The 72,089-nt window shown below is 45.8% G+C and overlaps 1 protein-coding gene and 1 long non-coding RNA gene across 13 annotated transcripts; one reads left to right on the forward strand and one right to left on the reverse strand.

Moving 5' to 3' along the window:
• Positions 1–9,302: 9,302 nt before the first annotated feature.
• LOC123093807 (uncharacterized) lies at positions 9,303–13,827 on the reverse strand. Of its 12 annotated transcripts, none has more exons than XR_006445571.1 (10): positions 12,909–13,827; positions 12,669–12,833; positions 12,266–12,374; positions 11,793–11,840; positions 11,586–11,712; positions 11,344–11,393; positions 10,831–10,982; positions 10,187–10,247; positions 9,876–9,939; positions 9,303–9,667 (listed from the first exon to the last, which is right to left on the reverse strand). It is a non-coding gene; the product is annotated as an uncharacterized lncRNA (long non-coding RNA). The 12 variants fall into 12 exon arrangements; XR_006445573.1 differs by having other exon boundaries at positions 10,187–10,252; XR_006445569.1 differs by lacking the exon at positions 10,187–10,247 and having other exon boundaries at positions 9,303–9,939; positions 12,909–13,360; positions 13,444–13,827.
• A 26,039-nt stretch (positions 13,828–39,866) lies between these two features.
• Positions 39,867–40,313, forward strand: LOC123089558 (B3 domain-containing protein Os03g0212300-like). The gene is made up of 2 exons (XM_044511207.1): positions 39,867–39,934; positions 40,037–40,313. Exons 1-2 carry the CDS (start codon positions 39,872–39,874, stop codon positions 40,301–40,303), a joined length of 330 nt encoding a protein of 109 aa, XP_044367142.1. The 5' UTR covers positions 39,867–39,871; the 3' UTR covers positions 40,304–40,313.
• The last annotated feature ends 31,776 nt before the right edge of the window (positions 40,314–72,089 follow it).

Consider the following 72,089-nt stretch of genomic DNA (forward strand, 5'->3'; position numbering starts at 1 on the left):
CTTGAATATTTTCCTAGAGTCAAATAAATTCCACAAAAATTCAAATAAAGTCAACAGTGCGACTGTTGCAATAAAACCTCATAAAAATCATTTTACAAATATTAAAATGATTTCAAATTTATTTCACTCCATTTTTATAATGTAGGGAATCATTTTATCCTAATTTCCATATATTTTATTTGTGGAGAAAAATAATTTGAATAAAAACCAAATAACTTCAAATTAAAAATGATTTCAAAGAGACTTTCAATTTGATTCTTTTAAACTTTCAACTCATATTTCATATTTTCGAAGAAGTCATTTTATATTCTCTCATGAAAATCATTGAGTTGCTTAAAGCTTCTGAATTTAAAATAGGTCCAAATGGAATTCAAATCTTTTCAAAACCCTTTTCACTTATTTAAATGGAAGAAGTCATGTCATCTTCTCTCCAGGGTTTTCTGATGAAATGAATTTGAATTCATGGAAATCATAAATGCAAAAAAATGAAAGTTTGGGAAAGTCCTTTTATTCCCTCTCATTTAACTTTCATAAAGTTTCGAATTTCACTCAATTTCACACAAGAAACCACACCACAATCAAATAATCAAATCAAAACTATTTATTTAATATAACATTCCAGAATTTAGAATTTTGGGATGTTACAAGGACTAAGTTCATGATAATTTAAAGTTTAATTAATCATATTACTTAAGAACTCCCATTTAAATAGACATCCCTCTAGTCATCTAAATGATCACGTGATCCAAATCAACTAAACCATGTCCGATCATCACGTGAGATGGAGTAGTTTTCAATGGTGAACATCACTATGTTCATCATATCTACTATATGATTCACGCTCGACCTTTCGGTCTCCAGTGTTCCGAGGCCATATCTGCGTATGCTAGGCTCGTCAAGTTTAACCCGAATATTCTACGTGTGCAAAACTGACTTGCACCCGTTGTATGTGAACGTAGAGCTTATCACACCCGATCATCACGTGGTGTCTCGGCACGAAGAACTGTCGCAACGGTGCATGCTCAGGGAGAACACTTGTACCTTGAAATTTTTAGTAAGGGATCATCTTATAATGCTACTGCCGAACTAAGCAAAATAAGAAGCATAAAAGATAAACATCACATGTAATCAAACTATATGACATGATATGGCCATCATCATCTTGTGCCTTTGATCTCCATCTCCAAAGTACCGCCATGATCTCCATCGTCACCAGCATGACACCATGATCTCCATCAACGTGTCGTCACATGGTCGTCTCGCCAACTATTGCTTTTGCAACTATTAGTATCGCATAGCGATAAAGTAAAGCAATTATATGGCGCTTGCATCTTATGCAATAAAGAGACAACCATAAGTATCCTGCCAGTTGCCGATAACTTTTAAGAAAACATGATCATATCATACAACAAATTATATCTCATCACGTCTTGACCATATCACATCACAACATGCCCTGCAATAACAAGTTAGACGTCCTCTACTTTGTTGTTGCAAGTTTTACGTGGCTGCTACGGGCTTAGCAAGAACCGTTCTTACCTACGCATCAAAACCACAATGATTTTTTGTCAAGTGTGCCGTTTTAACCTTCAAGAAAGACCGGGCGTAGCCACACTCGATTCAACTAAAGTTGGAGAAACAGACACTCACTAGCCACCTGTGTACGAAGCACGTCGATAGAACCAGTCTCGCGTAAGCGTACGTGTAATGTCAGTCTGAGCCGCTTCATGCAACAATACCGCCGAATCAAAATATGACATGCTGGTAAGCAGTACGACTATTATCGCCCACAACTCTTTATGTTCTACTCGTGCATATAACATCTACGCATAGACCTGGCTCTGATACCACTTTGGAGAACGCGGTAATTTCAAAAAAAATCCTACGATCACGCAAGATCTATCTAGGTGATGCATAGCAACGAGAGGAGAGAGTGTGTCCACGTACCCTCGTAGACCGAAAGCGAAAGCGTTTCAATACCGCGGTTGATGTAGTCGAACTTCTTCATAATCCAACCAATCAAGTACCGAATGTATGACACATCCGCGTTCAGCACACGTTCAGCTCGATGACGTCTCTCATACTCTTGATCCAGTTGAGGCCGAGCAAGAGTTTCGTCAGCACGAGGGCGTGGCGACAGTGATGATGAAGTTACCGGCGCAGGGCTTTGCCTAAGCAATACGACGATATGACCGAGGTGTGTAACTGTTGAGTGGGGCACCGCACACGGCTAAGACATATCTTGAAGTGCCTTTGGGGTGCCCCTGCCCATGTATATATAGGAGGAGGAAGATGAGGCCGGCCTAGAGGGGGAGCGGCAAATGGGGGAGTCCTTCTTGGACTCCCGATCCAAGTAGGATTCGGCCCCCCTTTCCTATTCCAACTAGGAGAAGGAACGGGAAGGAGGAAGAGGGGAGAAGGAAGGAGGGGGGCGCCGCCCCCTCCTAGTCCAATTCGGACCAGCCCATCGGGGGGGGGGGGGGGCGCAGCCACCCCTTGAGGCCCTTCTCTCCTTTCTTGTATGGCCCATTAAGGCCAACTACTTCCCCCGGCGAATTCCCGTAATTCCCCGGTACTCCGAAAAATACCCGAATCACTCCGAACCTTTCCGATGTCTGAATATATCCTTCCAACATATCGATCTTTACATCTCAACCATTTCGAGACTTCTCGTCATCTCCGTGATCTCATCCGGGACTCCGAACAAACTTCGGTCATCAAAACACATAACTCATAATACAAATTATCATCGAACGTTAAGCGTGCGGACCCTACGGGTTCGAGAACTATGTAGACATGACCGAGACATATCTCCGGTTAATAAAAAATTGTGGAACCTGGATGCTCATATTGGCTCCCACATATTCTACGAAGATCTTTATCGGTCAAACCGCATAACAACATATGTTGTTCCCTTTGTTATCGGTATGTTACTTGCCCGAGATTCGATCGTCGGTATCATCATACCTAGTTCAATATTGTTACCAGTAAGTCTCTTTACTCGTACCGTAATGCATCATCCCGCAACTAACTCATTTGTCACATTGCTTGCAAGGCTTATAGTGATGTGCATTACCGAGAGGGCCTAGAGATACTTCTCTGATACACAGAGTGACAAATCCTAATCTTGATCTATGCCAACCCAACAAACACCTTCGGAGACACCTGTAGAGCATCTTTATAATCACCCATTTACGTTGTGACATTTGATTGCACACAAGGTGTTCCTCCGGTATTCGGGTGTTGCGTAATCTCATATTCTAAGGAACATGTATAAGTCATGAAGAGAGCAGTAGCAATGAAACTATAACAATCATAATATTAAGCTAATGGATGGGTCATGTCCATCACATCATTCTCCTAATGATGTGATCCCGTTCATCAAATGACAACATCTGTCTATGGTTAGGAAACATAACCATCTTTGATTAACGAGCTAGTCTAGTAGAGGCATACTAGGGACAATATGTTTTGTCTATGTATTCACACATGTACTAAGTTTCCGGTTAATACAATTCTAGCATGAATAACAAACATTTATCATGAAATAAGGAAAAAAATAATAACTTTATTATTGCCTCTAAGGCATATTTCCTTCACAAAAACCATAGCCTCTTCCCCTTCATCGCCATTTCCGCAGCATAAATGTTGTCTTCTCCAAATAATGAACATTGATGAGCTTATGCATCTAAGAAAATTGGAAACAATATAATCAATCTATATATGTCATCCAACCAACTCAAATGGACAAATAAATTAAATTATGCACAAACTGGAAAAATACCTACTATTTATAGTCAAGTTAACCTAACCATTAACCCTAACCCTAACCCTAACCCCCAACTCTAACCCCTAACACTAACCCCTAACATAACCACTATAACCCTAACCCTCACCCTAACACTAACCCCTAACATAACCCTAACCCTTGCCATAAATGCATCATAAATGTGTCATAAATGCACACAACAAAATCAACACCTAGGGTTTGCAATAAATTGACCAAATTCACGCAAAACAAAGATCTCAACCAATCAAAAGGAGGGGAAATGGGGGAGGTACATTGGGTGATGAAAATGCTCTGGATCCACCGGTGAAATCTCAAGCTAATGGGGGGGTCTATGGGGGTATGTGAGGGGGAGGGGAGAGGAGGGAGAGGGGCTTACCACGGGGAAGAAGATGAGTGGGGAAGAAGATTGGTGGTGGGGCCACAAACCAGCCCCATCCACCCTTATCCACCTCCCAGGACCCTACCGCCAGGGGTGCTGGCGGTAGGCTTCAGTACCCTACCGCCATGGGCCCTGGCGGTAAGCCCCTTTCCACGTCAGCACGGGCAAACGACCGTCAGTCACCGTCGAGGGACCTATTGCCAGGGCCCATGGCGGTAGGTCGTGCTATCCTACCGCCACAACCCCTGGCGGTAGGCAAAAGGGTCAGATCCCAAAATTTTCCCACAGGGGGGTCAGATCTTGAATTTGTTAGCCAAAAGGGTCAAAACACGAAATTTTGCCGCCATACGCTCGCCTCTGTCTCGTCACGCCGGATCGTCACCAAGCATCATGCATCATACAAAATGTTATCGAACCATTATTATTATTTGCTACTCTTGTTTATTTTCTTAAAAACACGGGTCCATTCACTATGAAGTGTAGGAGTGTTAGCCATCGTAGAAATAAATGTATCTAGATGTATTTTAATTTTAGATACATTTATTATTATTTATTCCCGCAATAAGTAATTTCGGACAGAGGGAATATGTAAGAGTTGAAAAGTACCAAACCACTAGTGTACTAACCTGATGCACGTCCCGAACGGACTACAATTTTTGGGTTATGAGCGTGAAGGGGAGATGGAATGGGGGTTTATCTACTACCACTATAAAAGAAAGAGAGGGGCAGATCCAAACAATCTAACCCATTCATTTACGAGATCTAATGGCTCCTAATCCTTCCGTGTTTAACACCAAGCCACCACGGTTTAGTGCCCGCAAATCCCTCTGCCCACCATCGTTACGAGAAAAGAGAAGCCCCCACGACCTATTCGCCCCAACCGCTGCACGCCCCTTGCCTCACTGCCGACCACGCCGCCCGCACGCACCCCACACCGCCTCGTCTCTCCGGCGCCTGCCCCGCCTCCCCGATGCGAGGCAGCTCTACGCGCCGCCCCTCATCATCGGCGGCGAGAGGCACGCGGGAGCTGCAGCCGCCGCCAGGGACGTGGTGGACGCGTGTAGGCCAACCGCCGGCGTACGAGGTCGCTCCTGAGCCCGCGGTGCGGCGGCGCGGAGCCCTCCGCCGCCAGTTCCCTGCCGGTTCGAGATCCCCACCGCTCTCCTCCATGCCATCACTTTCCTTCCTGCTGCCAGTTCCACCCTTCTCTGCCCTATCTCCAGGTAAAGTTCTGCTCCATCCATCGTAAGTAGCGTCCATGTCATCTCTCTCCCTTTAAATCTCTTTAGTACTATTTATTAGCCCATGGTGTTTCCTTTTCGATAGTGAAACTCAAGCGCCCATGACCATTGTGTTTCCTTTCCTTTTATTCCTTGGTCCTAATTTTTCTGAACCACCATGATTTTCATTAGCTGTAACTAATAAAGTAAGGCGTGGCTGTTTGCTTCGGCCAAATTCAGCTCCATTATCAAATGAATGTTAGGAAAAAATAAGTTGGTAGTACTTATCTTTTTCCAGAAGAGCTGGCATGGTGGACAGGAGCGCTCTTTTGGTTTTGCTTAGCTGTAGGATAAAATGATCACCCAGTCAGTCATGGACTCATGGCCAGGTTAAATGTATTCAGCTGTATAATACTCATATGGTCAGACTGCTTTCTTCTGACTTATATTCTAAGTTTTCTGAAGACATCCAACGACCTTTGTACTGATTTCTGTAGTTGTTGTTGCTAATGCTGTTGTACGTACTACGTAATGTTATAACGGTGTTAAATTCTGAAATTCAAGCCTCCCATTGTATGTGGCTGAAGTGATAAATTATCTCTTTTTCTTCTTACTATTCCAGGCGCAAACAACCTGTAGAGTCAAGGAGTACAATACCAAAATACGAGCTGCAAAAGTGACTCAAATTCCTCTTCGCTCATAATTAACTACATTGGTAATTGTCCATGTGTGGATCTGGTTGACATGACCATATTTTTTGCTGTTTGCCATTCAATTTTAACTACAATATTGTTTCTAGATAAGATATTGTTTTATGTATTATCATGGGTGCACTTCTTAAGTTTCATGCACAAGTTGTTGATATTTACACAATACTGAGTGTCCTATGAATACATGGTTGTGGCCATCATTAAGGGTATTCTGCCTCTGAAGTATTTTATTTCTTGTATGTTAGTGTTTTGATTCTTGGGGCGCTTGACAAGCGCTTCACAAATTAAGTTCCTGTTAACAATTTCAGAGGTGGAGGTGGCCTGCAGCTCGTGTGCGTGAAAGAGAAGCACACTTCATTGAGAAGTTTTTGCCGCTATCCTTGGTGGCACCGCCAGTGACCAAACTTGGTGGTGAGCCTCTTCTCACCCCCTCTCAGTTCTTCCCTTTTGCTCTGGATGATATCTGTTCATGTTGTCTAGTGTTTACAAATATCTTCGGTTGTTCTAGCTGATAATTTTGTTGGTCCCTACTAGTGTAGTGCATATACACCTAGGCTTTAAGTTGTTGTGATTTTCCTATAAGATGTTGCCGAGAGCATGGAACTGAAATTGACATCAGAAATAGACTTGTTAAGTGTTCGTGTTGCCACCAAACAAAAGTTGGTATGTAATCTACAAACCAGCATAGTCGACCAGTGTGATTTGATAAATATGTATACTTCTGCAAAATGGAGTAGGAACATGCAGCTAAACTTACGATAATCAATTTTTTAGTTTTTAATAACTTGTGTTCTGAAGCATTTTGTTTTCTTCAATTACATGATTTAGTAAAATAACATATGGCCAGTTCATTACAAGTGTTGTTGGTTGTAGCGTATTTCGGCTTTATCTTCTAACATACTTCATGGTTGAATTAGTGGACAACATGCTGGAGAGAGAATGTTCATCCCTATGATCCCTTTGGCGCCCTCGGAGGACATTTCGCTTCCTTTCAAATTGAAGAGGAAACAATTCCCTGGATGGATCCTGGAAAGCCTCTTCCGGAACCAAGTCCCCTCCCCACTCGAAGTCCTCCGCCGCTGACGCATGGGTAAGCGCAAGAGCTGTATCCCGTCCACACGGTTCAGCAAGCTGCCGCCGTCGTAGATAACCAAGACATACACGGAAATAAGCAAGATTAAGTGTGCCGCCCTGCCCCGCGCGTTCTGAGGGTGCGACGTCCTCGACGTGTCCAAGACAGGGTCCAGGAAGACCCTCTCCTTCGTGATCCCGGTAAGCTTTTGATGTTGGTTTACTCCTCCAATTCCACTTACAGGGGAACAAAGAGTAAGAGTAAGCATGGGGATAATGGTATTTTCATTTGTGATTCTAATTGATAGTATTACTGTCAGCTCCATCCTTAGAGCAACTAGTAGAATGCCCGTGCGTTGCTACGGGCTTTTCGTTGTATAAAACTCGGTAAATTTTTTGTCCCTTCTAACAACATCGCCTCGACACCTTTGTGGATGGATTTTTTTAAAGTCGACATAATCCATTTCCATCTCTCCCATAATCTACAAAAATAAAGATATATAGAAACACACCTTTTGTATTATGATGTGCAACAAATATATAAAGAATAATCATTTGTATGCATCTTTCCGGATTGTGTAAAACTCGATGATTTTTCAGTCAGAACCATCATAAAACTTTGTCAATCGACATTTACCAAAGCATCCTCGGAAGCCACCGGTTTTTATCTCTGATATACAAAAGTGAACATATAAACAGTATTTAAAAAAATATAAGCTTATATACAACATATATTCATTGGTCAGATGCTAAATGAGAGTAGGTTACGTTTTTAGTCGGAGTGAGCGGCATCATACTTTTTAGTAAAGTGGGTCAGATTCTAATTTTAATAAAGTATAAGTTCACATGTAAATCACTTGTTGGTAAAAAAAATCTAGAAATGTCTTTGTTAAGGTATCTGATATTTTTCACTACATAAGAGTATGTGGCATTTCTCTCATAGCAAACAACCGCTTTCCCTAAAAAAAGCAAACAGCCGCACCTTCTTGTTTTTCTTATGAAAAAAAAGCAAATCACTCTCTCATTCTCTCACTACATGGCACAACGCTCATACCCACATCTCATTCCCCCGCACTGCTTTCCTCGCTGATGCCATTGCCATCTCTCCCAACCACGACGTTCAACCAACATCTTTCTCTCAGCGTAGTCTCCCCTTCCTTCCATGGCGTCGCCCTCCCCATCCTTTCCCCTCTATGGTGTCCCGGGCCAATTTCCAGTGCCAAAGAATGCACACCATCATAGTCGGCCATGATATATGAAATGGTATATATACTACGACAACGGGCATGTACTCTAGTGGTTCAACATCAATCTTGTCCGACATATACTTTACAATAAATATTCACGCATTGCCACGCAATAACAATAAATGATCAAAAATTGTTCTAATTTAGAAAATAATATGTCAAACGTGATGGCTTATACCGCCCATTGATACCACAAAAACTAATTCTCCAACTCCTTTTCTCTATCAATAATTGTCGTGTCTCCTTAACCTCGCTCTATTTATTTTTAGAAGACCAAAAAAATCCTACCCCTCATTTCCATTTTCTGTGTCTCCTTAACCTCGCTCTATTTATTTTTAGAAGACAAAAAAAAAAGAAATCATACCCTTACTTTCCATTCTCCTTCATTCTCGACACCATGTCTGGGCTCTCTTTTCAATATATATACTTCCCTTCCTGATTGTTTGCCCTAACTGCCGAAACCTGAAGCATTTTGCTTTTTAGAACAGAAACCGTGCGAAGACATATTTCAGGACCAAAGAAGCACACTTGAAAAATTGTTCCTACTTTGTGAAATTCTGACTTCCTAGCTATATTACCTTTGCTAGAGAATTATTTCAAGCTCTAATCCTCAAATAATGGGATGGAGAAACTACCATGCCAAGCAACTTATTTATGTTGTCATTGGATCAACTTCTTTAGGTTGTTATGGGAGAAACCAAGGGCTGGAAGAAAATAGTTTGAAGATAAACCAAAAGTACACAAAATGGCAAAAGATAATAAGAAAGACTCAATCATTATTTTAACTGACCAAGCTTTAGACTATCTACTTGATTTAGCTTTAGTATAGGAGTACATGACTAATTACATGCTAACATAAAAAAAGAAGGCCAAATACCAAATGTATTTTGTGCTAACATAATACGGGCTTCTTTGCTGCCATTTCATTGTGTTGGAGCTTTTCTTAAGTACACGACTACAGGGAGAAACCAAGATATGTTACTTGAAATAACTTCATCCACTATAGAAAGAAATTATCCCAACAGTTTCTATTATCCTAATAATTTTTTCCTTTAACACAGCCAACTATCACTAATGGAGTCCTGAAGTTGACTCGATTGCGGCGTTGGTGGATGCATCGGCTCACGACCACAGACTTGACCGCCTCATGAAGCGTTGTTGCCTCATTGCCGCCTACCACCGGCGCCACCACCTCCGTGGGCAGGTTTCGTCTGTCGAAGCATGCAATGTTTGGCTCTTCTGTTTGTTTGCTTTTTTGGCAAAATGAAATACAGATAAATAATTGATAGACCAATAACTTCAACAATATAAGGTGAATTCAGATTACTCAGGCAAACAATAGAAACACAATATATACTTTGGTAGAGAAAACCTTGTATATGTTTCAATACATAATCTAATGTGACTTTCATGCATTTCAATATCTACAAGAGGGTTAACACAAGAACCATACAGTACCATCTTGGATCTTCCTGCCATCAGATCAATGTTTTAATACATCATTAGTGCAAGCCCATACCAGCTGAAAACACAAACATGGAATTAGTTATACATCCAATATTTTGACAAAATGATGGATTCTTTCTGACGACGGCATGCTTCAAAGCCCATACCAGATGAAAACACAAACAATAGAAGCAAGCCGAAGTGATTAAAAGACATGCATGTCCATTGCTAAATTTGTGTTTTGTTGGGTATTTCTCCCATTCTAGCATCTATCCAGGATAATTATTCCAAAATCCAAACTACAAAGGACAAGGAGTTATAACCTTTGAACATAGGAACTTTAGCTGTGCAACTATAGTTGTGCCTCACCCCAAAAGAGGCCATCTTCACTACAAAGAAAGCAATTAGTATCTCACGCTCCAGTTATGAGTTAGTCTTACTTAAAACTCTGATTCATTAAATGGTCAAAAGATGCACCCTTATATGTTGTTACTCTGCAACGAAGAAAGTCTCTCTATGTGTACTATTTTTCTTTTTGGTATCCAAACAAAGCATCGTCCCCTAGAAACTAATTCCATGTTTGTGTTTTCAGCTAGTATGGGCTTGCACTAATGATGTATTAAAACATTGATCTGATGGCAGGAAGATCCAAGATGGTACTGTATGGTTCTTGTGTTAACCCTCTTGTAGATATTGAAATGCATGAAAGTCACATTAGATTATGTATTGAAACATATACAAGGTTTTCTCTACCAAAGTATATATTGTGTGTCTTGAATTGTCTTGACATCATTTGCCTACATGCTCGTATACTTATCAACATGTGAATGTATCGACACTGACGCATGCAAGATGCACGCGCACGCGCACACACACACACATATTTTTTCCTAGATGTTAACCTTGCTGCCAAGTTATGTTTGTTTGATATGCAAGTCTGAACTTGAGAAGTAAATAGCAACTTTACCTCGCTGCAGCATCGAATCAATCTGAGACCATCAACATCCACCCTGAAATGGTCGCTCTACAGTAACATACAAGCACAACCGAATTCCCGGCACGGATCTTGTGTCCTGTGCAGGTAGAGCTTTCTCCTCACGTCTTCCCTTCCCTTCATTCCTGAAATTGTAGGGATTAACAGAAAATGAGCCTAGTAGAATGTGTACAAAGCAATTTCCAATCACCTTAGCAGTGGCAATTGTTCAAAAACTCAAAGGCTATCACCGAGACTGACACACCTTTTTCTTTGAGGAACACACATGCCTCAAAAAACTTGCTGGATAACACTAAATATATTGCTATGCTACCTCTCACATGGAGGAAATGATTATATTATTTTATGATAAACCATGAAGCGGAAGACTGAAGACCAGCAGCATACTCTGATACTATAATTTAGCTCATATAATTCCAGATTTAGTCCATACACTATTTAAACACTTGGCTACAGAGGCAAAAAAATGAGTAGTGGCATGCATACCTTTAAAATGACCAAAACTCAAAGAATGAAAACATTCCAATTCCAAGCACCTGTTATTTTTCACATGGGTGGAAACAATATGAGCAGCTCAAACTGTTACTGGTAATCAAATAATAAGAGGTACTTTGGCAATATTATTATAAATATATCTTCGTGAAAAATAGTTATTTATACATGGATATAGCTATATATCTGAAGAAAACATAACCGGTACATATAAATTAGGCATCAAAGAAAAATACCTTGTTGATTTCTCTTTCTTATAAGAAATATCAGTTCGTGTGCACCATCTCCATCACATCCTTTCCGAGCAGGCACGACACCTAAGCCGATGAACCTGAAAGTTGAGCTCGTACTTCCCGGAATACTCTGTAAAGCAATGAAAAGTAAACATAGTAACCGAATTAAGATATTACAGGTATATAAATGGATCAACCGGAGAAGCTTACCTTCACGAGGAAAGAGCCATAAACCCACAAGTTTTAATCCATCGCTTCCTGCAAGTAACAATGGAATTAATAGGGTAGTTTAATAGTAACAATGGAATTAATAGGGTACTTGAATACGACACTTTATGGACAATAAACAATAAGAGGATCTAGCTCTGTGTTCAACTACATATCGTTAGTCCCTGCGTATAATATATAAGGATTTGGCAAGGACCAGTAGGACAGCTAATTTTGAGGGAGAAATTCATGCCAAAATAAAAAATCTAATTAGCCGGATCAATAATCCTATGATAGTATGATTTGACTGAATATAGACGGATGAAATCATCAATCTCACCTTTCGATTGAGCTCCACAATGATTAATTTCTAAAATCCATGTGATTTTCGTTGCTCTACTTAACTGGTCTTCGCTACAACTTTATCCACTTTTCCTTAAAAGCTACATGAAACCAGACATGCCTCAAATGCTTACCTTTCTGGATGATGGCCTACTATGTAGACTACACAAACCGAAGGAAGCAGATAGTAGAAGATGAAGATCTTGCAAGCTATCAGCCAACCAAAACATAACTCTGACGAAACTGCAAAGTAAAGCATCAGCAGGTAAGGTTCAGAACAAGTTCAGGCAGAAACACAATACAGAGGACACTAATATTTTTGCATTTTTCAATCATAACCGAATTAACACATTGTTCAAACAATGAGAACCAGATTCAGTAAGTAAAAGGAAGTAAACTACAGGCACAATTAAAGTAAACAAAAATGATCGACACTACTAAGAACTAAAACAAAAGAAGAGAAGCAAAGGTTCAGATAGAATAGCAGGATTACAGAGCAAGGCTGAGAACGCCGCAGAAGACAAATTTCTCTGGTACCTTGATAAGCTGTCATGTTCATGGCAAGATCATACCCAGGTGCACCTCGTTCATGGCAGACACACCCCACTACATCCTTGTGATTTTCAGCAATGAAATAAGACCGTGACGCAGATCCTTTGCTCCAGCATGTTCCCCTCACATGAATACCATCCATGTCCTTGCCTGCAACACAGATGCATTGTTCAGCCTCATTCAGTTGATCTTCCAAAGCAGTAGTAGTAGCATCATTGGGTGTACCCCATTTATCGATGATGACTTGCACCTTTTACACAGCCATGTTCATCGACATCAATAGCATCTCCATCGATGATGATGATGCAGTGGTCACCAATGATAGCGAAATTCTGAATTCAAGGATAGACAAGCGAAGAGGGGCGGGAAGATAGGCGGAGAGACATGCACGATGGTAGAGCGTGGTCGCAGTCGCCGGTCTTCGTCACCTGACTTGACATGAGAGAGACGGGAGATGCGATTGTGAGATTTCCGTCACATCCGCTTCTCCTCTTGTGTCTTTGTGCTTGGAGGCCCCGCGAACAGCGTTCTCCCCACTCTCGTACACCTCTTCCTCTCTTCGTTGAGAGGGATGCGACGCGTCGACGCGATGCTAAGGGGCGGGGGCGCGGAGACGCGGGGCGACCACGGCCGGTAGAGTCGAGGTAGAGGCCTCCTAGTCGTCGCCGTTCACTGGCCTGCGTTGGATGTAGAAGAGGAGCACCGTGGAGGTAAGGAGCGGTTGCAGCTGACGGGGTGAGGAGGGTGAGGCGAGCTCCACCAACGACGGCAATGCGGGGAGGAGCGCCACCATGGTTGAAGGAGAGGGGCGACAGGGAATGAGGTGGTCGTGGCAACCAACGGCGACTTGCTGGACGAGATCGGGCACCCACCACTGTCGGACTGCTCTGCTCCGCCGACATGGAGGCTCTACGGCGGCTCCCACGATCGGATCTGGCCACAGCGACAACCGGAGTGGCAAGGCCTGGCGTTCTCTCCATCAGATCGGGTCGGGGAGGGGAGCTCCTTTCCTTGGGCCGCCCCGCTGTACATGGCTGCTGGGGGTGTGATGGCGGCCAGCTAGGGATGGAGGTGCTAGCGGCGGTGCAGGGAGGGAGGCTGAGAGCCTGGGATAGGTAGGTCGAGGGTTCGGGGCATGGAGGGACGAGGTGTTCGGGGATTGGATTTTTCTTTTCGGGGATATTTGTTTTCTAATTAATGTGATTGAGTGATTTAAGGTAAGGTTAATTAATTTAGATTTAATCTTTAGAGATTGTTCGTGATTGATTCTACATTACTAAATAACTTGCGCCAGTATGGAAAGTTCTGATATGTTCAGATTTCTTTCGTTGTGTGAGAGGGTGACGCAAAAATGAACCGATGAAGTGGGGGGAGGGGACGAAAAAAATCTACGAAAAAAAAACAGCGAAGGTGGGAGGAGGTACCAAAAAAAAACCATGAAAGGTGGGACGAAAAAAAGCCTGGAAGCGAGACTACCAACTGCTCCATTAGGAGTAGAGATTGACGAAATGTCTCTATCGCCTAGATTGGTAGACAATAATTGTGCACACAGAGGACAATGTCCATAAAATAACTGCTACTGCATTGCTAATGCAGCTTGATTTGATCTCAATAATTTAGTTTTTGAGTATTACTTTCTTTCACACCTCTGCAAAATACTCCTATGTTCTAGCTTCTCAAGTCTCTACTCTCAACCAGTCCAGTTGTTCAGGTGCTTTCTTGATAAATATTGATTTTTTCCCTTTATCTAGCGATTTCAATCCTGTATCCATCATTCTCAGGATAACCGTGTGATGTAGCCATGGGATCCAAAATAACTATTTTTTTACTGAAGCTACAGACTAAGCAGTTTCTACCATGTGTGTTGTATTTTGAGTTAAACCTGAATGGCTTTCGTTTTATGATACACGGTTGTCCTTTCATGTTTATAGGAGGGTAGTTCTTCCCTCTGTTACGAATATGAATACTTTTTATATGGTTAGTTCTTAATTTTCTTCATTATTCAAAATACTTGTACCCACTAGGATTTCATTTTTTTTATTTACCTTCAAGCAGAATATATTATCGTTGTTTGTTGTCCACCTTGATCCTTCGCTGATATTTTTCCTAGGAAACTTCACATTGAATTAGGATCACTTAATAAGATTCTGGTATATTTTCAAAATTTCTTGCTTTATGCATGAATCTATCATCAAGTTTTCGATCTCTTATATGTGCCTGTGCTGCTGTAGATTTGTTGGTGTTAATTTGCTGTAAGAGGAAATGTACTATTGTTCTCATCAATTCCTTTCATACCATGTGTATGGTTAGTTCTTAATTTTCTTCATTATTCAAAATACTTGTACCCACTAGGATTTCATTTTTGATTATTTCCCTTCAAGCAGTATACATTACTGTTGTTTGTTGTCCACCTTGATCCTTCACTGATATTTTTCCTAGGCAACTTCACATGGAATTAGGATCACTTAATAAGATTCTGGTATATTTTCAAAATTTCTTGCTTTATGCATGAATCTATCATCAAGTTTTGGATCTCTTATATGTGCTTGTGTTGCTGTAGATTTGTTGGTGTTAACTTCCTGTAAGAGGAAATGTACTATTGTTCTCATCAATTCCTTTCATACCATGTGTATGATTAGTTCTTAATTTTCTTCATTATTCAAAATACTTGTACCCACTAGGATTTCATTTTTGATTATTTCCATTCAAGCAGTATACATTACTGTTGTTTGTTGTCCACCTTGATCCTTCACTGATATTTTTCCTAGGCAACTTCACATGGAATTAGGATCACTTAATAAGATTCTGGTATATTCAAATTTTCTTGCTTTATGAATGAACCTATCATCAAGATTTGGATCTCTTATATGTGAATGTGCTGCTGTAGATTTGTTGGTGTTGATTTCCAGTAAGAGAAAATGTACTATTGTTCTCATCAATTTATTTCATACCATGTGTAATTGGGTTGGAAAAGGTGATAAACATCTAACCATTCTTGCTTGATGCTTCACTGGAAGCAATTTCGAGTTCGTCCAGGTTCTGAATATTTCTTCTGTTTCCAGATAGGCCCAATCTTCCTTGACGAGGGGTTGTGATGGCGGGCACAGCGTTGCTGGATGACGCTGAGAGTATAGTGGGTGGGTTCAAGTACATCCCTCTGTGCCAGCATGCAGCGGGTCTGCGGACAGGGAGAGCCAGGAAGAGAATGTAGTCCGCGGCAGCCGAGCGGGAAGGGGGGCAGCTTGCCGTGATTGAAGAACATGACGACCATGCTGATACAAGGTCAGTGATGTAGACAGGGAAGATGGACCCTCATGCCCCTGGGTGGACGAAGAGGTAAATTGTTCAATTTTGTGCATATGCTTATCGTTAGTGAGGAGTGGGTGATTAGATGCATTAACAATAAACTGAATAAGCGAATCAAACATATGGGACTCAATGAGGCAGAGTGCCCTAGCTTTTGTTTGGCTGTGTTAGTACATTCAGATTGCATGACAAACATTATGTGATGTGAAGTAAATTGTTCTATATGTCATAGATTGTGCAGGATTGGAGTAGGGAGCCATCCACCGGAAAGGACCCCGTGTTCGGAGAAGGTTTGCGCACTTGAAAAGACGATTAGTATGTGAAGAAGTGCACCTTCACAGATCTGAATATTGATACCCTTCCTAATCCTTAGTTTTGGGCCTTGTTCAGCATATACATATATACTACCATCTTAGAGAAATATGTTGTTTAAAGATGAAGAGGTGGATAAGTTTCTGGCTTTAGTTACTGAATATCCAGATCCGGTTTGCTTCTCAGCCATGGCCTACATTTAGAGAAGACATGTTCATATGTAAGAGATTTAAGGTCAATTACCTCCTCATGTTGTAATGCTCATCATCTTAATTCGGACATTGTTATATATATGCACCATGGTTCATGACTGTACTTTTTTCATACGTGTTTGCAAAGTTTGTTAGTATTATTATGCAGAGACAACCAGTCATGGTTCTGTGTTGATATGTTATTTCATTTTCACTTGTCAATTTCTTTTGCTTTGAAACAATGTTGATTGGCTGAAAGAATGGTTCCCCATGGCTTACACGCTTAGAGCTACTTGAATATTAAACTTTATTAGTAAATCCATCTAGAAAAATGTTAACATTTTACATCTTGCTAGATGAAGTTGTGTACTGCAGAGTACAATGTTAACATTTCCACATTTCCAGTGCACATTGACAATAAGATTGAAGATGTATTTATCTTGATTGGAAAATTATATCTCAAATTTAATTCAATTGTGGATACAGTGACAAATTTATGTCCTGAATAAGTTATACATTTTATGAGTTGTAGAAATTAGGACTGGTGACAACATGTAGAGCGGCACAACAAGTGGTGTTGTAGGGGCACCGAAGGAAGGTTAGTCGGGTAAATCCAACAGGACGCCCGATGTACAGCTTGGGAGGGGTCCGACCACATACTGCAATCACCCTATTTGGATAAGGACACGTTGGTTCATGAAACAATCATCACGTCTTTATGACTCGGGAAGTAGGAATTCTACACACTTTGCATCAAATTTGAAATTCCCAAGAGAGTAGTTATTCTATGTTATGATAAAAATATTTATGTTTCATAGTAGAACATGCTTTTAGTCGAGACGTGCGTTGCACGTGCATGCTTACTAGTATAGCCCAAACAGAAGTCGTTGGATGCATGGCTCTCATAGGACGGCCGGGCGCTAGTTTGATAATTTTCTAGAATCAGACTTCTGATAGGAAGGGTTTTTCATTTTTGAATGTCAATCAGATAAACGTGCATGCATGCATGCATGCCACACTCTGGATGTACTTCCTCTGTTCCTAAATATAAGTCTTTGTAGAGGTTTCACTATAAACCACGTACGGATATATATAGACGCATTTTCAAAGTGTAGATTCACTCATTTTACTTTGTATGTAATCCATAGTTGAATCTCTATAAAGACTTATATTTAGGAACAGAGGGAGTAGTAAACTACCTTCCGTCAGCACAACGTCGGCGACGACCGGCCACCGGCGGGTGGAATTCCGGGACGGTCTGAAGAGAACGAGATACTAGTCCACCAGCCCTAGCCTTCTTGGAACCGGACGGGGAGAAGGCGTGACGTGGGAACTTGCCTACTCGGCTCTTCCCAGTGCTTCAATGTGAACAGGTGCTAAGCATGCCACATAAGTGAAAATATGACATGGCATAGTAATAAGAAGGACAGAGAGCACTTTGATGACTCCAGAAAAAGCAAATGCCAAGCGCGTGAACCTCGGCAAATCACTTAAATAAAGCAACTTGACAATGCATGAAAGGCTTAGGTGCTAACTCATTAAATAAGGTGAGTTTATTAACAACAAGTGCAACACCTAGCATTGTGAAATTATGTTGCTAAGCTATTTAATGCATCTAAGCACTTTTGCATTGGATCCACTGCTTGGACGAGACGGCGCTGACTCTGACCTGCCAGCTCAACAAGCCAGCTGCGCGCATGACACGGTCCACGAGGATAGAAAGGAAGAGCAGCTTGAGCTCGACCTTGCAGCCTCTGCGAGTGCGCCCCCGGTGCGCCTGCGCTCGCTTCAGCGCAGCCACGAACACGTTCGACGGCGCCGGCCGCCGGCTCGACGCGGTCCGGGGGCGATGGCGGACGTTGGCCTGGCTCCTTTGGCCAAGGAGAGGCGGCCGACGGCCAGGCCTAGGCAGAGGTCGAGCGCGCTGTGCTGCAACTGGTGGGACGTCTTTTTAGGTCTCTGAAAAGCCAGTTGACATGTGCGATCCAATCAAGGAGGCAGTACTTCTGCCTGAGTTCCTCTGGATCCTACTCGTCGGGATTACCGTGCTCCCGCAGGTTGTTCACCGTGCGTTCCATAGCACTTTGACTTTATATCTTTTACCTGGGATCTGGCGAGGAGGATGCCTGGCTGCCTAGCTATAGCTACCCTTCGGGTGTAACAGACGTGACGCACGCAGAGATTTAATAGCGTTCCTGCGTCCTTGTACAGCCCCATACCCTCTCTCTGCGCAGGTGAGGCCGTGATCGAATTTATGCGCTGGTTGTGGGATGGACTATTTGGGACGGTACATATGCGGAGGACTCCGTCGCGTCAGCCAATCTCCAGTACTACATAAGAGCATGTACAGTCGCGATGGATAAATCCGGCCCCTCAAACGCTCGCAGACGCGTCTGAACCCGTTCGCAGACACTGACCAGTTGCGCATCAACTATTTGATTCTACAACCAGACACCTCAAATTAAAACCCTCAAATCCATATTATTACATGCAACGTGAAGCCTAATCTAACCGGAGCTTGCTCCGTTCCACCGTGGCCATGTCCGGCAGCCGGCTGCGCTCATCAGAGTGTTTGTCCGGTCCCCGGCAAGGTAGAGTAGGGCACGGGACACGAGCCGGCTCACGGGACTCAAGGCACCGCCGTCTCTCATGCCCTACTCTTCCTCGTCGGAGCCCGTAACCCGGACTGTGCAGGTGGACGTCAAATCGATGATAGATACGAGCCGGCGACATCCACCACGATGCGGTGGCGCCGCCCGGACTAATGCACCATACGGGGCGCTAGAGAACGCGACTCCCGCGCCGGCTACCTGGCATGACGGGCACGCCATGCCATGTTCTCCTTGGACGAGGCCCACGGTGCGCCCCGATGCTCGCCGCGCCAACGGAGGGGTTGCACATCTGCCACGTGTTCGGACCAGGGCCACGGTGTGTCCCGATGCTCATCCCGATAAAATTTTAAAAAATAGGAACTTTTTTCTAAATTCCCAAACATTTTTGAATTTTTAACATATTTTAAAAATATGAATTTTTTTTAAATTATAATTGTTTCTGAATTGTGAACATTTTGTTGAAAAGAAGCAAACAATTTTCGAAATTATATTTTTTTTAATTACTTAACATTTTTAAAAATATCCAAACGAAATCTGAAAACAGGAACATTTTTGAAATTTTGAACTAATTTTGAAAATGTGAACATTTTTTAGGAATTATGATTTTTTTTAGCAAATAAAACTAGACTTGAAAAAATGATACGGGAAAAAATGAAAAAAAGCAAAAGACAAAATAGAAACAGAAAAAACTGACAACGGGACGGCCCAGTCGTGGGTGCCCCTACGTGAAGCACCGACTACTTGACGAAGGGCGCGTTAAATAGTTTTTCTGCGCTTTGGTAGTTCCTTGTGCCGCTCTTGGGGACGAGTAACGCGGAGTGCTGGCAAAAAACTACCTATATGAGGCCCAAAAAACACAAAAAAACACATATGAGTTCATAGAACCATAATAATCTCAGAAAGGAAAAGGTTGACAGAACCAAAATCTTTTTGTGGTACAAATGCTTTTTTTTAGGAATCACCAGAGGTGCAAGCTGCCCATCTGAATATATATATATATATATATATATATATATATATATATATATATATATATATATATATATATATATATATATATATATATATATATATATATATATATATATATATGAAACTAAACTGCAAAGCAACCGATGTACTAGAAGAACAACACAAGCAGGAGGTTTCACAAGGCTTATTACAACGGCCTGACTTTGGTCTGAAAAAAATGATCATATTAGACATTATAAACTATGATCTTTGAAAAAATACTGTAAAATATGATAATTGGTCCGACTAATACCTGCCGTTCATTTTCCAAACCGTTGAAACCACCTGGAATGGTTTGAAAGAACATCCTCTGTTAATTGAGAAGGAAAACATCATCCACCACATTCAGGATCCATCGTCATCAGCCAAACTGCCTTCCTCCTCTTCCCATGCACTATGCAAACGTTCATGTCCCATCAATGACGAAGTCGTGGCCCCACTGCCATGTCTATTATGTCATCTTTGTCCTCGTTGTCATGTCGTTGCTCCACCCGTGGGGAGGAGGCGGAAGCCATATATAGACATCCCCGAGTGGCACACGTCGGAGCTCAGCACCACGATGGCATCCTCAAGACTGACCAAGTCGCTGTTGCATCCTCCCACCATTGTTACTCCCACGATCGCGTTCTTGATGTGCATTTCCAAATCGCGATCCAGTCGGTTGATACTGTCGATCAATATGACACAGTGAGGGTTCTCCGTGGTCGCTTTGAATAGCCTCGCCTCGAAGTTGCCACCATTGCCATCGCCGTCGTTGTCCAGTGATCTCTGCCTCTAGAGGGCAAGCTTGCCGGTGCGTGCACGGATGTCAGAGTTACCCTGAACCTGCAGGGCACTGAACTCGGCGTAGGAGCCAAACACGAGCCTCGCAAGCTCCCGAGCAACCGCTGTGTGGACGCCATCGTCCTTTCCTCAAATGAGCAGCCAGGTTGTCGGCCATACGCTCGCCCTCCGTCTCGTCATGCCGGATCGTCACCAGAGCATCGTGCATCATACAAAATGTTACAGAACCATTATTATTATTTGCTACTCTTGTTTATTTTCTGAAAAACACGGGTCCATGTACCATGAAGTGTAGGGGTGTTAGCCATGAGAGAAATAGATGTATCAAAACGTATTTTAGTTCTAGATACATCTAATTTTATTTATTAATGTGATAAGTAATTTCGGACGGGGGAATATGTAAGAGTTGAAAAGCACCAAAACGTTGGTATACTAACCTGATGCACGCCCCGAACGGACTATAATTTTTCAATGTCAATCAGATAAACGTGCATGCATGCCACACTCTGGATGTAGTAAACTACCTTCCGTCCGCACAACGTCGGCGACGACCGGCCACCGGCGGATGGAATTCCGGGACGGTCTGAAGAGAACGATATGCTAGTCCACCAGCCCTAGCCTTCTTGGGAACCGGACTGGGAGAAGGCGTGACGTCGGAGCTTGCCCTACTCAGCTGCTTGGACGAGACGGCGCTGACTCTGACCTGCGAGCTCAACAAGCCAGCTGCGCGCATCACACGGTCCACGAGGATGGAAAGGACGAGCAGCTTGAGCTCGACCTTGCAGCCTCTGCGAGTGCGCCCCCGGTGCGCCTGCGCCCGCTTCAGCGCAGCCACAAACGCGTTCGACGGCGCCAGCTCGACGCTGTCCGAATCGGGGGCGACGGTGGACGTTGGCCTGGCTCCTTTGGCCAAGGAGAGGCGGCCGAGCGCCAGGCCTAGGCAGAGGTCGAGCGCTGTGCTGCAACGGGTGGGACTGGGATCTGGCGAGGAGGATGCCTAGCTGCCTAGCTATAGCTACTCTTCGGGTGTAACAGACGTGACGCACGCAGAGATTTAATAGCGTTCGTGCGTCCTTGTACAGCCCCATACCCTCTGTCTGCGCAGGTGAGGCCGTGATCGAATTATGCGCTGGTTGTCGTATGGACTATTTGGGCTACGTACATACGGTACATATGCGGAGGACTCCGTCGCGTCAGCCGATCTTCAGTACTATGTAAGAGCATCTACAGCCGGCAAATCCGACCCCTGAAACACACGCAGACCCGTCCGTGGACACTGCCCGATCACACCTCAACTATTTGATTCCACAACCAAACACCTCAAATTAGAACCCCTCATATCCATATTATTACATGCAACGTGAAACCTAATCTAACCTGAGCTCGCCCGGTTTCAGCGTGGCCATGTCCGACAGCTGGCTGCGCTCACCAGAGTGTGTGTTCGGTTGCCGGCAAGGTAGAGTAGGGCTCGGGGCACGATCCGGCTCACGGGACTCAAGGCGCCGCCGTCTCTCATGCCCTACTCTTCCTCGTCGGAGCCTGTAACCCGGATAGTGCAGGTGCACGTCAGCTCGATGATGGATACGAGCCGGCGACGTCCACCACGATGCGGGTGCGCCGCCCGGACTGATGCATCATACGAGGTGTCGGAGAATGCGACCCCGCCTCGCCAACATCCACTGCCGTGAGGGCTTCCGCCGCCTCCCGCACCTGCCGCCTTGCACGACGGGCACGCCATGCCATGTTCTTGTCGGACGAGGCCCACAACGCGTCTCGATGCTCTGCGCGCCAACGGAGGGGTTGCACATCCACCACGTGTTCGAACGAGGCCCACGGTGAGTCCCGATGCTCGTGCCGAACAAATTTTAAAAAATAGATTTTTTTCTAAATTCCCAATTTTGGATTTGTGAAAAAACTTTAAACTGTGAACATTTTTGAAATTTTGAAATTATAATTGTTTCTGAATTGTGCACATTTTGTTGAAAAGAAGCAAACAATTTTCGAAATTATATTTTTTTAAATTTCTAATCATTTTTGAAAATATCCGAACGAAATCTGAAAACAGGAATGTTTTTGAAATTTTGAACTAATTTTGAAAATGTGAACAATTTTAAAAATTTCTGATATTTTTTTGAGAAAATAAAACTAGACTTGAGAAAAAGATACGGAAAAGAAAAGGATAAAAAGCAAAAGAAAAAATACAAACAGAAAAAACTGACAATGGGACGGGCCAGTCGTGGATGCCCCTACGTTAAGAATCGACTACTTGACGAAGTGCGTGTTAAATAGTTATTCTGCGCTTTGGTAGTTTCTTGTGCCGCCCTTGGGGATGAGTTTTTTTTTTGAATGAAAAGGTAGATGAGATTCTACCTTATATATTTCGAAACAGGCCAGGGCCTGGGATCAAAGGTCGATTACATGAAGCTTACATTGAGCACCGTAGTGCCATGGCTGTAAGCAGCCATTTGAAGGAGTGAAGAACGGGGCTAACGAGGAGAAAAGAAGATTACTACAAAGCTAAAACTAACTTAGTGTTGCCCTTGGGGACAAGTTACGGGAGTGCTGGCAAAAAATAACTTATATGAGGACTAAAAAAACATATATGAGTTCATAGAACCATAATAATATCAGAAAAGAAAAGGTTGACAGAACCAGAATCTTTTTATGGTACAAATGCTTTTTCTTAGGAATCACCTGAGGTGCAAGCTGCCCCACCTGAATATAAATCTGAAACTAAACTGCAAAGCAGCCGATGTTCTAGAAGAACAACACAAGCAGGAGGTTTCACAAGGCTTATTACAACGGCCAGGCCTAGGACTTTGGTCTGAAAAAATGCTCATATTAGACATTATAAACTACCATCTTTGAGGAAAATACTGCAAAATATGATAATTGGTTTGACTAATACATGCCGTCCATTTTCCAACCCGTTGAAACCACCTGGAATGGTTTGAAAGAACATCCTCTGCCAAATGAAATGGAAAAAAGTATCCCCTTATCATCGATTTTTTTTCAAAACTATCACCTTTTTTATAGCTAATTCGGGAACTATAGTACCCATTGCGAATATACCAGAAATATGACGTTGTCGGTCTCGTGGTGGCCGAAGTGGTAGTTTTCGGCCAGAACTAGGCCGAAAAGGACTTTTCGTCCAGCTGTAGGCCGAAATGAACCTCAGTTGGGCCGAAGAGGTCTCGTCGGTTGGGGCTGGGCCGAAAATAGTAGCTTCGGCCAGGCCTAGACCGAAGTGGGCCGTTTTCGGCCAGCCTGCAGCCGAAAAGCTTTTCGGCCAGGCCTAGACCGAAAAGGTCTGGATAAGGCCAATCCCGTCGTCGCCTTCCTCTTCCTGCTCGCCTCTTCTTTCTCTCGTTCCTCTCGTTCTTCTCTGTAGAGCTCCGGTCTCCTCCCTGATCTCCTCCAATTTGCACTCATTTACACAACCAAGGCACAGAATAGATAGATCATAGCATTCTCCACCGGCCTATGGTGTTTTTTTTTGTTATGGGATAGTTTTTTGTGCGCTTGGGGGAGGAGCCATGGTTGGGTGGAGGAGGTCCGGTTGGGAAGGAGGTGGTGGTGAGGAGGAGCAGCAGCTGTGGAGGAGGAGGTGGTGAGGAGGCGCAGCAGCTCGGTATTGCACGAGAGATAGCTGACGCACGTTGCCCTGCGGATATTCTACAGAGGAGTTTTGGTTTTGCTGTGTTAGCGGCTACGTACAGAGGCCTGTGCAAAGCTTGCTTGTTGAAGTCTAGAAAATCTGGTGTTGTTGGATGTCCATTATTGTTGCAGCTCTGGTCATACGAGAGATTCCCTATTGGACGACCCTATGTCTACGTTGATAAATCTTTTGGTTTGGAGGACTTAGCTGGGGCTTATGTGCCTGCTATCGGCGATTTATCTACTATGGGATCTGTTTGGGCACGACGAGAGGTACTTTTATATTAAGTAATATTTAATTCAATTATTTCTTGCCATTCAATAGTATTACTAATGCTTATTTGTTGTCATGCAGAGACAATTTGCGCATAGTCAGGTTAGGGGATGCTACCCCTCCTTCACGGTGCAGTTTGATAGTTTGCACGAGGATCAAGTTATCTGGGAGCCATACTCGGCTCAGGCTATATCATCGAGGTACCCAGTTGGGATTTCTGGATTATGCACTAGAGATCGGCACTTTTGGATGACCAAGACCAAGTTGGTGTTCGATGTGAGGTTGAGGAGATGTCTCTTCATAGGGTGATGAGACAGTTCGGTCTATATCAAGAGCCTGAGATTCCAGATATTCCACACTTGCCAGACCACGTGCACAAGTAAGTACTAATACTATTTTAGTTGTCAGCTATACATTCATAATATACCTAATCATGTATCGCGCATGTCAATATCAGGGACAGTCGCCTAGGAGGAAACAAGTCGATGGATTACTGGCTTAAGAGCATTACCCCTTACGTTGACGAATGGACTACCGCTGCGACAAATATCTGGGGTGAGGTTCGGGCCTTTAACTGGGAAATATTCGGGTTGTATCTGCAGCGTTACCGGCATACAACGAGGATCTACTTGGTTCCATCAGCTGCTACTGATCAGATCGAAGCCCCTCTCACCAGCGATATGTACCCAACTGCCTCTGTTGTGGGAACCAGACACCACGCGGTAAATGCCTTGGTTCTTATATGTTGAGTCTTTTGTTAAACTGGGATGTCTATTCGTGGTGTCTATCATACAACGAGGATATAATTGGTTAACTCTTCATCTACAGGGTGACCTGACAGTACAGGCGCGAGAGGAGGTTTTCGCTTTAATGCGGCGCTATCAGAGGGGAGAAACTATCCCACCGCGAGAGGGCGTCTCATGGTTGAGGCGTCTTGATGACAAGCTACGCGGGATTTACGCAGCTGTTACGTGTAGACGGTCTTCGGATGTTGCACTTCCTCCTCCAGCACATCGTCCACCACGTCCCTCTGTACAACATTCAGAACCACGACCCTCTGTGCACCGTTCACAACCACGACCTTCTGTGCACTGTGAAGAACCTCATCCTTCACAGCCAGGGAGCTCTTCCTGGCATGAGCCACCTCCTTCACAGCCAGGGAGCTCTTCCTGGCATGAGCCACCTCCTTCACAGCCAGGGAGCTCTTCCTGGAATGAGCCACCTCCTTCAAAGCTAGGGAGTGCTTACTGGCATCAGCAGATGGAACTAGGTAACCCTACTCACTACATTCTTTTCAACAGAGTAGTAATCGTTCATGCATTTGTATCAATTTTACATGTTTTACTTTACCGCAGGCGGCAACCAGTCGCAACCGTTCATGCATTCAGAGCAGTCACCCATCCTTAGTGGTGGTGCTGATTACTTTGAGGGCGACCGCGAGGATGATGACCATGCTACAAACATTTATGGCTTCTCGCAGACAGTGTTTCACACTCCACCACCACCACCGACGCAGGAGACACAGACCATGACAGACGAGGTTAACTATGGTCGTGGTTATCGCGAGCCTCGTCCACCGCCTTAGCGCTTATCGCCTTCCGGTCCTCGCCCGAGGAAGACCCAGACTCGTCGCCGTCCCCCGCAGTGATATGCTTATCTATCTATGTATGACTCATTATCTATGTTAGTTTCAGACTATTCGCATATGTGTGTCAGTATTTATGTATGAGACATGCTTCATGTATGTGTTACTATCGCACTTCCTTCTATCTGATCGGGAGACATATTGTTTTATGTATGCGAGAGACATATTACTATTAATTCGCATTCTTATTCCAGTTGAACTTGTGCAATACATCTTACATACTACAAAATGAAATTCAGATAGAACATAATGCCCTACAATAATACAATACAAACTAATAATGCAAATACATCTGAATGAAACGGTACAACTGGAATACATCTTACATACTACATGAAGTCATTATCGTCATCCTCCGTTGATGCAGCCTTCTTGCCCTTCGACGATGCGGTCCTCTTGCCCTCCGTCGATGCAGAACTCTTGCCCTTGCTGGATGCAGAACTCTTGCCCTTCGAGGATGCAGAAGTCTTGCCTTTGGACGATGCAGAACTCTTGCCCTTCGACGATGCAGAACCCGGAAGCGGCGACATGAAGATATCTTCGTCGTCCTCGCTCTCCTCAGTCCATAAAAATGTATTCTTTGCTGCAGTCCTTCTGAAAGTTTCACTCTTCGGCTCCACTACCTTCTTCCACCTTTCATGCAACCTAAGAAGTTCTTGACGTACCTCCTCATAGGTCCTTTCAGGCCACCCAGACCTACGTAATTGGTGAGCCAACTCATTCATTATGGTGTCACTACCGATGAGTTCGTCCCATGGAACTATCCTATTGTCCATCCTGAAATCGGTAACTAGACTCAGAAGAGTGCTGCTCATCCCAGGGTGAAAACTACGATCGAACGGATAATGGGACATCTCGACTACACTACACTGGAATGCTTATCCACCTTCGGCTGAAGGGGGTTTTATAGATACAGAGGAGAAAATGGCGGGAAAGAATAACTGCGTTATGGCGGGAAAGGGTTGGCGGGGAAATAAGGCGGGAAGGGATTAGCGGGAAAATAAGGCGGGAAGGGATTGGCGGGAAAATAAGGCGGGAAGGGATTGGCGGGACACGGGTGGCGGGAACATATGGCGGGAAGGGGTTGGCGAGAAACGAGTGGCGGGAAGGGGTTGGCGGGAAACGGGTGACGAGAAAATACATTTCAGCATGAGCCATGCAACTTCGGCCTACACGAGACCGAAGTAGTACTTTTCGGCCTAGACTTGACCAAAAAGTCTATTTCGGCCAAGAGTTGACCGAAAATTAACTTTTCGGCCAGGTGCCCCACTTTTCGGTCAAGTGTTGGCCGAAAACCCTACTTCGGCCTAACAGTGGCCGAAAACTACTACTTCGGCCAGAGGATGGCCGACGGGCTACTAGTTTTGATTTTTTTGCATTACATCCTATAGTTTCCGAAAATGCTATAAAATATATCATAGTTTTGAAAAAAAATCCTTATCATCAGCCAAACTGTCTTCCTCCTCTTCCCCATGCACAACACAAACGTTAAGATCCCATCAAAGACGACGACATGGTCCCACTTTCATGTCTGTTACGTCACCTTTCGTCCTCGCTGTTATGTCATTACTTCACCCATGGGGAGAAGCGGAAGCCACAGACGTACTCGAGTGACACACGTCAGAGTTCAGCACCACGATGGCATCCTACACAGTGACCACGTCGCTGTTGCATCCTCCCACGATTTATTACTCCTACCATCGCGTTCTTGATGCGCATTTCCGAATCGCGATCCAATATGTCAACACAGTCGATCAATATGATGCGGTGAGGGTTCTGCGCGATCGCAGGCGCCATTTAGGCTTTTTTTGCTAAATGGCACACGTGGGACTAGTGGGACCCAGCGCCACTTACATCCTGACCGCAGGAGCCCACGCTGAAAGACAAATTAGAGCAAGTACAATAGGGGTGGCGTAGGCGTGCTATAAGAGATGTCGCGTCAAATTTATGTATAGGTAGACGAGAGAGGAGAGAAGAGAGAAGAGAAGCGGGCTACAAGCTTACAACAGGCTCTAGCATCAGCTCCAACACCCTTTGTGAAAGAAAAGAGTGGGCCATGTATTAATTATATAGTATAATAGTATATGCAACTATTGTATGAGTCGGCTATAAGGTTGGCAACAAATGATATGGCAACTTTATATACATCCGGTTCTTGGCTGTACTACTATTACTATACCATGCTCTTAACGGAGTCTGCTTGCTACATCTTTCCCGATGCGTGTTGCCGTGGTCTAGGTCTCTAGGGCAGTTCTCCATCCCGCAGCTTTTTGAAAGAATTCCTTATTTAACACTGTTTTAAATTTCGTTTCCTTATTTAACATTGGAAAAATGTTTCTTCCCTATCTAACACCAACTTTAAATTTTGTTCCCAATATAACACTTTCATCTATTTTTTGACCTAATGGTGTTAAATGGAACGTGAAAAGACAAGTTCACACTTGGTTTCGGCTGCAAAAATTCCTCGAGGCGGAGTGGTGGGGACGGTTGAAAATAACCAAGATGTACGTGGTGCGTGTCCCGTTTGTACACGTTCAATCACCAAGTTTGTACATACATGGTTTCGTGTCCTAGCTGCTGCTATATACACATATACTTTGTAAGACCGTGGATTGAAGCAATAAAGTAAAATCACCATGCACGGTACGTACATGTGGCAATCAGCCAAAGTCTCCTATGCGTGCGTGCGTTTGAGTATCCAGCCAAAGGTCGTCGTTCGTCATCGTCGTCGGAAGGTACTTGATGCGGGGTCTGGGCCAACAACGACCAAGGCGCAGCGGATGGGAGCAGATGAGTGTTGCGCGAGCCCGTAGTGGTGTGTTGGTTTTAGAATGCCAAATCGATTCACCCAAGCAGCACACGTACGTGCAATGCTAGCTCAAAAACACACGCAGCTTGATTAATTTTTCACTAGAAGCAGAACGTGCTCATCTCTAGCTGCGTATGTACGGACGTACTTGAGCCTTGAGTCTTGCTTGTGCTAGCTTGGCGAATAGAACAAACATGTCAGAGAGATTTGCTGGTTATGTCGCTCCTGCATTTTCATTATACTTCTCAATCTTTTTCCTATCGTACAAAGCAGTCTTGACGGTGCTTATATACACATCTATGCACGACGAGAGACTTGATTAGAACTAGGATACCTAAGTCTAATATAAAGAAAATGATTGAATATATGTTCAAGGGCAGAATTGTCATTTCATGTGCCATTTAACACTGTTTGCACAAAAAACAGATGGAAGTGTTATATTGGGAATAAAATTTAAAGGTTGTGTTAGATAGGGAAGAAATATTTTTTCAGTGTCAAATAGGGAATAATTTTTTTGGACAGTGTTAAATAAGGAATTCTCTCCAGCTTTTTAGAGATGCTTGAGGGGAAAATTCTATCGCTGATTCACGGACAGCCGGTGGCAGCCAGGGCACGATCCTAGCGCGGACGCACGGCTGGCCGGCGGCGCCAGCATGAGCGGTAAGAGCAAAGAAAAGGTTAGTCTGGTGTCCCTTCTGTCAATCACGTTTGTTAGTCTTTGCCCTATCTTTTGTTGGGACAAACCTCGAACTATCTCTCACACACACTTGCTCGGATGTAGGTGAAAGGAGAGAGACAGATATTTCTGGCGCACAAACGCCCCGCCACACGAACGGCGTCTCGGCCGCACGAACATCCTAATTTTTTCTTTGAGCACGAACTCTGGCTTGGCACATACCGCAGCACTTTTACATCATGTACACGGGGGCTTTTTATACCTAAGCTAGCTCCAATGCACACTCACAAGCCAGCCACAATGCTCTACTCCACTATGCGCACACACGCACTAACCGGCATTAGGCCACTAGCTAATCCATGCATGCATCCACTAACAAAACCACTACATGCACGTCCTTATCCCCCGCTCGTGCATCCCGCTAGCGCCTACGCCAGCCTCCGCTGCGCACGCACACCTCAGACTCACGCGACATCCTGGGCACACAACACATACGCACGCAGTCATCATCGTGCCATGGCTTATTCCTAACATCTTTCTGAATCAGATTAATCTGCGCCATTTAGAACTTCATGATTATAATCGCAGGAACTACTAACGTGGAAGAAATGAATAGTAAATATGGTAGCATGTGATATACTCCTTCCTCCGTCTCAAAATAAGTGTTTTAACTTTGTATCGGCTCTAGTACAAAATTGTACTAAGATTGAGACAATTATTTTGAGATGGAGGGTGTAATATTTGGAATTGTTTATCCCCTCCTACAGTGTAGTATTAGTAGAAAGTTTATTTCATTGACATGTGAATCATTGACTTACACGTTTGCTTAGTGACAATTGATGGAAATTAAATTGTTCAGAATTCCCTTGATGAAGATTTAGTTTCTTAACCTAGGCTATATCCGCAATGCTTTTTTCCCCACAAGCCTCCACACTAGAGGCAAAGAATCCTGGCTCCATCCCTGCCTGCAGGTCGCTAAACTCGGCGTAGGAGCCAAACACGAGCCTCGCAAGCTCCCGAGCAACCGCCGTCTGGTCGCCATCGTCCCTTCCTCAAAACAGCAGCGTTGTCGTCCATATGCCGGCCCTCCACCTCGTCACGCCGGATCGTCACCCGAGCAGCGTGTTTGATATGGCGGGAATGATGTTCCCGTGCCCCGAAACATGCTGCTCGAACGCGTTGCACATAATGCTGAGATTTTGCGACGGTGAGCTCAATGAACTTCGGCCGGCGTTAAGCTGTCTGCATGCAACAGGTCGTGAATTCATGATTTCATGCATGAGTGATATTAGACACATGTATTTGGAAATGACTATGCATCAGTCGACTGAATCGTTTTTGTGACCAGTCGATTCTATTTGAACCGTTGGATTTTGATCCAACGGATCTACAGTCATCTTCCACCTCAAACCCAACGCACATTGTTCATCATCTTCCTTTGGCCGCCCTCCAGCCCAGGCCGAACGGCCAACCTCCGCCGCCCGCGGTTGGCGGTGCTTTCGCGACAGCCTCGCCGCCCGCCTTCCCCTTGACCAACCCCACCGCCAGGCTTGCCGCCGCCCCCGGCCATCCCTCTAGCCCCGCCCCCATCTAGTTTTCTTCTCCGGCGAAGCCACACCAACGCCCCACCGTCGGCCCCACCACTGCCGTCCATCACCACCCCACCCTGATCCCTAAGATAGTTAATGGGATGATGACGGCGAGCCCCTTCCTTTGTCTCCGGCGAGGTCATTCCTTCTCCTTCCTAGTCCTTCCTTCACTCAAAATCGACTGATCAAAACTGAAAAGTCATCTGACTGAAAAGTCATCAGGCTCTGCCGCAGCACGGCCCTATCCCAGCGGGTGCGAGACCGATCCTCCTACGTTACCTAGCTAGCTACTCCTCGATTGTAGCTACACAGGCGTGACGCACGTAGAGATTTATTAATAGCGTGCGTGCGTCCTTGTGCAGCCCCATACCCTCTGTCTGTGCAGGTGAGGCCGTGATCGAAGTAGGCGCTGGTTGTCGGACGGATTATTTGGGCTACGTAGGTACGATACATATGCGGAGGACTCCGTCGCTTCAGCCGATCTTCAGTACTATGTAAGAACATCTACATTCGCGATGGGCAAATCCGGTCCCTCGAACGCCCCCGGTCACACCTCAACTATATGATTCTATAACCAGACACCTCAAATCTATATTATTATATGCAACGTGAAACCTAATCTAACCGGAGCTCGCGCGGTTCCACCGTGGCCATGTCCGGCAGCCGGCTGCACTCACACTACAAAAAAATGTCAACTTGTGACCTTTTGTCAGTGACCCTAAAAGAATTGGTCATAAATTTATGACCATTCTAGACCAATTGGTTAAAAGATGTTCGAAGGGCTGCAAACGCTAAACAATAACGACCATTTTGATCAGAAATGTCGTAATTTCATTAGAGGAAATGGTCATAAAGCTGGCAGCACTGTCCACTGCCTCACGTCTAGCTGATAACGACCAATAAAAAAGGTGTCATTGTCATTGTCTAGGTGTCATTTTTTGCTTAAATGTTTATTTTCAATAGACAGACAGGACTCGAACCCACGACCTCGCGCTTAGCTCGCTCGTTCGCTACCACTGGGCTAGAGAGGGACAGTTGCACATGTATGGGAATTTATCTATACATTATATAAAACTACGGCTCTCTCATATCATTGACAAGTGGGAACTTCCGACCAGGTGGCATTGAACAGAGCAACACTTAGCGTTTCTCTAGGTCTTCCGACTAGGTGGCGGCGAGCGACGGGTGCCGGCAGCGGAAGCAACTGGCAGGGGCGGGGGCGGCGACCGGTGGTGGTGTTGCCGGGGCCGCTCGCCTCGACCACGACAAGAACGGCGACCTCACCGTTCGCCTCGCCCACGATAGGAACGACGACCTCGCAGCTCGCCTCACCCACGCATTGGGGACTCGCCGCTGCCGAGCATGGGGGAGTCACCGCCGCCGCAAGCAGACCTCGCCCATGTATGCACCCCTCTCCTCTCCCCCCCTCTCCTCTCTGTTGATGTCGATGATTTGATGTAGATTTGTTAGGAAAACCTCCACATACATACACTGATTTGATGTAGGTTTGTTGTAAGCTTGGAAAAATCTCTTGGAAATGTCATTGATGAATTTGGTAGAAATTGTGAAGATAATTTCTGTTGATGAAATTGTTAAGAATTCTTTTGGAATTCAGTCAACTGTTAGTGGTAAATTATGTTGTCAGCAATCAATAGAACAGAGCTCAAGTTGGTCTTTCCCTGAAACGGGACCCTGGGGTTGATGTAGATTTGATGTTACACCTCTGAAATTTCAGCCTCAAATCTGTTGAAGAACGTGAATACTGATGTAGATTAGATGTAAACTAGGAAAAATCTCATTGATGTAGATCTGATGCAATCTTGTAAATGGCATTCGTGTAAATTTACAGTGCTGTTATTGTTGGTGGTTTAACCAAAATAGTTCTTAGTGGCAGCATATATTGTTATTGTTGGTGGTTTAACCACCTCTATTTTTTTGTGAACCAGCATGTTTTAGTTAGCTTTTCTTTTCTCCCATGTGAAATCTGTATTTCCATTTGAACTACTTTTTATTGCTCCCATGCGAAATCTGTAAACCATGTGAACTGGACTAAAGTAGTGAGAAATTGGAAATAGTTGAATGTTGTGGATAGGCAGTTAGCATATAAAGTTGGGTGCCTACCTTATTTTCTGGATTTTTAGCTGCCATTACTGCCATTCATTTTCATTAATTAATGTTGATGCACTTAGATTGATTTGTTAAGTTGCAACAATTTGTTGTCTTTGGCAGATGGACAGAAGCTGGATTAGAAAAGGAGTTAGAAAGTTTTCGAAAGAACATATGAAAGGAGTTGATGATTTCATGGCATTTGTTCAGGCAAATTTTGCCAACGATGCTCACATTCTTTGCCCATGCTGCGAATGCCTCAACCGTTTAAGAATGGCTCAAGGAAGAGTGGAAGATCATCTGCTTCTTAATGGGATGTCCAACACATATGATAGATGGATATATCATGGAGAACCTTTAGAAAAACAACCTCAACATTTTGAAGCTGATATAGAGGCCCCTCATATGATGGGTGGTGGTGATGCTGGCATTGATTTCATGGAAAAGGTTTTGCGAGATAATGCTTGGTTTGGAGGAAGAGGATGGACATGAAGATGATAGAATTCCTGACCTATTGAAGGATCTGTACGATGCTGAAGATCGTGCTGATGGACAGAAGTTGATGTTTGCTGAGGTGTTAGAGGAGGCAAAGCGCGCAGCTCATGAAGGGGGTAGACTTTCAAGATTTACCTTCACTGTGAAGTTACTCCACATCAAGTCTTTTTACCGGATTAGCAATGATGCATTCAACGCAATACTCCGCCTTTTGAGCTTGAAGTTCCCTGATAGCTGTGTTCCCAGGTCTTATGATGAAGCATTGAGCATAATCCGCGGGCTGGGGCTAGGTTATGTTTCAATACATGTGTGCCCAAATAACCGTGTCTTGTTTCAGAAGGATTTAGCAAAGCATGACAACTATCCAAAATGCAATGCTTCTAGGTGGAAAGATGCTGATGGGAAGAAGTCAATACCAGAGAAGGTACTGAGGCACTTTCTGTTGATACCAAGGCTGCAACGGATGTTTATCTCGAAGAAATCATCGCTGGAGGTATAGTGGCACAAGCTGAAGCGGCAACCTGTGGACAATGAGCTAAGCCATCCAGCGGACGGAGAGGCATGGAAAGAGTTTGACAGTAAACATTTAGATTTTGCTGCAGATCCAAGGAACATAAAACTTGGCATTGCCACAGATGGCTTTAATCCGTTTGGGAACATGAGCACGTCTTATAGCATGTGGCCCATTTTTGTGGTGCCGTACAACTTGCCACCATGGGCATGCATGGATCAGTCCAACTTCATGATGTCATTGCTTATCCTGGGTGCAGAGTCTCCAGGAAAGGATTTTGATGTCTTTATGGAGCCCCTTGTAGAAGAACTGCTCCAGCTCTGGACTAGTGTACCTACATACGATGCCTTGAGTCTGAAAGAAAAGTTCAATCTACGTGCTGCAATCATATGGTCCATCCATGATTTCTCGACACTGCACACTCTGTCTGGGAGGATTATAGCGGGTTATTAGGCCTGTGTCCATTGTGACAAAGACCCTTGCTCAAAGAGAATAAGGAGCAAGATCTGCTATATTGGGCACCACCGCTTTCTTCCCCGGAATCATCGCTGGCGAAGAAGCAAATATTTAATGGTGAGAATGAAACATGTGACAAGCGAGATGAATTCATTAAAGAAAAGCTAGAGCAGCAACTTGAAAAGGTGAAAGATGTGAGACCAGGAAAGCTTGCAAAGAAAAGAAAGCGTGAGGAAGGTTAACGTTGGGTCGGAGGTCTTGTTTGTGGGACCTACCATACTGGGCTGATCTGAAATTAAGGCATAATCTCGATGTAATGCACACTGAGAAAAACATATGCGAGAATCTGCTAGGGACATTTCTGAACATTGAAGGGAAAACAAACGACATGGTTAGTTCTATGCTTGATTCGGAGGACATGGGCATAAGAGAAGATTTGGAGGACATGGTATACAATGAGTAAAGAACAAAAGCTTGCATTCTGTGAATTCCTAAGAGCGGTGGAATTTCCAGATGGTTATGCTGCTAACCTAGCAAAGTGTGTTACTTCCAATGGATTCAAGCTTTCAGTACTGAAAACCCATGATTGTCACATCCTCCTCCAAAGTATTTTATCGGCAGGCGTCCGAGGAATCATGGACAAGGATATATATGAAGCGGTTGCTGAGGTGGGAAATTTCTTTAGAGAACTGTGCTGCAAAACACTCAAGTTAACTGTCCTGGAAAGACTTGAAAAAGAAATTCCAATTATTCTTTGCAAGATCGAGAAGATTTTCCCTCCAGCTTTCTTCACCGTGATGGTCCATTTGGCGGTGCACTTACCAAAAGAGGCAACGCTTAGAGGCCCTGTGCAATACGGTTGGATGTACCCAATCGAAAGAAGGCTGCTTACTTGTAAGCGTTATGTGCGAAACACGGCAAGACCTGAAGGTTCAATTGCTGAAGCATATGTCATTGACGAGTGCTTGACTTTTTGCTCTAGATACTTTGGCAATGTGGAAACAAGATGGAACCGGCCGGGCAGAAATAGAGAGCGGGTCTGATTTAGAAAGTGGTGATGTCTCTGTTTTCAACCATGGTGTGAACTTTTTTGGAGTCTCACAACACTTGGAGGCTGGTGATGAGTATGACAAGATGGTTTGGTATGTGCTCAGCAATTGCGCCGAGGTTCTACCATATATCGAGTAGGTTATATCTTGTGCACTCATTATATATATTTTTGCTTCGGTTGGCACCAGCCTAATGTTTTAATTCACATGTATTGTTGGCATTGTAGGAAATGCAAGGAAGAGTTAAATCAGGAAGAAAGCAATCCATGTTGATAAAAGGGTTGCCAAGGGGTTTGCTAAGTGCTTTAAGAATCATGTGAGATCTTTAGCCACATGTTTTATGTTTTTTTGTGTTATTCACCAACTGTTAAATGCCATTGTTGCTAAATGGTTTATTTGTGCAGACTGGAAAGTTGCACGAGGAAAAGAAGGTCAATGATGATATATTTGCTTTGGCATGCTTACTAGATAAGCGAGTGAGAGTGTATTCAACATGCATTGCTGACGGTGTATGGTACCACACCGTTGACCGCGAGGAAAAAAGGAAGACACGGAATAGTGGAATCGTCATTGAGGGGTCACATGATCGTGAGATCACTGACTTCTATGGTCAGATGAGAAGCATTGTAGAGTTGCAGTACAACTCTAATGGAGGCATCCATCGCTCGGTTGTATTATTTCGCTGTGACTGGTTTGAGCTTGGTAGCAAGAAGGGAGACTCTTTTGTCAAATATGATGGCCACTTCAAAAGCATGAACACTGCAAGGTGCCGGTATAAGAGTGATCCCTTTATTCTAACAACATAAGCAACAATGGTGTTTTATCTTCCAGACACTCTTTTGCACGGAAAATGGCGAGTTGTGCAAAACTTTGAGCACAAGCACTTGTGGAGTGTGACTGAAACTGAAGTGGAAAAGGGCCATGGTGGTGATGGACTAACATACCAGGATAATGACTCTACATAAGTTCCGTTACAAACTGACGATGACTCAATAGAAGTCCTTGTGCAAAGCAGAGTGCGAAGGGACCGGGAACGTGTGCTCGTTGATGCTGCAATAGTTGAAGGCATCAAGAAAAGAAGAAAGGTGGTAGCGGATGGACATGAGAGCGAGGATGAGGAAAACAGGACTGATCATACTATGCTGCAATATTGTAGTGATGATGAGGAAAACATGAGTGGGCATAGAGTTCCTTGTTTTCGTATCGACGACGATGAGTAGCGAAGGTAAATTTTGTCTCCTTGGTGAGCTAATGCTATTACTACATGTTCCTGATGTAGTTTTTGTACTGAAATTTTCTTCAGGTAGCAAAATGCATGAGACTGATGGTTGTAGTGATGGAGAGGCAGATGATGTTTCACGGAAAATCATGTAGTTTTGGTGATCATGATGGCTCTAGTGATGGAGAGGCAAAATGCATAGTGGCTCTAGTGATGTAGTTTTCGTGCCATTTTCTTAGTTTTGGTCAGAACTGTTGGTTGTGATGTGATCCTGAAGTTGTAATGCAAAATGATGGTGTAACGATCCTGAAGTTTTTTATAACTGAATTGAGATGTTGTTTTCAGAGCTGTTTTTCATATTATTTTTAGAGATAGTGATGTTGGTGCAAAATAGTGATGTTGTTTTTGGTTGTGATGATGAAGATGTTGTTGTTGGTACAGTGCAAAATGATGTGATGGAGGGCTGTTGTTTTGGTGCAAAATGACGATGTCTGAATATTTTGAACTAAATATTTTGCAAAATGATGATGGAGGACTATTGTTTTGATACAATGCAGATAGTGATGTTGTTTTTTGTATTGCTTGAAGATTGCAAAATATTTTTCATGAAGTTTTCTGAACTAAATTGAGACATTGTTGCTTTAACTGTATAGAAACTAAATTATGTCTCAATATAAAAAAAATTGCATGAGCGGGGACTCGAATCCACGACCGAGCGCATGTTTCACCCTATCCAGAACTACTGAGCTAGCAAGAGAATCTTGATAATGTGCCTAGTTGTTTCACTATATACTCGAACCCACGAGCTAGCAAAAGACTATTGGCGTGCTCCATCAGACACCCGTCTGATCCCATGCGCGGCTCCATCAGATACGCGGCCAAAAAACAATGCGCGAGCGGGGGCTCGAACCCACGACCAAGCGCTGATTTCACTTGCTTTCTACCACTGGGCTAGGCAGAGGTTGTTGGCTAAGTATAGGTACATTTTACTATATCAAATAGAACTGGCTGACAAGTGGGACCCACTCCCCCTCTCTATATCAAATAGAACCCTAATCTAAACTACCTGTCAATTGCCCGACTCTTTTCCTCCCTTCTCCATCGACAGCGACGGTGACGGCATCCTCTTCTCCTCCATCGACGGCGACGACATCCCCTTCTCCTCCATCGACAGCGACGCTCTGCTCCTCTTCCTCCCCGCCACCGCTGCCGCCGTCGCTGACTCCTTCCTCTCCCGCAGAGGTATGAATCCGCCGCTGACTCCTTCCTCTCCATTTGGTTTTTTGTTGCTGTTTAGATTAGGGTTCGACTCCATTGAATTTGGGTTGAACTGATTGGATTAGAAAAGTTGGATTAAGTTTTGATTAGGGTTGGATTAGGGTTCTTGCCGCCGCTGTTATTGTGTTGAACTATGCTGATTAGGACTGGATTAGGCTTCTCTCAAGTCAAGAGGATATGGTTGTCTTCTCTTTGATATGGGTTGGATTAGGGTTAGTGTTCATTTATAGATATAGATATGTTCATTTATAGATATGGGCATATATGCCTTTTATAGTAGACATGGGAAGATATGGTCCTTTTATAGTAGCATTTTTTTGCCATTGAGATTGAGATTGAATATTTGTGCAGTATGACTGAACATTGAGATTGTTTTATGTTTCTTTCAATGATTTGTGTGGTTCAGTTTCTGAAGTAAACTGGAGATGTTAGAAATTTGATGGTTGCTGTCCATATATCTCCACTTATGAACATATCTGTCAAAATTTGATAGTTTCTGAAGTAAACTATATATATATATATATATATATATATATATATATATATATATATCCACTTATGAACATATCTTTCCAAATTTGATGGTTTCCGAACATGTGCCTTAATACCTTTTCTGTCATTTGGTGTCCATGGATTGAAATGTTGGCTGTTATATATTGATTGTAGTATATTTGTGCCTTAATACCTTTTCTGTCATTTGTGCATGTTAATTCAGTGTTTGTCTTGATTTGATGCCAATGTTCAGAAACAATATTTTGACGGATGGGTTTATGTGTTCTGCAAATTGAGGCCATTGCCGTTTATAGTAGATTTATAGATATGTTCAAATATGTTTATGCCAATGTTCAGATATGGATGGGTTTAGATAGGGATATTTTCTGTCATTTATGCCAATGTTTAGATATGTTCATTTATAGATATGGAACAATGTACAGTCCTGTTTATAGTTGTGTCATGTTTATAGCTTTTGGTCCATTTATAGTAGATATGGTTCAAGCTGTGTTCTGGTCCATTTATAGTAGATTTTAGTGTTGTTGCTATTGGTGGTCACCTGATGTTGTTGTTGTTGCTGTTGTTATTCTTGTTGGCCCTGGCAAACACATGTAGTAAATATTCTACTTTTTTGAAGTGCTTGTTTCCTATTTATGTCCAGTCCTGTTTTATCGCAACTTGTTGTTTAATTACAATGCTGCTTTTCAGAGAAGTGAGATGGCTAGCTTGGAAGGTTTCGAGTTCTTCGAGATCGTAATTAAGAAATCTTGCAGTAGGCAGGTATATTCAAGACAATTTCTCCCCTTCACCCATCTCTTTATCATCACTCTGTTGTCTAGTGCTTGATTGGCACAATTAACCACTACTTGACCCTCACTACAGAGGCTTCCTGACAAGTTTGCAAAGATGCTCGCCGGCCGTGAGCCCCAAAAAGTGAAGCTGCGGGAGGCCGGCAGCAGGAGTCGCAGGCTATGGGACGTGTCTATGGTGTTCGACGGCGAAGGCCACATGTACCTAGGGCCTGGTTGGGAGCATTTTGCCCGCGCCCATGACCTGAAGCTCGGACACTTCCTTGTCTTCCGCTATGATTGTGACGCCATGTTCACCGTGAAGATGTTCGACAACACCATGTGCTGCATGTACTACTAGCACGACGACGATGCCAGTAAGCTATCTGCCTCTCTTCTTCCTGTCCTTTTGGCTTCCTCTACTAGCACGATGACAACATCATGTTCACACTTTGTTGAATTTGGCCAAGCAATGGGAGCAGCAGCGGGGATGAGGAGGAGCAGAGTGGGGATGACGAGGAGCTGAGCGGGGATGACGAGGAGCAGAGCAGGGAGGATGAGGAGCAGAGCAGTGAAGAAGAGGAGCAGAGCGGGGAGCTGCAGCCTATTCTGGGAGACGACGACCTTGCTATGGTGGTGGCTGGTAATGACCCTGCTATGGTGGTGGAGGACGACGACCTTGCTATGGTGGCTGATGACGACCTCGCGATTGTGGTGCGTGATGATGACCTTGCTATGGCCGTGCCTGGCAATGACCTCGCGATGGTGATGGCGCTGGTGATCCCACAACTTGGTGACATGACCATTCCAATTGTGGTAGAGGATTACATCCGCATCGGGATTCGCCACTCTGAGCGCATCAGGTTGATGAAGGAGGAGGAGAACAAGTGAGGATGTTAAGAAATGAAGTGGCAATGTTAAGCATGTTAGGTTTAAGCTTGTTAGTGTAATCTGAACATGTCAATGTTAAGTATGTCAGGTTTAAGCTTGTTAGTGTAAACCTCTTAAGTAGGACAATGTCAGCCAAGCTTAGTTTGAAATTGATGAGAATTGAAATTTTGTGCATGCTCAAGTATGACAGTGTCATCTAAACATGAGTTTCTTAATTATGAATATTAATTTTTTTGTGCATGCTCATGGATGAAAGATAAAATTATGATTTTTCTGCATGCTCATGTATGAAACAATATAATTTTCATTTTGTGATTGTTAAAAACATGGTTTTTCGTGAAGCGGCTACAAGGAGGGTCACCCCAAATGACGCCATTCCATGTCACGGGATGGCTTGCCCTAGCCACGGCAAATAAAAAACCAGCATTTCATCACAGAACCAACAACAGATTTGCATGACTCAAACCCTAGCCACGGACGGCCGCCGCGACAAAATCGGCCGGTTTTTGAAAACACCGTAAAAAATTCAAAAAAAATCAAAAAAATGAGAGACCGCCGCGTCACATCATCAAATGTGGCCTACCAACTAGCAAAAATATTAATCTTGGAATATCGATGTTTTCTTGAAAAGGTGTTCTCAAAAACGGTCTACCGTGAACAAAGATTCATCGCTTTCAAGCCAAACTAGCAATGATATGGCCACATTCGTTGAATAGTTTGTGATAATATGCCCAAATTTGGCTCATGCCTCCGTCTTGCAATGGTAAACAATGTTGCCAAAGCTAGGTTCCAACTTGTTTCACACAAAAAACTGTTTTTCATTTTTTGAATGCTAAAAACATGCGTTTTTCGTGAAGCGGCTACAAGGAGGGTCTCCCCAAACGGCGCCATTCCATGACTATCTCAAAGTAGACCCTATTTTACGGACGGTCGCCAAAAATCATGCATTTCTGACCCTTGTAGCTACTCCCGTCCATTCAGACAACCTTCGGCCGATTCAGCTGGAACCAGCTAGAATTTGAACTACGGGTCCCCCATAGCTTGCCCGTTATTTTTGCTAAAAATCCTTTTTAGCTTCACAGGTAGGCATTTCATCACAGAATCAACAACAGATTTGCATGACTCAAACGCTAACCACGGACGGCCGCTGCGACGAAATCGGCCGATTTTTGAAAACACCATAAAAAATTCAAAAAAATTCAAAAAAATCAGAAAAATGAGAGACTGCCGCGTCACATCATCAAATGTGGCTTGCCAACTAGCAAAAGTACTAAACTTGGAATACTGATGTTTTCTTGAAAAGGTGTTCTAAAAAACGACCTACCATGAATGGAGATTCATGGCTTTCAAGCCAAACTAGCAATGATATGGCCACATTGTTGAATAGTTTGTGATAATATGCCCAAATTTGGCTCATGCCTCCGTCTTGCGATGGCAAACAATGTTGCTAAAGCTAGGTTCCAACTTGTTTAGAAAAATCTGTTTTTCATTTTTTGAATGCTAAAAACATGCGTTTTCCGTGAAGCGGCTACAAGGAAGGTCTCCCCAAACGGTGCCATTCCATGACTATCTCAAAGTTGACCCTATTTTGTGGACGGTCGCCAACAATCATGCATTTCTGACCCTCGTAGCTACTCCCGGCCATTCAGACAACCTTCGGCCGATTCAGCTGGAACCGGCTGGAATTTGAACTGCGGGTCCTCCATAGCTTGTGCGTTATTTTTGCTAAAAAATCCTTTTTAGCTTCACAGGTAGGCATTTTATCACAGAATCAACAATAGATTTGCATGACTCAAACCCTAGCCACAGACAGTCGCCGTGACGAAATCGGTCGGTTTTTGAAAACACCATAAAAAAATAAAAAAAATAAAAAAATGAGAGACCACAGTGTCACATCATCAAATGTGTCCTACCAACTAGCAAAAATACTAAACTTGGAATACTGATGTTTTCTAGAGCTATTTGGTATGATTTTAACCATGATTTCTACAAAGTTTACAAAAAAACCTAAATTTTTCTGCCTCCAAACCTCTAAAAACTGGTGAAAATTTCCCTCCCACCCCACTAAAATTTCCCTCCTAGCACCAAATTTTCCCTCCCACCCCACCAAAATTTCCCACCACTCCTCTCCCACTACCATGCGGGACCCACCACCCCTCTCCCACTAAACACTCGGGATCCCACTCCGCTCCCCTCCCACTCCCCAAAATTTCCCCATTCCATCCCCTCCCTCTCCTCGACGAACCCTAGCTTCTCCTCCTCCCCTGCTCCACGCCGTCCCAACCCCCACCCCTCCCCTGCTCCGTACCACCCCGCCACGCCGCCCCGCCGCACTGCAGCACGCCGCCCTCCTCGATGACGAATCCCCTCCCCTTGACGGCATCGCCCGCATCGACTACGACAGCGGCTACATCGACGACGGTGGTTACATCATCAACACCATCGACGACGGCGCGATCGACAACGTCCACCGCTGCATCATCAACATCATCCGCCCTAGGTACTTCTCCATCTCCACTCGATATTCAATGGATCCATCTTCCCTCCTCCGATGGATCCATCTCCCCTCCTCTGGTGGTTCGGTGGATCTTCTAGGGTTAGGATCTCCTAGTCCTTGTTCATGGGGTTAGGGGTCATGTTTATTGTTGCATGGGGAATTGGGGATGATCTCTGTCTGGTTCATGGGGTTAGGGTTAGGGTTCATGGGGTCAGGGTTAAGTTTCATGGGGTTCGTGGGGATGATCTCCCTCTAGTTCAAGCAGAAGACATAGGGGTTAGGGTTCTTGTTGCACGCCATTGCAGTAGATGTTGTAGGGTTTTGCATGGTGATTGATACATCACTGCTGTATTAGCAGCCCATCTTGATTGTTCAAGCAGAAGACTTCTTTTATGATGTGCCTATGAAGCCTGTGTTCTTCTTTCCAGTCAACAAGAGAATTCGTAGTACTTATTGTGGTATTGGAATTCCTGGTGTGTTAAGGCAGTATGACTAGTTCTAATATATACTATATTTGTGCTAGATAATTTTGGGTGCTGTAACATACAAGGTTGATTCTAATTGCCGAAATGTCTGAACTTGTGTTCTTCTAGTCTGTAGCCACTTTTGGTGTGTAGAGGCAACATAATCAATAGTTGAGTATAGTTTTTTCATTTGCTTTTGTACTTTTGCAAGTACAGTTGTTTCATGCTTTACCAGTGGCAACATCTAGTTGTTTTGAAGGTCCTCATGATATACTCTTCTAAATTGCCTGCATAAGCATGATTTCAAGGCCTAGTATTATTCTAACACTGCTTGCTTCTTTATTCATCAACTATTGGGCAATCAGTTGCTCTGAATGCATAAGATTGCCTCCATCGGGGAAAACAGTTGAGTAATTCATTTGCTTATAGATGATTGCAAGTACATGGATAAAATTGCAAGTTAAAACATAAAAGTAATTGTTGAAAATAGTTGTTTTTTTATCCACATTGCTGAAGTATAATTCGTGTGCATTGTATTTGTATCCAACTATATATAATTGTAATACATGTGAGTTGTGTTCTTGTCTCTGGTACCACAACCTTAATTCACTTAGCTTCATGTAGTTTGCTTCACATATATTATTGCTAATGCATTGCTTCACATATATAGTTTGCTTCAATTCAGTTGCTTGCTAGCGTACATAGGGTTAGGGTTTGCATCAGCAGTACTACTAGCACTTTGCTTGCTTGTTGTGTACTTTATATGAGGCATTAGGCAGATTTCTTGATGTACATTACTACCTCCTGCTTGATGTAGTGAAGATATTAAGAGATGCTTCATATCTTTCTAGTGTACATGCATGCTTGTTTACTGCACTTAAATGTTTGCTTATAATTAATAACACTAGATCACTGTATTGTTGATCCATCAAGTTTGCTTCACATGTATTACATGTATGTGCATGATGGTCAAAATGCTTTCCTTTATTGATACAAGTGCATCATTTTACTTTATCCCTATTGTATCTGATTGTTGTTTATTCTATTTTGCAAGAACCACCTCAAAATCATCCATGGCAAGGAGGACAAGGTAAAATATGAGGCCAACAGTTGGTATGCAACTTGCTCCTTGTGGTTATACTGTCAGTTTTATAAAATATGTGTCTTAATATGCATAGTGAAATGTATTGCTGCAATCTGAATAAGGTCGCTTAATTGTGCCTGTGTTATTTTAGTCTTCCTTACCTGAATAACTAGGATTAAATGATAATAAAATATCATAATATATGTTTGGCTGTCTGTCCATGCATTCCAAACATTAACCGAATAGTTACGTTTCCTTTATCATGCAAAGAAGCGCCTATGACTGAGTACGAGAAGGTTAGGGAGTGGTAGAAGTGATGAGGTTCAAGAAGGTAGTGGAGTTTTCAATGATGACCCCGAGTACAATCCTAAGGAGGATGAAGTTATTGATGGAGAGGAAGTGGATGATGTTGTAGTGCAGAAGACTGTTAAGGTGCAAACTCTGTCTTGCTTGGAGGGTTGGGGTTCTTGTATGCTCTGTGTTTCCTTGTGCTCACATATTTCTCTTGTGATCTAATGCTTTTTTCCGTGCTGTTTATACGAGGCACTGAAGGAATCTAGGCCGAAGAGGCCTGGTGTTAAGAAGACAGTCAGCAAGAAGAAGAAGAGCTCAGAAACATCTGCTGCAATGCCTCCATGAAGGGTGATGGCCCCACCTCCAGGACAAACAAAGAGGATCCTAGAATGTGATGAACCTGCCCTTGATAGAGTCACAAGGAAGAAAGCAAAGATGGTGACTGCGACGGGCCATCAGGAAAGTCTGCTGCGCATGGACTCTGAGACCTCGGTGCAAATGGGTGATGAGTTCCTGCCCATGGTTGAAGAAACCACTGTCCGCATGGATGAAAGTGGCATTGTCTGCCTAGATGAAGGAGGAACTATCTGCATAGATGAAGCAGGCACTGTCCACACAGACCTCATCCCTGTTGCACCTTCTATTGACAGGATGCTGTCATCAATGAAGAAGAACAACAGCTTGTGCTTCAATCAGGCAAGTTGACCTTTGCAATGATGGCTTTTACTAGTGCATTTTCCAAATGGAATGATCATGTATGCTTACCTGTTTAGCAGAACCATTCCTGCATTTGTCGATTTCTATTCTAATTTATGAGTTCCATTTCATTTTCAGATGCAATGACCACCAAGACTAGCCTTAGAAAGGGCAAAGGGCTAGAGAGAATCACCAAGTCGCTTGGTAGCAAGGTGCCTATCCAAATTGCCGAAGGGATGAAACGTCCAGAGAAGCCTCTGCAGGCAGCAAAGCTTGCTTCTGATTGTGGACTCGTTGCAACAAGCCATCTGCCGGTTCTTCCTCACTTCAAGCTATACAACAAAATGCTAGCATATTGGAGAACTACATTGGGAAAGTTGTTGTAAGCTACTTGTTTCGTAGTTAATGGGATATCTGTTTTCCGTTACACCTATGCATGAACTAATATTGTTCCTACCTTGTTTACTGTCTTGGTAGGCAAATTTTGAGATGAACATGGACTCGAAGACCATCAAGACCGCGTGCAAAGATATTCTGCAGAAAAATTCAAAGAACAGACACCATCAGATGAACAAGAAGTATTTTGATAACGTAGCTGCAAATAAAGTCAGCATCAAGTCTTCGGTGCCAGATCTGACGGACGGTGAATGGCAAGCTCTGGTGGAGATGTGGTGTACCCCAAGACACAAGGTTTTTCTCTGCTTTGTTTGCTCCTTTATGTTCTGCACATGATATGCTAGTGCTAGATCATGCTGACAATATGCTTTTTGTGGGAAACCTGTGTGTCGAACAAGATGAATCGAGAAAAAGTCGTGTACAATCAGAGAACTAGTTCTAGGTGTTGGTGTCAAAACCAACGGATCACGGGTAGGGGGTCCCGAACTATGCGTCTAAGGCTAATGGTAACAGGAGACGGGGGACATAATGTTTACCCAGGCCCGTGCCCTCTCTATGGAGGTAATACCCTACTTCCTGCTTGATTGATCTTGATTATATGAGTATTACAAGAGTTGATCTACCACGAGATCGCAATGGCTAAACCCTAGAAGCTAGCCTATGAGTATGACTATTGTTGTCCTGCGGACTAAACCCTCCGGTTTATATAAAAACCGGAGGGGTATAGGGTTACACAAGGTCGGTTATAGAGAAAGGAATCTACATATCTGAATCGCCAAGCTTGCCTTCCATGCAAAGGAGAGTCCAATCCAGACACGGGACGAAGTCTTCTATCTTGTATCTTCATAGCCCAACAGTCCGGCCCATGTATATAGTCCGGCTGTCCGAGGACCCCTTAATCCAGGACTCCCTTAGCAGCCCCCGAACTAGGCTTCAATGATGATGAGTCTGGCGCGCAAATTGTCTTCGACATTGCAAGGCGGGTTCCTTCTCCGAATATCTCCAGGTACCTGTTTTTAGAGAGCAGTGTCCGGCTTCCCATTTAATGTCACGCTCATCGGCTTTTGCACCTTCATGGTTTCAGCTTCAATGTGTTGAGCGAATGCGAGAGGTCGGGGCATTTTTACACTTGCCACCCTAACCATGTGAGTAAATTCTCTATTTAAAGAGAAGGGGATCTTCAGATGTAATCCACACCATCTCCCCCAAGCGAGGAATTACCGAAGCGTGCCTGCAGAAACCACCCCAACATGGCACGCTTCGGAAACCACCCCAACATGGCTAGCGCTCGCAGCTCCAAACCGGGCGATTGGGAGAAGTGTTCCATATCCCACGGTCAATTGATGGAGTTGCAGACCCAGGGGTTTCTTTCTCCTGCATATCTAGTCCCCGTTCGAGCCAGATTGGCTTCCTTTGACGACGGGGAGCAAGCGGAGAAGTTTCCCAACCCATCCAGGGGGAGCGAGTATGCTTTGTCCCCTACTTGCTGAGAGGTGTCAGATTTCCAATCCATGCGTTCCTCCGAGGGCTTACTATGGCCTCCAACTACACAACTTCACACCTGCCTCCATCCTGCACATTGCAGGTTATGTCGCTCTTTGCGAGCTATTTCTGGGTTGTGAGGCCCATTTCGAGTTATGGAAGAAGTTGTTTTGCCTCGTCCCTCGTAATCAAGAGGGATTAATATTCCAAGTGGGCGGAGCCAAGATATGGCGCATCGCCGGGACCGAATACCTATCTGGTACACTGAAGAAGGCATCCGAAGAATGGCCTTCAGAGTGGTTTTACATTAAGGACGTCTCCCTTCCTGACCCAATCCGAATGGGTCTTCCTAAATTTTCGAGTGCTGCCTTGAAAAAACGCCTCAGCTGGCGTCCCGGGAGCCTCAGGGAGGAAGATAGCATGGACGTCCATCAGTTGATGAGCAAGATAAGGACCCTTGCTCAATCCGGATTGTCCATAATCGAGGTTATGGAGATATCCATAATGCGGGGGGTTCAGCCACTCCAATATCGAGGGCGTCCCATGTGGCACTTCAATGGAGAAGACGATGCCACTGCGGTCGGAAGGGTCCGGACACCCCCACACCTTTGGCAAAAATACTGTCCAGATTATACAAAGGGGAGAAAGAGGAGTTCATCCGCATTAAGCCCAGAGATGGATTTTCCATGTACAACCCTCCCAGCTGGATGAGTTTACATCCCACTACTCTACTCTATTTATTCCCCGAGTCCTTTTTCATAAATATTTAATCCGTCGATTTATAACAGGAATGGCGGAAAATCACCAGGGAGATCCACAACCCAGCACCACAACCAGAGGACCACAACCGGGCCCTTGACCCCGGATTCGAAGAGGGTCCGAATATATTCGCGGAGCTCGGGGAAGGGGTGTTTTACCAGGCGAGCTATGACGAGACAGAAGTGGCCATCATCGCTGACTATCCCGACCTCCTCCCCGCGTCGCATGTAAGTAATCAGGAGACTTATCCTTCGAAAGGATTTACCCCTTCCGCCTTACCCACCGCACAATTTCATGCTCTAAAGGGAAGACGATCAGCGCACCATGCCATACCCAAGGAGACTTGCCAAAAGACGGTGCCTATGCCGGGCAGGCTTTCGAAGAGAAAGGCAAATGGAAATATGGCCGAGCCGTTATCGAAGAGGTATGGTTTTAAACATGCTCCATGGTTGTCATCTTAAAGTATGACACTATCCGTTGTGTCTTAGTAGGAAGAACCTTCACCGAGCTGTGTCCGAGAATCCTGCCGGTCATGCGTCTACTCGCCGGATTTCGGACCCTGTCTCGAGGGTGTAGGCTAACATAGAAGTGACACCGGATTGTCCTTATACAGAGGATTTAGATAGAGTATCTGTCACAAATTGTGAAGTGGTGAGCGCCATGAATCATCGGCGCCGGCGGGCCGCACTTTGCGACCCTGGTTTTTCAGAAGAGGCTTTCAATGCCTTCAACTCGGGTGATGCATACATCCGAGCTGCTCAAGATGGGCTCGCTAGGGCCATAGACCAGTATTTGAAAGATATACGGGTAAGTACATATTTGTAAAAATCTGATAATTATATATATTAGTAGCCCCCGAGACTTCAAACAGTTGGTACAACTGATTTAAGGATCATTGTGTAACCAGGTGCTCACAGAGAAGAAGAATCTGTTGTCTCAAGAGCTAGAACAATGTCGGACCCGGCTTATAGCCGCAACAGCCGACTAGAGGTATCCAAGAAGGCCTTAACTGGTAATGTGTCCCTCTATCAAGAAAAAAACATAATCATATGTACCAGTAATGTTAACACAGTTGCATATATGATGATAGTATCGCCAGATAATCCGGGAGAAATACCAGAAGTCACGCAAGAGGGCGCATAAAAACCCGAAAGGTAGCTTGCCGCAGGCGAGTGTATACTGACACATGTCAGGGCAGAGAAAAATCAACTCCAGGATTCCAATACTCAGCTGGGCGAAGAATTGAAAGATGTTCGGGCCCAGCTGGCTGACTCCGTGAAGGAAAATAAGAGGTTGCGAGTCAGTATATTTAGTATGTGTTCAAACTTACCACTGCATAATTAGGTGAGGGAAGGAACTGACAGAGTTATGTATGTAGGTATGATGACTGGCTGTCCCGAAGAGGAGATGCCCGGATTCTTAGGCGATCTGCTACAAGAGCTGTCGCAACTACACGAGCAAGCTCGGCAGGCAATGCGGAGTGTTGCCAAGGCCTTATGGCCATCCGCCTCCCTACCAGGAAGTATGGAGGAGCTTATACAAGTATTCAAGGGAGTGCGGTGGTGTTTTCGATTATGGAAGATATCGGCCTGTCGAGAAGGTGCGCGAGAAGCTTGGGCCATGGTGAAAACATGGTATACCAAGCTCGATCCGAATCATATGGCCCGGGTAGGACCTTTAGGGTCACATGGGAAATAAATTCCAGTTAGTATGGTGTATGACCAGATAAAATTAGCCGCAAAGTATTATCAATAGGATTGTAGGCTAGACAACCTGTTGGATGGCATAGAAGAAGAAGCTTTTGAGTCCAAGTGACTATGTACTTCAATGGACAAGTTTGTCCCTAGCCGGATTGTAAAACATTTGTCATGGCGGACCTTTTCGCTTCGGCCTCCGGACCTGATAGTCCGGAGTGTTTTTGAATACCCGCTCGGTAATATAAATCGGGTACGCGTGGAAACCAGACGTAGGGGTCATAGTTGCTTGAACAGACAAGTAACCAACTAGCTATGTTATATTACATTGTGATAGTAAGAAACATCTTCCAGAGAGAATAGTTCCGTTAAGGGTTCCTTTCCCTGGGTACGCATGCATTAACGTGCATGTCCGTATTGTGATCGAAAAGTCACAGTATATGTAACATCTGGGGGTTCATAGTGTAATGAGTAAAAAACATCTTTAGTCCACCGACCGAATATTCCCTTAAGAATGCTAGCTTTCAGCTTCACGCAGTCTGAGGTACACATCCGGATTACCCGGCAGTAACAATTGCAGAGGTGCTCCCTTTATGCCCTAGCCGAACTAACGGAACGTAGTGCATAAGCACAGGAGCCAGGCAACCTAGCTTGGCCAAAACTTAAGTCATATCGATGCATATAATGGCAGAGAAAAGGTACATATGGAGAAAAGACGCATATGCAGTGATCTTGATGCTCTGAAAATAATTATAACAAGCTTCTGTAAAAGAAGCCCCCAGGTATAAATGGACGTACATACTTGAATATGAGTGCGTCGTGGTCTAACCACACGAAAGCTTTAAACCTATAAAAGAAAAGGCGAAAAGAGAGCTAAAAATAAATAAATAGAAATCAAAAAGGGTAAGGAGACGAACAAAGAGTTCGGCGCTAGGCGTAGAATCTTTGGAGTCTGGCCGCGTTCCATGGGTTCGGCTCGAGGCGATTATCTGATACATCACACAGGCGGTACGGTCCTCCGGTGAGAACTTTGTCAATGATGAGGGGACCCTCCCACTTGGGCTTGAGTTTGTCCTTTTTCTTCTTCGGTAGGCGTAGAACAAGTTCGCCAATATTATAAGTCTTGGCCCGTACTTCTCTGCTTTGATATCTGCGAGCCTGTTGTTGATAGAATGCGGAACGGGCCTTTGCAACGTCGCGATCCTCTTCCAGGGCATCTAAACTGTCCTGCCGATCAAGCTCGGCCTCTCTCTCTTCGTACATGCGCACTCGAGGTGAGTCATGAATAATATCGCAGGGCAACACAACCTCTGCGCCGTACACCATGAAGAAGGGTGTGTATCCGGTAGTACGATTTGGCGTGGTCCGCAGCCCCCAAAGTACGGAGTCGAGCTCCTCAACCCAGTGTGTCTCTAATTCTTTCAAAGATCACACTAATCTGGGCTTAATGCCGCTCATAATAAGACCATTGGCTCGCTCGACTTGACCATTTGTTTGAGGTTGATAGACGGAGGCGTAATCGAACTTAATGCCCATATTACCGCACCAGGTTTTCACCTCATCGGCTGTGAAATTGGAGCCGTTATTGGTGATGATGCTGTGGGGAACACCGTAACGGTGCACAACACCAGATATGAAGTCTATCACTGGTCCGGATTCGGCCGTTTTAACTGGTTTGGCCTCTATCCATTTAGTGAATTTATCCACCATGACCAACAAGTATTTTTTTCTTATGGCTTCCTCCTTTAAGGGGTCCAACCATATCAAGCCCCCAGACAGAAAAAGGCCAGGTGATGGGGATTGTTTCAAGATCAGTGGGTGGCATATGGCTTTGGTTGGCAAAAAGCTGGCATCCGACGCAATGTTGGACAAGGTCCTGTGCGTCTGCTCGGGCAGTCAGCTAGTAAAATCCTGTACAAAAGGCCTTGCTTACAAGGGCCCGAGCTGCGGCATGGTGACCGCCGAGACCGGCATGAATTTCATCCAAGAGCTGCCGCCCTTCTTCCTCGGAGATACATCTTTGAAGTACTCCGGTAGCGCTTTTCTTGTAAAGTTCTCCCTCGTGGACTTTGTAGGCTTTAGAGCGCTACACAATGCAGTGTGCCTCATTCTGATCCTCTGGGAATTCTCGCCTATTAAGGTAGGCCAAGAAGGGTTTGGTCCATGGGGCGATGACTGCCATGATGAGATGGGCTGATGGGTGATTTTGGTGGCTGAGCCCCCGATGATGCCAGAGTGTTCGGAATCTGGGGTTGTGGTTGGATACGGACTGGTGTTGCTGGTCTCCCCTTGCCACACCACAGATTGCTTGAAGAGCCTTTCTAGAAAGATGTTAGGTGGGACAGGGTCGCGCTTAGCGCCAATGCGGGCAAGGACATCCGCCGCTTGTATGTTTTCTTGAACCAGATGATGAAACTCAAGTCCCTCGAACCGAGCTGACATTTGAAGAACGACATTACGATAAGCCGTTTTTTTCGGATCTTTGGTCGAAGTCTCCATTTATTTGAGATATTGCGAGGTTTGAATCCCCACGCACTTCCAGGCGTTGAATGCCCATGGAGACAGCCATCCGAAGACCATGTAACAGAGCCTCGTATTCGGCTGCATTGTTGGAGTCTGTGTATAGTATTTGGAGTACGTATTAGACTGTATCTCCAGTGGGGGATGTTAGGACAACACCTGCTCCCAGACCTGCCAGCATTTTGGAGCCGTCGAAGTGCATGATCTAATTGGAGTATGTGTCGTACTCTTTAGGGAGTTCGGCCTCTGTCCATTCAGCGACGAAGTCTGCCAACACTTGGGATTTAATGGCCCGACGTGGTTTGTATGTTATGTCGAATGGAAGGAGCTCGATGGCCCACTTTGCAATCCGGCCTGTGGCATCGCGGTTGTTTATTATATCATTAAGTGGTACTTCGGAGGCCACCATGATCGAACACTCTTAAAAGTAGTGTCGTAGTTTCCGGGATGCCATGAAGACCGCGTATGCTATTTTTTGGTAATGAGGCTACCAAGATTTGCATGGTGTGAGGATAGTGGATACGTAGTATACCGGCTTTTGAAGCGGGAATTTGTGTCTGTCCTCCTTTCGTTCGAAGACGAGTACCGCACACATGACCTGGTGCATTGCCGATATGTATAATAACATGGGTTCGCCAACGTATGGTGCGACCGGGATTGGGTTGCCCACTAAAAGAGCCTTAATTTCTTCCAGTCCGGCTGTTGCAGCGTCCGTCCACTCGATGTGTTCGATGCATCAGAGAAGGCGGTAGAGTGGCAATGCTTTTTCTCCTAATCTGGAGATAAAGCGGCTTAAAGCTGCCACACATCCGGCCAGTTTTTGGACCTATTTAAGGTCCGTTGGTGCAGCCAATTGTGACAAAGCCCGGATTTTGCCTGGGTTTGCCTCGATTCCTCTATGGGAAATGAAGAATCCTAGCAGTTTTCCAGCGGGAACGCTGAAAACACACTTTCCGGATTGAGCTTTATGTCATATGTGCGGAGGTTGTCGAATTTAAGACGCAGATCATCTATTAATGACTCGACATGCCTAGTCTTGATGACCATGTCGTCCACGTATGCTTCAACCGTCTTGCCGATTTTTTTCTCCAGGCATGTTTGAATCACGCGCTGATAGGTGGCCACGGCGTTTTTGAGCCCAAAAGGCATAGTGTTGAAGCAGAAAGGCCCGTATGGGGTGATAAATGCCGTTGAGGCTTGATCGGACTCCTTCATCTTGATTTGATGGTATCCGGAGTATGCATCGAGGAAACACAATGAGTCGTGTCCTGCAGTAGCATCGATAATCTGATCAATGCGGGGGAGAGGGAAGGGATCGTTAGGGCAAGCCTTGTTGAGGTCTTTAAAATCGACACATAGGCGCAAGGATATATCCTTCTTTGGTACCATCACCAGGTTTGCTAGCCAGTCCGGGTGTTTTATCTCTCTGATGAATCCGGCTTCGAGTAACTTGGCTAGCTCCTCTCCCATAGCTTGCCGTTTGGGTTCTGAAAAGCACCGTAGTGTTTGCTTGATCGGCTTATATCCCTTCAGTATGATTAGGCTGTGTTCAGCCAAACCGCGTGCAATCCCTGGCATATCAGAAGGGTGCCATGCGAAGATATCCCAGTTTTCACGTAGGAACGTCCGTAGTGCGGCGTCGATCATGTGGTCCAGCTGTGCCCCGATGGATGCTATCTTCGTGGGGTCCGTTGGATGGACTTGGAATTTCACTATTTCGTCTGCTGGTTTAAAGGAGGTGGATTTGGATCGCTTATCGAGTATCATGTCGTCCCTATCCACCGTGGAGCGTAATGCAGTTAATTCTTCAGCCGCGAGGGCTTTAGACAATGCCTCGAGGGCCAAGGCGGCGGTTTTGTTTTTGGCACAGAATGCTATGTCCGGATCACTGGCAAGAGTGATGATTCCATTGGGCCCGGGCATCTTGAGCTTCATGTACCCATAATGGGGTATAGCTTGGAAGCTTGCAAATGCATCTCGCCCTAACAAGGCGTGATATCCACTCTTGAAAGGGGCCACTTGAAAGGTTATCCCTTCGGACCGATAATTCTCCGGCATGCCGAATACCACATCGAGTGTGATTTTTCCCGCACACCGCGCCTCCCGACTGGGAATAATTCCTCGGAAGGTCATGTTGCTTTTCTCAATGCGGCTCCTGTCTATTTCCATTTTGTTGAGAGTTTCCTCGTAGATGAGGTTTATTCCGCTGCCGCCGTCCATGAGTACTTTGGTAAGCCGAAAGCCATCCACAATTAGACTGAGGACTAATGCAGCTGGTGCCCGGACTGTTCTGAATTGTGGTTCATCACTGACATTGAAAGTTATGGCCGTGTTGTTCCAGGGGTTTATTGCTGCAACTAGGCAGACTTCAGCGAGGCCGCGGAGTGCCCTTTTGCTCCTATTGTTTGAGGAGAAAGTCTCAAAGAATGTCAATACTGTAGGGTTGTTGTTTTCCATGGGATGTTGCTCTATGGTATTTTTAATGAGGAGATCCTCGCCGCTCTTGGCCACCTGCCGAAGTCTCCAACATGCTCTAAGGCTGTGGGTTGGTACGGTATCCGGTGTGGTGTGTATTTTGCATGGCCTGTCGAGCCATCCCTCCAGAACGGTTCCGCGCCCTGTAATAGGTTTTGATTTTTTTGTTATTGGATCGGGAGACCTACGAGGGTACACCCTTTTTGTCCGGACGAGGGGTTTAGTGGAAACCGATGGCTCCCAAGGGGCTGCCTGAGTTTTCAAGGCGCTTTCCATCGTGCAGTACTTCTGTACTATGGTTGCCAAGTGAACTAAGTGTGATACGTGACAGCGATTTATGGCGTTGAGGATTCCCTTGTCCATGCAATTTTTGCGAAATATTGAGATTGCGTCTTCATCGCGGTAGTCCTTGACCTTGTTATTGACAATGAGGAATCTGGCCCAAAACTGATGGACCGTCTCTTGGAACTGTTGTCTGATGTGAGTAAGATCGCTTGTATCTGCGTGAGTCGGCGGATTTAAGTCCTAACCCTGGCCCAATCTGGGATCCGGAGTTTGAGGAGTTTCCGAGCTTAATAGTTCGGACTCCGGGATATCGACCAATTTTTCCGACCCACAGTCCGACTCTAGGTTCGGAGTACGGGGCATGTCTTCCCGCGAGCGGGTATCTGGCTCGGTGAGCTCGGAGATCTGGACATAGTTCATCCTCAATATAGGGGAAGAGTTATCACATTGCTCCTCCACTAACGCTATCTGGTGGGTGATCGGTGGAGATTCAATCTCTCTCTAATCGGGTTTAAGCCCAATCCGATCATAGTCCGTAGCGACTCCCAAGGTGGCGACGTGATCCAGGAGCTCATTTAAGGACGATAACTTCGTCGGATCCATCTACTCGGAGTATTCTGAGCTGACGTAGAGGCAATTTTTGATGACCCGAGAGGTCATCGTTGGCCCGACGGCCGAATGGGCGGTCATGATGAAGCCACCCAGCCGGAGGGTTTGGCCTGAGGCCAGGGCTCCCCCAGAGGTGATGTTGTCCTTGATAACAAGGCGAGTCATCAACCCTATCTTCGACGTCACAGTGGAACTCTTAATGAAAGCACCAATGTCGGTGTCAAAACCGGCGGATCTCGGGTAGGGGGTCCCGAACTGTGCGTCTAAGGCTAATGGTAACAGGAGACGGGGGACACAATGTTTACCCTGGTTCGGGCCCTCTCTATGGAGGTAATACCCTACTTCCTGCTTGATTGATCTTGATGATATGAGTATTACAAGAGTTGATCTACCATGAGATCGTAATGGCTAAACCCTAGAAGCTAGCCTATGATTATGATTGTTGTTGTCCTACGGACTAAACCCTCCGGTTTATATAGACATCGGAGGAGGCTAGGGTTACACAAGGTCGATTATATAGAAAGGAATCTACATATCCGAATCGCCAAGCTTGCCTTCCACGCAAAGGAGAGTCCTATCCGGACAGGGGACAAAGTCTTCTATCTTGTATCTTCATAGCCCAACAGTCCGGCCCATGTATATAGTCCGGCTGTCCGAGAACCCCTTAATCCAGGACTCCCTCACCGGGCACTACACAACACACATTTTTTTCACTGTAAGAACTTTTCTCTAGAGACCTTACCTTTTGATCCTCGTTGAATAACATTTATGATTCTTGCTAAATAACATTTTGATTTTTGTTGAAAAACATTTTAGAAATAAGAGTGTAAGGGTGAGGAGGTGTCTGCGATTGACTTGTTTAAGGCCACCCACCACAGCAAGAATCACGGGTTTTTGGAGCCAGTCAAGACTGCTATAGTAAGTCACTCCATGCTTTGTCCAGCCAGTTAAAACTTTTGTTGCTGTTTGATTCACATCCAGCTTTGATGCTGTTTGATGCTTTGATGCTTTGATGTTGTTTGATTCTGAGACAGTCAAGAACACACACTATGTTCCATGCTTTGATGTTGTTTGATAGTTCAACAAAGATATCAGAACTTGCTGTAGCTATTTGTTGCATTTTTTATGATATGATGAAATTTGATCTGAACAATGCTGTTTGATGATCGGCTCACTCGAGAAGCCATCTTATATAGAACCACCATTCTAGGCTTAATGAAGCAACCATATTGTTCCAATTGCATGTTTCCAAGTCACATAAGTTACTAGTCAAATAATGCTGTCAAGTTACTAGATTTTGTGTGCTAGTTTGGTTACTTCAAATAATCCATTTGTGTGCTGGTTTGGTTTCTCTTGCTTGTTTTGGTTTGCAACATGTGAAATAGATCTGCCACTAATGCCTATCATTTTCCTCCATATGCTAGCTTGAGATGGAAAAAATGAAGGACGCGCCGGTACCAGAAGGTGAAGAGCCAAAGTCTGCTGCTGAAATTATTGAAGAAGTGCTCAAGACCGGAGTCAAGCAAAGCACATTCCTCAAGAATGTTGGGCCCCAGTTATCTAGGAACAACTCCAGCAAAGCAACTGCTGCTGTGGCTATTCATGTTCATGATCTTGAGCAGAAGCTGGCGAGGTCGGAGCTTCAAGCTGAAGTGATGCAAGAAGAATTGGTGGCAATCAAGATGAAGGCGGAAGAAGCTGAAGCTGCACGCGGCAAGGAACTTGAGCTACTGTGCAAGAAGTCTCAAGAACAGGATGAGAAGTTAGCTCACTTGATGGCTCTCTTTGGAGCTAAAGCAGTTTGATGGACTTGCAGTTTGCCTTTGAACATGTCGTAGTAGGTCGTGAACTTATGTAGTTTGTTGCATTTTGCACTTGGCAAGTGAACCTGGGAGCACTTGTGAACCTAGGAGCACTTGTTGTTGAACCAGTGATAGTTGTGAAGTTATGCCATTTTGGAAGCTGTGAAGTTATGAACCTGTGAAGTTATGCATTTTCTGAATTATTTGAGGTTTGTTTGGATCACAGAATATTATTTGGATTAATTGGGCTCTAAACTAAGTTGGACTGCAAAAAGGCCGAGGCCCAAACAAGAATTATACTAAAAAGGCTTGGGCCTAAAAAAAGAGTCGACTGTAAAAAAATAGTTTGTAAAAGGCTGCATCCCAGAAAATAAAAGGCCAAGGACCAAACTAGTACTGGAATAAAAAGGTTGTGGCCCAAAACAAGAGTGGACAACAAAAAAAGTGACCAGAAAAAGGCTCCATCCAAGAAAATAAAAGGCCAAAGTATTGGGCTCGGTCCATGCAGATAAGCAAAATAAAGAGAAAAAACATTAAATGGGCTGAATTGTTGGGCTTGGCCCATGTAGATGGCCGAAATAGACCGGGTTGATTCTATTTTGCGACCTTTTCATTTGGTCATAATTCTGCCACATCAGCGTGCCACAGTGGATCTAACGTGGTGTGGGTGGATTGCTAGTGATGAAAATAATTGGTCGTTGAATTTACGACCTTTTTTGGGGACATAAACGTCTACGACCATTCTAGAAGAAAGGTCGTTAATTTTAGTTTACGACAGCCAACTTTTGACCATCAGTTTTTGGTCACAAAAGGTCACAAGTGGAAAATAATGACCATTCAGTACCCAATAGTGATGGTCACAAGTTGACGTATCTCTTGTAGTGTCACCAGAGTGTTTGTCTGGTCACCGGCAAGGTAGAGTAGGGCACGGGACACGAGCCGGCTTATAGGACTCAAGGCGCCGCCGTCTCCCTTGCCCTAACTCTTCCTCGTCGGAGCTCGTAACCTAGACGGTGCACGTGGACGTCAGATCGATTATGGATACGAGCCGACGACGTCCACCATGATGCGGTTGCGCCGTCCGGACTGATGCACCATACGGGGCGCCGGAGAATGCGACTCCGCCTCACCGACATCCACTGCCACAAGGGCTTTCGCCGCCTCCCGTGCCCGTTTCCTAGCACGGCGGGCACGCCATGCCATGTTCTCGTTGGCCAAGGCCCATGGTGCGTCCTGATACTCGGTGCGCCAACGGAGGGGTTGCACATCCGCCACGTGTTCGGACGAGGCCCACAGAGCGTCCCGATGTTCATCCCGAACAAATTTTGAAAAACAGGAACTGTTTTCTAAATTCGCAAACATTTTTGGATTTGTTAACAAATTTTTAAAATGTGAATTTTTTAGAAATTTTGAATTATAATTGTTTCTGAATGCTGAACATTTTGTTGAAAAGAAGCAAATAATTTTTGAAATTATAAACTTTTGTTGAATTACTAATCATTTTTGAAAATATCCGAACGGAATATGAAAATAGGACTATTTTTGAAATTTTGAACTAATTTTGAAAATGGGAACATCTTTTAAAATTTCTGATTTTTTGAGCAAATAAAACTAGACTTGGAAAAAAAGATAAGGGAAAAAATGAAAAAAAAGCAAAAGACAAAATAGAAACAGAAAAAACTGACAACGGGACGGCCCTCTCGTGGGTGCCCCTATGCGAAGCACCGCTACTTGACGAAGGGCGCGTTAAATAGTTTTTCTGCGCTTTGGTAGTTCCTTGTGCCGCCCTTGGGGACGAGTGACGCGGAGTGCTGGCAAAAAACAACTTATATGAGTCCCAAAAAAACATATATGAGTTCGTAGAACCATAATAATCTTTGAAAAGAAAATTTGACAGAACCAAAATCTTTTAATGGTACAAATGCTTTTTTTAGGAATCACCAGAGGTGCAAGCTGCCCACCTGAATATGTATCTGAAACTAACCTGCAAAGCAGCTGATGTTCTAGAAGAACAACACAAGCAGGAGGTTTCACAAGGCTTATTACAACGGCCTGGCCTAGGACTTTGGTCTGAAAAAATGGTCATACTAGACATTATAAACTATGATCTCTGGAAAAAATACGGTAAAATATGATAATTGATCAGACTAATACCTGTCGTCCATTTTCCAAACCGTTGAAACCACCTGGAATGGTTTGAAAGAACATCATGTGCTAATTGAAAAGGAAAACACCATCCACCACATTCCGGAACCATCATCATCAGCACAACCGTGTTCCTCCTCTTACCCATGCACTACACAAATGTTCAGGTCCCATCAAAGACGAAGACGTGGGCCCACTACCATGTCTATTATGTCATCTTCATCCTCATTATCATGTCTTTGCTCCACCCGTGAGGAGGAGGCGGAAGCCATATATAGACATCCCCGAGTGACACATGTCGAAGCTCAGCACCACGATGGCATTCTCCAGACTGACCATGTCGTTGTTGCATCCTCGCACCATTGTTACTCCAACGATCGCGTTCTTGATGTGCATCTCTGAATCGTGATCCAGTCGGTTGACACCGTCGATTAATGTGACACAGTGTGTGTTCTCCGTGGTCACTTTGAATAGCCTCACCTGGAGAAAGACCTTATCCTCTCTGTCGGTGTCAAAACCGGCGGATCTCGGGTAGGGGGTCCCGAACTGTGCGTCTAGGCGGATGGAAACAGGAGACAAGGGACACGATGTTTTTACCCAGGTTCGGGCCCTCTCCATGGAGGTAAAACCCTACTCCTGCTTGATAAATATTGATGATATGGGTAGTACAAGAGTAGATCTACCATGAGATCGGAGAGGCTAAACCCTAGAAGCTAGCCTATGGTATGATTATTGTTCGTCCTACAGACTAAACCTCTCCGGTTTATATAGACACCGGAGAGGGCTAGGGTTACACAGAGTCGGTTACAATGGGAGGAGATCTACATATCGTATCGCCAAGCTTGCCTTCCACGCCAAGGAAAGCCCTATCCGGACACGGGACGAAGTCTTCAATCTTGTATCTTCATAGTCTGGGAGTCCGGCCAAAGGTCATAGTCCGGCCATCCGGACACCCCCTAATCCAAGACTCCCTCAGTAGCCCCTGAACCAGGCTTCAATGACGATGAGTCCGGCGTGCAAATTGTCTTCGGCATTGCAAGGCGGGTTCCTCCTCCGAATACTTCATAGAAGATGTTGAACACAAGGATAGTGTCCGGCTCTGCAAAATAGTTTCCACATACCACCGTAGAGAGAATAATATTCGCACAAATCTAATCTGTTGACGTATTCCGTAGAGTGACATTATGCCACAGCCAAGCCTTTATTTGAATCGTTTTATTGTCCCACCTCAGCGTGTTTAGCGAGGCGGTTTTCTTGGCACATCTTGTCAAAGCAGAGATCGTGTCCCCTTATTCCGGGATTCTCATCAATACGGGCGTGGGTAACCCAACCGCGCCATTAATCGCGGCGCTTGGGAGATAAGCGAGTTTTACTAGGCTGGTGGGGGCACATAATTTCGGCCGCCCATGTAAGGGGATAAGAATCCACCCTTTCCATCTACGCCTTCCTCCTCCTTCGTTTATCAATTCCTGCGCACTCGATCTCCAGCGCACAAGTCCGCACTTCCCACCTCAACCTTCTCTAATCATGTCCGGAGAGGGAGGCAAGTGGATGGCCTCCTCCGTTACGGAGGGGCAAATCAAGAAGCTGAGGAAAGCCGGATACTGGTCCAACGACATCGCGCACCGGCTCCCAGATGAGGGGCAGCTCATCCCCACCCCCAGGCCCCATGAGAGGGTCGTGTTTCTCCCCCATTTCCTCTGCGGACTGGGCTTTCCTATTCACCCATTTGTCCGGGGGCTCATGTTCTACTACGTCCTGGATTTCCATGATCTGGCCCCGAACTTCATCCTCAATATCTCGGCGTTTATCGTCGTGTGTGAGGTCTTCCTCCGCATCCAGCCCCACTTCGGCTTATGGCTGAAGACCTTCAATGTCAAGCCGAAGGTTGTGGGCGGCCGACAAGTGGAGTGCGGAGGTGCCATGGTGGGCAAGATGGCCAACGTCACATGGCTTGAGGGCTCCTTTGTGGAAACCATCAAAGGATGGCAATCGGGGTGGTTCTACATCACCCAGCTGCGTGACCCTGAATGGGCAGCGGCCCCCGAGTTCCGATCTGGCATCCCCATGCAGCTCACCTCATGGAAAGAGACGGGCCTGTCGTGGGGTAATCCGGAAGAGGCGACCGGACTCCAAACCTGCGTCCAGAACCTCATGGACAAGAAGGTTAAACTCATCAACGTAGTCCAGGTCATGCTCTTCAGCCGGATCCTCCCGTGTCAACGGCGGGCTTTTAATCTGTGGGAATTCGACCTAGCTCAGCACCATACTCTGTCCAGGCTCTTCGACACAATGCACGAAGTGCTTGGAAGGTGCTTTTCAAGAGCTCCGAGGTACACCCTCCCACTACCGAGGATCACGGATTCTGCGCGAAGCGCCAAGCCAGCGCGGTAAGCTTAGTTTACCCATTACAGGGTATTTTTTTTTCATAGTTTGACTCTATGCGGGATCTAAACTCCCATTCCTTTAACAGGACTGGCAGAAGAAGGCCGGGCAGATCGACTGTCCGGCTCCTTTGCCCGAAGACCTAGCAGACGCCCGCTTGACGAAGCTGCTGGTCCCGGCACCCCACGTGGTGCCGGAGAAGAAGGCCAAGAAGAAGGCCACGGGAACTCGAAGGAGCTCCCGGCGACTGGTGGTGTCGGACTCATCGCCCGACGACCCCGAAGCGCACTCCTCTGAAGACGAGGAGGAGGAATAAGAAGCCTCTCCCCCTCCAACGGGGGGAGGAAAGAAAAGGAAGGCCGCCCAACTGGGGAGGCTAGAGGGTCCAAGAAGGGGAAGACCCTTCTTCCGGACTACGCCTCCGACGACGGCGGAGAGGAGTGGCCATCCAGGGCCAAGCCCCTGGCGAAATCGTAAGCATCCGGTTACCAGAATAACTCACGGTATTCCTTTATTGCACAGTGCCTTCTGATGCCGAATATAATCATGCAGTCCGCCCAAGGCTCTGCTCGACGATTAATCGAGTGTCTCCCTGGACTCGTCGGATATGAACAGTCTTTCACTCCCGACGGCTTCCTCCCCCCGCCCTACGGACGAAGCTGAGGCGGGGTCCCAAAAGGGGCTGAGCCAGGAGGAGGTGGTCCTGGAGGCGCAGCAAGGAGACCTCCCGGACTCCAGGCCCGAAGGGGATAAAACCCTGGAGGGATCTAAGTCCGGCCCTGGGCCGGACACAGCACCGGAACCTTTAGTGGTTCCGGAGTCCGGTAGGCGGCCCCTTCGCAAGAAGGGCAAGCCTACGACACCGGCGGCCTCTGTCCAACCGGAGGCGTCGAACAATTTGCTGGAGGTGCTTAACGGCGCCTCCATCGACGAGGAGCACCGCACTATTATGAGTGCGGTGATCAAGAAGGTTCAGTCCGCCAAGAGCGGGCTGACAAAAGCCTGTGCCAGCCTTCTAACAGGCTTTGAGGTATGTATTTTAAGACATGTAAAAATGTTACCGCTTAGACAGTAGCCCCTGATGCTCGGTTTTGTGTTCGAAAAGAAAAGCCGGACTGAGGATCTAAAAAGATATAGGCAGGAGTCTAACAGAAATATGTCAATATGGGAATGCAGCCTGCGCTGCTGACCTCTGCCGCACTGACTGCGAAGGTCGATGCATTGAAGTAGAGCCTCGAGCAGTGCGAGAACGAGCTCGGCCTTGCCAAGAAGCAGCTCGAGGACAAGGAAGGTAGGTAGTGCCTTATGTAAATATATATAAAAATACCTGGTTGCAAATAATGACAGGACCAACGTGAATGTTACAGGGGCCACAACCAAGGTGGCGACCCTGAAGGTAGCGTTGTCCAAGGCCGAAGACAATGCTCTCGTGAAGAAACACGAGAGTTTAGAGCTTGACTCAAAGACGCGAGAGTCCGAGCTTGCCTCGGCACTTGAAAGCGCCAAGTCTGCCAAAGCCGAAGCCCAAAAAGCTCTCCAGGAGATTGAGGCGATGAAAAAGATAGCGGCGGGTAAGGCATTCTTTATGCAAAGCAATCATGTGAAAGTGAATTACGTGTTACTTACCCAAATCCGGAGCTCTCTAGGAGCATTCGCAGATCTGCCTCGCAGTGTGTCCGACGCCGCCGCATTCTACCGAGCCGAAGAAGGGAGCTCGACGGAGAAGGTGTTCTGGTCCCAGTATGCTGAGGCCGGACGCCCGGTGCCCTTGAGTGACCAGCTGAAGCAGCTGGTCGAGCTCCATAAGGTGGCCGAACAGGCCATGAAGGGCCCTATAGGCCGGCTGTGGCCTGGGGAGGTCCTGCCTGAGAGCTACTTCGGGCTGGTGAGGCGGCTGGTGGATGCCTGTCCGCGGCTTGAAATCATCAAGCGCTCCGTATGCATTGAAGGCGCCCGTAGGGCTTTTGCCCGTGCTAAAGTGCACTGGGGCAAGCTGGATGCTGAGAAGCTGGTGACAGAAGGGCCACCGGAGGGGAAGGAGCATCACAGGCCCGATATGTATTATGAGGGCGTCCTGAAGGGTGCCCGCCTTGTGGCAAATGAATGTACCAGGGATGTAATTTTTGAGTAAACTCGCTCGTGTTTATCCTGTGCGCTGAAAAATTGTTCATATGCGCTAAGCAACGCTTTTTGAATTTAAAATATTATCTTCTGTGCGGACATTTATGAAATCTGAGAGATGCAAGTCGTCGGCTTCTACCCCCGTGCCACGAGTGCTGGGGTGTTCGGGATAAACCTGAGCGCTCTTGTTCCCATTCTTGGGTCCATCGAGGGAGGCGCTTAGCACAACGAATAAGGCAATCAGACTTATAATGCTTTATCACTCTCACTTAGCCATAGAATTCTATAATTTTAAATTTCGGTGAAGCCCCTAGTATTCGGAAGACCGAGTTCGGGGCGCTATCCACGCCTAGGCCGGCCAGCTCCTCGCTCTAAGAGGCATAAGTCTTTAAGGACTCGAAAAACCTCGCGAACAGCGAGCAGCTCTCGCCTTATCATGACGGTTAGTTTTAGCTTTCTCTACTGAGGTGTTAACCCAGCTCAGCTGGGGCACAATCGCAGTAGTTCTCCCAGCGCTACCTTAGCCGATATAGCAGAATGTAAGGTACCAAAACATGGGAGCCGGGCAAACCCAACTATTGACCCAAGACATGATTCGGAGCCGATGCATATAATGCTATAAGTTCGGGGTGCCGGACTCATGAGAGTGTTCGGTCTTCTCACGACGTATTTTGGGGAACTTAAGCCCCTGGTGTATTGGCCGTACCAAAGTGTACGGTTGCATAATGTCATAGCTGAACATATGTACATAAAAAAATGAATGCAATAATAGACAAGAGCTATGTATTTTTTATTAGAGGGCTGCTATGAAAGCAGAACGATACAAATAGTGTGATAGGCAAGAGATGAGATTATTTGACATGTCCCCCTCCAGGGGCAAGCTGCGAGACTTTAATAAGACAGGTATTTAGCTCATTATAGACACCACCTGGACGTTCGACGTGGCTTGCTGTATCCCTGGCTGTTGCATCGTGTGCTCGACGATTGTATTGCCGGACAGGTCTTCCGAATAGTGGAGTCCTGAAAGTAAAAAAAAATCAAAAAAATCAGGAGACCCTAGTGCGGTTGAGCCGCATTCTGGGCATGCCGTGGTTGTGCCCCTCCCCTTATGCCCACGGTATCTCCAGAGCGTAATTATGTACGCGTCATACTGGTTTCGCAATCTCGCGAGGGCTGGGGTTGGGGCCGCACTGCTATGCTAGCTCGGAACGTGCCAGACGGTCTTGTTGTAGGCTACTCTGGGCGCGCTTTACGGTGTCCGTATGCTTAACAGCCGGACTGGAGAATTTCCTTGAGAGGCTACTTTGTACTTCTGCCGCGAGGGCCACCGTGCGCTCCTCTGTTCGGAGAGAGTGTTCGGTGTTTCCATTAACCATAATGACTCCGCGAGGGCCTGACATCTTGAGCTTGAGATATGTGTAGTGCGGCACCGCATTGAACTTTGAAAATGTGGTTCGTCCGAGCAGGGCGTGATAGCCACTGCGGAACGGGACTATGTCGAAGATTAACTCCTCGCTTCGGAAATTACCCGGGGATCCGAAGACCACTTCGAGTGTAACTGAGCCTATACAGCTGGCATCTACACCTGGTATGACGCCTTTAAAGGTCGTCTTTGTGGGTTTAATCCTTGAGGGATCTATGCCCATTTTCCGCATTGTATCCTGATAAAGCAGGTTTAGGCTGCTGTTGCCATCCATGAGGACTCTAGTGAGGTGAAATCCGTCAATGATTGGGTCTAGGACCAATGCGACGAATCCGCCGTGACGAATGCTAGTGGGGTGGTCCCTTCGATCAAAAGTGATCGGGCAGGAGGACCATGGGTTGAACTTTTGGGCGACTGGCTCCAACGCATATACGTCCCTGAGCGCACGCTTCCGTTCCCTTTTGGGGATGTGGGTTGCGTATATCATGTTCACCGTCCGCACTTGTGGGAGAAAGCCCTTCTGTCCTTTGTTGTTCGGCGGCAGGGGCTCCTCCTCGTCATCGCTATGCAGCCCCTTGTCTCTGTTTTCGGCACTTAACTTGCCTACCTGCTTGAACACCCAACAATCCCTGTTGGTGTGATTGGCTGGTTGTTCGAGGGAGCCGTGTATCTGGCACGAGCGATCGAGTATCCAGTCTAAACTGGACGGGCCCGGAGTATTTCTTTTGAATGGCTTTTTCCGCTGGCCGGGTTTAGAGCCCCTGAATCCGGCATTAACTGCCGTATCCTCAGTGTTGTCGCTGTTAATGCGGCGTTTGTGCTTGTTGCGACGTGACCTGCCATTGTTTCCCTTGGTATCCGAATTACCAGGGCTCTTGGTCATGTTATTGCTACAAGCTAGCCAGCTGTCTTCTCTTGCGCAAAAGCGGGTCATGAGTGTCGTGAGGGCTGCCATGGATTTTGGATATTCCTGTCCTAGGTGCCGGGCAAGCCATTCGTCTCGGATGTTATGCTTGAATGCTGCGAGGGCCTCTGCGTCCGGACAATTGACTATTTGATTTTTCTTGGTTAGGAACCGTGTCCAGAATTGTCTGCCCGATTCCTCTAGCTGCTGAATTATGTGGCTTAAGTCATCGGCGTCTGGTGGTCGCACATAGGTGCCTTGGAAATTGTCAAGGAATGTGGATTCCAGGTCCTCCCAGCAACCAATTGACTCTGCTGGCATGCTGTTAAGCCAATGCCGAGCCGGTCCTTTAAGCTTGAGTGGGAGGTATTTAATAGCGTGTAGATCATCACCACGAGCCATGTGGATATGAAGGAGATAATCCTCGATCCATACCGCATGATCTGTTGTGCCATCGTATGATTCGACGTTTGCAGGTTTAAAACCCTCGGGGATTTGATGATCCATTACTTCATCTGTGAAGCATAGTGGGTGTGTGGCGCCTCTGTATTGGGCTATATCACGACGTAGCTCGGATGAGCTTTGTCTGTTGTGTTCGTCCTAGCCATATTTGCCATATCCGGCGTCAAGGTTATCGTCACGTGTCGTGGGGCGCCCATGCGATCCATAGATCAATCTTTTTTGCCTTGCCTTGTCCTCCAATATGTCTCGCAGGTCTAGCGCGTTTCCCCGTGCCTTGGTAGTTTTTGAGCGGCGCCGGGGTGCGGCTTGAGTTGAGGGCCGAAAGGCCTCTCTGTCGCGGCCACGGGGTGGCCGATTGGCCGCATCATACGCTGGTGATGTAGGTTTATTTGCGTCCTCCTCTAGTTGGGGTAGCAGCCAGCGCTTTGGGTAGCTCTTGGAGGGGCATTCGAGTTTGTACTCTTCGGCAGCGAGGACTTCCGTCCATCTGTCGGCTAGCAAGTTTTGGTCAGCTCTAAGCTGCTGCTGTTTTCTCTTGAGGCTGCTTGCCGTGGCCATGAGCCTGCGTTTGAAACGCTCTTGTTCGACGGGGTCCTCAGGCACGACAAATTCGTCGTCGTCGAGGCTTGCTTCGTCTTCGGAGGGAGGCATGTAATTATCGTCCTCGACCTCTCTGTCTGCCGCTCTCTCGTGAGAGGTGGCTTCTCCATCCTCCTGCACTGAATCCTGCGGGAGGGGGTTGTCTTCGGCACTGTCCGGGGTGTTATTATCTCCGGTGCCGGACTCGCCGTTTTTGCTTTGGTGGGATTTAGAGCGGCGCTGCTGACGCCGGCGCTTAGGCTGTTTCTTGGAGGGGTCATCCTCCATTATTCCATCGCCATCCCCTTCTTTTGGGGTGTCCACCATGTATATGTCGTATGACGAGGTGGCTTTCCAGTGCCCTATAGGCGCTGGTTCTTGGTCGTCTCCTTCATCGGCATCCATACCGTCGATGTCTTTGGAGTCGAAGTCGAGCATGTCGGTTAAATCATCGACAGTGGCTACGAAGTGGGTGGTGGGTCGGTTTCGAATTTCGTCATCGTCCACATCCCAACCTTGCTGACCATAGTCCGGCCAGGGCTCTCCTGATAAAGAGAGAGACTTTAGTGAATTCAGGATGTCGCCAAAGGGCGAGTGTTCAAAGATGTCCGCGGTGGTGAACTCCATGATCGGAGCCCAATTGGGTTCGATCGGGAGGGGTGCGGAACATTCGGATTCCGGAAAGGAGTCCGGCACCTTGGAGTCACGAGCTCCGCGAAGGACAAGATTGGTGTTCGGCTCGATCGCCGTAGAGATTGCAGCCCCCGAGGCGGCGGCCAGCCACTCGTCCTCGACCGGCGCAGTCGGCTCCGAGCTAAGGGTCAAAGCGGACACCTGAGCGGCGCTCTGGGCACTGTCCGGCGGCAGAGATAGAACATGCCCATCATGACAGTGCGGCGTGCTCGACTGTGGCTCGAATCCGTCGAAGATCAAGTCTCCGCGGATGTCAGCCGTGTAGTTTAAACTTCCAAATCTGACCTGATGGCCAGGGGCGTAGCTTTCGATCTGCTCCAGATGGCCAAGTGAATTGGCCCGCAATGCAAAGCCGCGGAATACAAAGATCTGTCCTGGGAGAAAAGTCTCACCCTGGACCGCGTCGTGGTTGATGATCGAAGAAGCCATCGGGCCTAAAGGTGACGACACAGAGGAACTCTCAATGAAAGCACCAATGTCGGTGTCAAAACTGGCGGATCCCGGGTAGGGGGTCCCGAACTGTGCGTCTAGGCGGATGGTAACAGGAGACAAGGGACACGATATTTTTACCCAGGTTCGGGCCCTCTCGATGGAGGTAAAACCCTACTCCTGCTTGATTAATATTGATGATATGGGTAGTACAAGAGTAGATCTACCACGAGATTAGAGAGGCTAAACCCTAGAAGCTAGGATATGGTATGATTGTTGTTCGTCCTACGGACTAAACCTCTTCGGTTTATATAGACACCGGAGAGGGCTAGGGTTACACAGAGTCGGTTACAATGGGAGGAGATCTACATATTGTATCACCAAGCTTGCCTTCCACGCCAAGGAAAGCCCTATCCGGACACGGGACGAAGTCTTCAATCTTGTATCTTCATAGTCCGGGAGTCTGGCCAAAGGTCATTGTCCGGCCATCCGGACACCCCCTAATCCAGGACTCCCTCACTCTCCCTCCCTCGTCGTGCCTGTGGGCGACAGGGAGGATACTTAGTCGCCGCCGCCCGCAACTCCCTTCCCAGCCCTCCTCCTCCTCGCCACCGCCAGGGGACGCGACTGGGGGAAACCCAGCTGGCGTCGACTGCAGCGGGACCTCTCACCTCCTCGCGCAGGGACACTAGTGTGGGCCAGCGTCGCTGTGTCGGGACTCCGCGCAACTGCAGGGCATGGTGGCGCAGCAGAAGCTCTTTGGTGGTGACGCTCTGGGCTTTGGGCAGTGTGGTTGGCTGCAAAGTGGTGGGGCATGCTTGCGGTTGTGGCGGCCACATATCTGGCAGTTGGCAGCGGCGGGCGGCGCGAGCTGCGGGCGGTGTGGGCTGGCGGCGGCGGCTGCAGGTAGAGGATATGGGTTGTGTGTGGTGCCTACTATGGCTGGATCCTTCCGGCTGGTGTGGGCAAGCATCATGAAGTGGCGGCAACAGCCCGGCGTGGGCGTCGTCATCTTCCTGAAGTCTCCGTTGTGGTTGCTCCTTTCCCTTTGTTGTGCTATGGATGAAAATCTAGATCATTAGATCGAGCGATGGTGGCACTTTGGTATTGTGTCCTTCCTGAAGGCATCGTCTTGAAGCTCACGGTTTATCAACTTCCCACTTCACCTCTTTGCGGCGTCCTCGCCGGGAAGGGCTCCAGCGGCTCCGTAGTGTTGCTTATGGTCGTTCGTTAGTCTACTTTGAGTCGTTCGGTGTGTTGTTGTTTTAGGTCCTTGGCAACTATGTATCTGGCCTTGAGTGTATTTTGGTGTGGTGTGGTGTGGTTTGGTTTGTATCGGCTCGGATGTTGGTTGTTGCTTTATATATATAAAGTGGGGCGAAAGCCTTTTTTTGGTATAATAGCCTCGCCTCGATGTTGCCACCATTGCCTTCGCCATCATTGTCCAGTGATCTCTGCCTCTTGAGAGCGAGTTTGCCGGTGCGTAGAGTGACGTTGGAGTTTACCCTGAACCTGAAGTCGGCATAGCAGCCAAACACGAGCCTCGCAAGCTCCCGAGCAACCGCTGTATGGACGCCATCGTCCCTTCCTCAAAAGAGCACACATGTTGTCAGTCATACGCTCGCCCTCGTCTCTTCACGCCGGATCGTCACCGAAGCATCATGCATCATACAAAATGTTACAGAACCATTATTATAATTTGCTACTCTTGTTTATTTTCTTAAAAACACGCTTCCATGTACCATGAAGTGTTGGTGTGTTAGCGACTACTCCGTCAGAGAAATAGATATATCTAGACGTATTTTAGTACTAGATAGATTCACTTTTATTTATTCTCGCGACAAATAATTTGGGATAGAGGGAATATGTAATAGCTGAAAAAAACTAAAACACTAGTGTACTAACTTGATGCACGTCCTGAACGGAGTATTGTATAATTTAAATGTCAATTAGGTTAACCTACATGCCACACTCGGGATGTACTTCCTCCGTCGCATAATATAAGAACATTTTTCAAACTGTTTTAGCTTGGAATACGTTCTTATATCATGGGACAGAGGGAGTAGTAAACTACCTTCTGTCCGGACAACATCGGTGACGACCGGCCACCGGCGGGTGGAATTCCGGGACGGTCTGAAGAGAACGAGATGCTGGTCCACCAGCCCTAGCCTTCTTGGGAATTGGACTGGGAGAAAGCGTGATGTCGGAACTTTCCCTAATCGACTGCCCGGACAGGACGGCGCTGGCCCTGACCTACGAGCTCAACAAGCTAGCCGCACACATGACAAGACGGCGGACGTTGTCCTGACCCCTTTGGCCAAGGAGAGGTGGTCGAGCGCCACACCTAGGTAGAGGTCAAGCGCGTTGTGCTGAAGTGGGTGGGACTGGGACCTGGCGAGGAGGATGCCTGCCGTGTTGGCACAGGCCCCACCTCGACGCCTCGATCCGCCGTGTACTTTCCGGCGAGTCACATGTACGAGCTAGCGGCAGCCGATTACTTTCCAGTCGGTCGGGAGATGCAAGTAAGGCCAACTCCATCTCGCGACCCCAAACGGACGTCCGTTTTGCCTAGATTCTGTCTGTTTGGGTAGAGTAATGGGGTCGTGTCCGGGCATGTCCTGGGATGCGGTGGCCGCGCACCCAGCGCGCGGCCGCATCCGTTTGCCCCATGCTGTCTGCCAGGTCCTAAAATGCCAAATTTTAATATCAAAACAAGTTTCGCGTCCAAATATTAATGATGGTGATTGTTTTGGGGTTATGCTTTAGAGACGGCCACATTCACTTTAAATAGGGCACCATCAAAATCCGTTGAGATGACGCCTTATGAACTGTGGTTTGGCAAGAAACCAAAGTTGTCGTTTCTTAAAGTTTGGGGTTGTGATGCTTATGTGAAAAAGCTTCAACCTGATAAGCTCGAACCCAAATCGGAGAAGTGCGTCTTCATAGGATACCCAAAGGAAACTGTTCGGTACACCTTCTGTCACAGATCTGAAGGCAAAATATTTGTTGCTAACAATGGATCCTTTCTAGAGAAAGAGTCTCTCGAAAGAAGTGAGTG

Source organism: Triticum aestivum, chromosome 4B (genome assembly GCF_018294505.1).
Source record: "Triticum aestivum cultivar Chinese Spring chromosome 4B, IWGSC CS RefSeq v2.1, whole genome shotgun sequence".
NCBI lineage: Eukaryota > Viridiplantae > Streptophyta > Magnoliopsida > Poales > Poaceae > Triticum > Triticum aestivum.

Coding starts and splice junctions, on each gene's coding strand:
- LOC123089558 (XM_044511207.1), top strand. CDS start 39,872: ATGGCTAGCTTGGAAGGTTTCGAGTTCTTCGAGATCGTAATTAAGAAA. Junction 39,935..40,036: donor AGAAATCTTGCAGTAGGCAG/GTATATTCAAGA, acceptor CCCTCACTACAG/AGGCTTCCTGACAAGTTTGC.